At 44.3% G+C, this 72,089-nt stretch overlaps 1 protein-coding gene and 1 non-coding gene across 2 annotated transcripts; both read left to right on the top strand.

Annotated features, from left to right (window-relative positions):
• The first annotated feature begins 10,563 nt into the window (after positions 1-10,563).
• Positions 10,564-10,645, top strand: TRNAS-GCU (transfer RNA serine (anticodon GCU)). The gene has a single exon. It is a non-coding gene; the product is annotated as a tRNA-Ser (tRNA).
• Positions 10,646-11,584: 939 nt separating this feature from the next.
• On the top strand, positions 11,585-61,742 carry LOC135638345 (uncharacterized). The gene is made up of 8 exons (XM_065151447.1): positions 11,585-12,101; positions 12,660-13,001; positions 13,337-13,602; positions 56,226-56,367; positions 56,754-57,125; positions 57,263-57,394; positions 58,843-58,971; positions 59,127-61,742. The coding sequence occupies exons 1-8, from the start codon at positions 11,979-11,981 to the stop codon at positions 61,467-61,469; spliced, it is 3,849 nt and encodes a 1,282-aa protein (XP_065007519.1). The 5' UTR covers positions 11,585-11,978; the 3' UTR covers positions 61,470-61,742.
• The last annotated feature ends 10,347 nt before the right edge of the window (positions 61,743-72,089 follow it).

The following is a 72,089-nucleotide window of genomic DNA, read 5'->3' as shown; positions in this document are numbered from 1 at the left end:
GAGCAACCAAGGAGAAAGCTAACGTACCGTCATTTCGGGGCCCTCCTTCTAGCGCCATTATGTTAGTGTAAGTAACTTTTTTTAGCCGTGGCCTCGGGGCCGTCGCGGCTTGGTTCGGGTCCGGAAGGCGGTGATCTCCTTGGGGGCACTCCTCGAGGTCTCCCGGCGGCCGAGCTCGGTGGTTCGGGTCGGGAGGTCGGGTCATCCCGGTCGGGAAGAAGCTCCGCCACAGCGCCAGGAAGAGGCGACACCGTCTCGCACCTCCGTCGGTTGAGTGTGTCCTCCACAAGCTCGGCGGTTCGGGTCGGGAGGTCGGGTCATCCCGGTCGGGAAGAAGCTCCGCCACAGCGCCAAGAAGAGGCGACACCGTCTCGCACCTGCACACAGGTCGGGCCGGGGTGCTCGACCCGACCCCTCCGACGATCAAGTTAGAGAAAGATGCGGAGGGGGTTTAGGAGGAGGAGAAACCTCCGTCGGTTGAGTGTGTCCTCCCCCCTTTGCCAAGGGCTCGGGGGTATTTATAGAGGAGGTTTGATGTTACCGCTGGGGTTGTGTGGGAGGCCGAGCTGCTGCAGGGTACGGAGAGCCTCGGGCAGTGTGTTGCTCAGGGGGTTGCGTGGGAGATCGGGGGATCGCAGGGTATGGGCGAGCTTCAACCATTACCTGCCTCTGTCCCGTCCGGCTGTGCTGGGTCTGCCATTTTTTGCCATATCATCTGGAGTCCGCTAGAACATTGCCGAGAGATCGTCGGATGTTTGCCGGAAGATCGTTGGAAGCTCGTCGGAAGAAACTAGACTTATGGACTTGTTTAGCTTAGGAAATGTATTAGAATTTATAGTTAGCACATAATTGAGATTGGAATTGGGCCAATCTAATTAGGGGCCAGTTGGACCCATATAAGGACTGAGTTAGGCCCAATGAAAGGCCCAAATAGTGACCCAAGAAGTGGCATCATTATGGCACAGTCTTCGAGACTATGTCAAGCGGTGGTACCGCTAGTTTGGGCGGTGGTACCACCCAGTGGGCTAGTGCCAAGCGGTGGTACCTCTAGACTGGGCGGTGGTACCACCCAATGCAGTATCAATGTCAGACTGACATTGGCGGTGGTACCGCCTGAACCCAGGAAACCCAAGATGAGATGTTTTTAGGCTCCAAGTTTAAATCAACTTGAAGCTTATAAATACCCTCTCATCCCTGGTTAATAACACAAGTATTTGAGTAAAAAGGAAATGAACACTATTGTAATCTTGTGTGAAACTCCTCTCAAAGTTTTAAGTGTTAGAATAGTTTGAGAGAGGAGTGAGTGGGGGTGTAAGAGTTATCTCCTAAACATGGTAAAAGGAGAAAGAGCTGTAAGAAGGAGGCTGATCTTTTTTTTGGTAAGTAAAAGTAAAATTCATTATGTGTAAAGTTTCTACAAATAGCTTTATCTATACAAGTCATAGACAAAGCCAAGTAACTCATAGAGTGCTAATGCGATAGTTATGACTACACATGCTGTAGACTATAACTACCTGTGGATACATTATTTGGCATCATTCCCAAGATCCTTAGCTAATAGCAAAATTAAATTTGATAAAAATATCTTTTTCTTTTCGGGTGAAGTGCTCGGTTTTGAGTTCATGCTCCATACAGAATCTTGAGTCTCTAATAATCTCTTTCAAGAGCTGAGCATTGTTTGTGTGTTGACATTCAAAGATTCTATTACATCTCTCCTTCCACATCCACCAAATAGCACATCTGAAAATAACCTTTGCCAGTTGTGTAAGAGGCCCTTTTCTTGAGAAACATTGCATAAGGTCGCCTAGTTCTTGGTGCAAGTTTGGTTGCGGCAGTCTATTGAGTTCAAATCGCTGGAGAATCTCCTTCCATATCCATTTTGTATATTCACAAGCAAAATAGAGGTGGTCAACAGTTTCTTCTTGTTGCAAACAAAGGGAGCATCGGTTAACATGATAGATACCTCTTCTTTTCATATTGTCTATTGTAGGTAGTTTATTGAGAAGGGCCTGCCATGTACATAAGGAGTGTCTTTGTGATCCCGGTCGATCCCATGTCCAACTGCTTGGGACCCACTTGTTATTTCTTTGCCTAATTTGATTCCATGCGGATGTGGCACTAAATTTACCATTGTCATGAGGCCAAATAAGTATATCTGAAGAGTTGTTCCTGATTGGAATAGCTATGATAGTCGGCCAAAGTGATAACATTTCAGGAGAAATAGGATTAGGGAGACACCAAGTACCGTTAGTGATGAACTCGGAAACCTTCCAATCTTTGGGAGCCCCAAGGTCTTTTCTTATTCTGTCGCCATATAATTGAAATATACTCTTCCCATTCACCCAAGGATCGTACCACATATTAGTACTAGTTCCAGAAGAGATTGCATACGAAATGTGTTTGATTAGCCAATTCCTTGCCTTTAAAATTCCTTTCCAAGCTGCAGAGTGGTCTGTTCTTGTTGAAATTTCCCATATTGATTCCTTTGAGAGATACTTAGCAGAAACCCAATGTGACCATAAGGAACATTTGTTTTGCAAAAGATCCCACAATTGCTGTACCAAACATGCTTGATTCCAATCTCTAGTATTTCTCAAATTTAGCCCCCCTTCATCTTTCGGTTTGCAAATGCTATCCCAATTTACCATATGCATTGCCTTATCATTTGTGCCATTCCAGAAGAAGTTCATTAATAACCGTTCAATATCTTGGAGAAGTCCAGCAGGCAGAAGAAATGCATTACACCAATATATAGAGTAGGAGTGCAATACCGAACGGATGAGTTCGAGTCGTCCTGCTTTTGATAGAAACCTATTTTTCCAAGAAGAAATTCTATTCTTTATTTTTTGCAAGATAGGTTGACAGTGGGTTTTGTGAATGCCTGTGGATATGAGCGGGAGACCCAAATAAGGAACTGGCAAGCTTCCTTCACTAACCCCCAAAGTTTGTGAAATAAAGACCTTATCCTCAACGTAAGGGCTCATATATACTTTACTTTTCACATGATTTAACTGAAGTCCAGAAACCATACCAAAGTCATTAATAATGGTAGCCAGGTTCTTTACTGAAGTTGGTTCATTTTGGAGAAAGATAAGTAAGTCATCTGCAAATGTTATATGTGATATATGAACAGAACCAGCATTGGGTACCTTAATGCTGCCATTTAAGACTGCGTGTTCCAACATACAGCTAAGTCCTTCCATCGCAATAGTAAAGAGATACGGAGAGAGTGGATCACCTTGTCGGATGCCATTCGTGCTCCCAAAAAAACCAATAGGTGAGCCATTAAAGAGTATCGAAAACTTTGGAGTTTCTAGGCAAGATTGAATCCAATTAATCCATTGCTGTGGGAAGTTCATATCAAGGAGCATCTTATAGATAAATTTCCTATTAACTGAATCAAAGGCTTTCCTTAGATCAGCTTTAATGCAGATTTTTGTCCCTCTTGCTTTTGAATGCAAATCTTTGACCAAGTCATTAGCAAGTAAAATGTTATGATGTATACTTCTCCCTTTGATGAAAGCAGCTTGATTTGGGCTAATGATCTTGTGTAATACCTTTTGCATTCTATTTGCCAATACTTTGGAGATGATCTTATATATAAAGTTGCATAATGATATGGGTCGATAGTTCTCTAGTGAATCAGCCCCTGCATTCTTCGGAATTAAAGAAATAAAAGTGCAATTCATCTCTCTAAGAATATGACCTGAAGAGAAAAAATGTTGGCAAGCTTTGATCACATCATTTCCAATAATAGACCAAGCAGTTTGGTAAAATTCAGCTGGAAATCCATCTGGACCTGGGCTTTTGTGCTTTGGTGACTTAAAGACAACACATACAATTTCGTCATCTGTAATTGGGGCATTGAGGATTGAAATAGCTTCCGAATCAAGTTTTCTAGTCGGCTCCACATGAATGTTATTAGGTTTCCCAGCTTGATTGAGTAAGGAATAAAAAAATTGCTCTGTGTGTGCTTTAACCTCATCTAAATTCTCAATAAGATTATCATCTTTGTCTCTGCATTTGCTGATACGGTTAACAGCCCTTCGAGTAGCAATTGAAGCATAGAAAAATTTAGTATTGGAATCCCCTAGTGTAAGCCAATGCTGTCGAGACTTCTGCTTTGCAAAACTTTCCTCCTGTTTTAAGGCTTGCATGAAGTTATTTCTGGCTTCCGTCTCTTTGTAGATAATATTTTCATCATTTGGCTGAAGTTGCAGCTCATGTTGCAATGACATTAGTTCCTTTCTGCAAAATTGAACTCTGGTGGTAATATTGCCAAAGGTATTTGTATTCCACTCCTTTAGTGCTGCTTTACAGGCTTTGAGCTTTTGACATAAGATGTAAGGGGGAGATCCATGCACATTAACATTCCAAGCAGATCTGATAACATCAAGAAATTGAGGATGAGTACTCCACATGTTAAAGAATCTAAACGGTTTCTTGCCTCTTGGTGTCGCTTTTTCTGCGTGTATATACATTAAAGAATGGTCAGAAAACAAAGGAGCACCATACTCAAGAAGTGAATCTGGGTAAACTGTTAACCATTCATGGTTAATCAAACACCTATCAAGTCGAGCCATTATTTTTCTGTTAGCAGCACCTTGATTACTCCAGGAGAGCCAATTACCCACAGATTTCATATCAAACAATGCTGCAGTGTCAATGTAATCATTAAAACTTTGAAGCTGACTTTCTGAAAGTTATCTACCCCCCACTTTTTCATTTGTGTACCGAACAGTATTAAAGTCTCCAAGAACAATCCAAGGTACATTGAGACAGCCATTTACAATATTAGTCAGGTCAGACCAAAGAGTATTTCTTTCTTGCATACTGTTTGAAGCATATATACCAGTGAAATTGAATTGACAGCCATTCTTTTTATCCTCTACCTTAAGATGAATGAATTGATCAGTAGCAGAAATAAACCAAGCATTAATAGAGTTAGGATTCCATAAGACCCATATTCTACCAAAAGTTTCATTTGAGTCATTGGTAAACAGTTCTGCGTCCGACCATATTAAATTCTTTTGAGCTTGAACGCGCGATTGTTTAATTTTCGTTTCCACTAGAATAACAATATCACATGGGGCAGACTTGATTATTCTGTTGAGCTCCCGACATTTCTCCGACTTATTAAGTCCGCGAACATTCCAGCATGTTATCTTCATTAGTAATAAACAAATGAAAAAGTAGTAAGGTATTCATCCTACGACTTTGGATAGATTGTACCATCCTTTTTCTTATCCTTCGGTTTTGTATTTTCCTCCCGCACAATATCCTTACCTTTTATGGCTTTATTCCTATATTTATCCACTTCATCTACAGCTTGCAGATTTTTAAACTTTAAAGTACCTTGAATCATGTGGTCTTGATTGGTAGGGTTTGTTGAAGCTCGATAAGATTGTTGCAGCACAATATCCTGGATAGTACTTGTTGGAGCAGCGTGGCTAGAGAGGTTTGTTGGGGCATGAGTTTGTTGAGTCGGAATATCCTTGTTGGCGATGTTTGTTGTGGCCTGAGTTTGTTGAGGAAGAATATCGTTGCTGGCGAGATTTGCTTGGGCCTGAGTTCGTTGAGCTATTGTGGATGGATCCGATGATATTAGAAGAGATGAAGTTCCTGACTTATGTTTCTCCTGTCCACTAGTACCATGGGAAACCTCTGTTGTGGAAGTCTCTGACATTATAGGAAGAGATAAAGTTTTGGAATTGTCCTTCTGTCCGCGGTGATTTCCTTGCGAGTCGGAATGCTCAATAGTTTTCGCCACCATCGGTGCTACTGCCATTAGAGAAGAATCACTTTGTTGCTGAGGTGCTTGACGTGGTCGATAGACCTTTGTGGTTGGTTGTGGGGTTTGCTGACAAGCTCCATTTGCATGACCAAAAGATAAGCAACGCTGACATCGTTGTGGCTTCCAGGAATATGAGACATGTACCTTCCGAGTGTTCCCGTCAAGATCGCGATAGAAAACTTCATTAGGAAGATCTTCATCGGAAGAAACCAGCACACATGCTCGTGCAAATGCTAATCTCGTCTGAGCTGCTGTTGCTTTGTCGATGTAGAGTGGCTGTCCCAGAGTGCTGCATAACTTTGCAATAAAACGTCGACTCCAAAGATGTAGAGGCAGTCCTTGAAAGGATACCCATAATGGAATAGACTGTAGGCTATCTAACTCCAAACGGACATCAGGAGACCAACGTCGTAAAATCATTGGATGACCGCGGATAGTCCAGAATCCTTCGAGGATTCGTTGCAAATCTTCTTCAGAGTATAGCTTGCAAACAAAGAATCCGTTCTCCAGCATATGAAGATCAAATGACGATATTCCCCATCGAGTTTTGATAAATGAGGATAATGGGAAATAAGATGTTTTGAGACCTACCACATAGCCAACAATCGCCATTGACCATGTCTCAATAAGCTCTGCTGAATCAGCAGTCTCGTATACAGCAATCTTCTTATCAGCCTGAACTTCTGGCGTAATGAATTCCAAGCTTAGATCTGGACTTCCAACCGGAGCCTTGAATAGGCTAGTCCAAGGCCGAGGGTTATTGGAAATTAGAGCAGGCTGCCGCGATCTAGAGCGCGACCTGCTTCGATGCTGCTTCATCGAAGGAGTTTCTCTCTGGAGAGGATATGGTGGAGGAGCAACTTGAGGGATAACGGTAGGGAGTCTTGCCATCGTTTCAACCCTCCCGCCACCGTCGCAAGCCCTAGGGGCCGTCGATGCCATGTTTGATCCCTCTTCTGGTCACCGCTACAGAATCGTCACCATAGGGAAAAGTCACCGCTGCAGAATTTCAGATCGTCGCTACAGTACCGTCGCTCTGCAGTGTCGTCGCCGCTACAGTACCGTCGAACCAGATCTGGTCGCGCAGCAGTGTCGTCGGCGCTACAGTACGTCGACCTAGATCTGGATCTGGTCGCCGCTGCAGTGTCGCCACCGCTACAGTACGTCGCCCTAGATCTGGTCGTCGCTGCAGTGTCGTCGCCGCTACAGTAACGTCGACCCAGATCTGGTCGCCGCTGCAGTGTCGTCGGCGCTACAGTACGTCGACCTAGGTCTAGATCTGGTTGTGTCGCCCTAGATCTGGTCGCCGCTGCAGTGTCGCCGCCGCCGCTACAGTACCGCCGCCGCTACAGTGTCGTCGCCCCAGATCTGGTCGTGTCGCCCTAGATCTGGTCGCCGCTGCAGTGTCGTCGCCGCTAAGGAGGCTGATCTTCGCCTATAAAGAAAGATCGATAGTGGATGTCGGTGGCCTCGACGAAAGAGGAATCGGTGGACTGGATGTATTATACAGTTCCAATCTTGTTGGTGCCTAAGAAGGATGGTTCTTAGAAAATGTGTGGGGACAATCGCACCATCAACAAAATCACAATGTACTATTGTTTTTCTATTCCAAGGTTAGATGATTTACTTGATCAATTATGTGGTGCTTATATTTTCTCTAAAATTGATTTGAGGAATAGCTATCACCAAATAAGAATGAGGCCCGGAGATGAATGAAAAATAATATTTAAAACTAGAGAAGGCTTATATGAATGATTGGTTATGCCATTTGGGCTATCTAATGCTCCTAGCACTTTCATGAGATTTATGAATCACATACTTAAGCCATGCATTTAAATATTTATTGTAGTTTACTTTAACGATATATTGGTATACAACAAAAGCGAAGAGGAGCATATGAATCATCTGAAAGAGATCTTTCTTATTTTGAGGCAGCAAAATCTTTATGCTAATTAAAAAAAGTGTGATTTATTTACTTCTAGTGTTATATTTTTGGAGTATGTTGTTTCAAAAGATGAAATCATGATGGATCAAAGTAAGATAGAAGCTATTCTCAATTAGCCAACACTTGCTTCAGTACATGATGTGAGGAGTTTCCATGGCTTAACTTCCTTCTATAGAAGATTCATCAAGGGTTTCAGCTCTATTATCGCTCCAATCACCGAATGTCTGAAATGTAATAAATTTAAATGGACTAATGAGGCTAATGATGCTTTTGAGCTTTTAAAAAGAAAGGAGACCAAAGCTCCTATCTTAGTTCTACCAAATTTTGATAATGTGTTTGAGGTTGAATGTAATGCATCTAATGTGAGAATTGATGCTGTTTTGAGTCAAGACGGAAAGCCCATTACATTTTTTAGTGAAAAACTAAATGATACGAGAAAGAAATATTCTACCTATAACAAGGAGTTTTATGCCATTTATCAAGCTTTATCTCATTGGAGTTAATATCTTCTTGATAAGCCATTTGTCTTATATTCTGATCATGAGACATTAATTAATCACTAGCACAAGCTAAACAAGAGGCATGCACCTTAGGTGGAGTTTTTACAATCTTATAACTTTATAATCAAGTACAAATCAGGTGTTCAAAATATAGTTACTGACGCATTAAGCAGAAAATTTTCTTTATTATCAGCAATGAAAGTCAAAGTAGTTGGATTTGAAACATTCAAAGATCTCTATAAGTATGATGCGGATTTCGGCTCAATATGATAGAATTACAAATCAGGTTCCTTTCAATAATTTTTTTATCTTTAATGATTTTCTTTTTCGAGCTAATGCTTTATATGTTCCATCTTGTTCTTTGAGATAAGTAATTATAGTTAAAGCTTACGGTAATGTTTTGGGTGGACATTTTAGTAGAGACAAGACTTTAGCTCTTGTACAATCAAACTTCTATTGGCCTAAGATGTTTAGAGATGTAGAGAGATATGTAAAGAAATGCCGAGTGTGTCATTTGGCAAAACCACAAAGTTAAAATTTTGGATTGTACACTCTATTGCCTATGCCAAATGCTCCATGGGAGGATATGAGTCTTGATTTCGTTTTGGGACTATCAAGGACTTAAAGGAACAAGGATTCTATCATGGTTATTGTTGATAGATTTTTAAAAATATCTCACTTTGTTCCCTACAATAAATCTAATGGTACATCTCATATTGCTGATTTGTATATTAAGGAGATTGTTAAATTGTATGGTATCTAAGAACTATGGTATTTGATTGAGATTCAAAATTTCTTAGTTATTTTTGGAGAACTCTTTGGAGGAAGCTAGGTACTTCTTTGAATGTCAACAGCTCACATCATCCATAAACCGATGGGCAAACTAAGGTAACGAACAGAAGCTTAGGAAATTTGCTTAGAAGCTATGTTGGCAAGAATATTAAGTACTAGGGTCTCATTCTTCCATAAATTGAGTTTACATACAATCGTTCTATGCATCATAGCATTGGTAAGAGTACTTTAGAGGTTGTTTATGGTACTAATCCTATTGGTCCTTTAGATTTCGTCCCTCATTCGACAACTAAGTAATTTAGTGGAGATACTGATGAGAGAGTAAAGCAGATAAAGAAGCTACATAGGGTGTTAAAGCAAATATAGAAAAGCGAAATGAGAGGTATATGGAAGCTGCTAACAAACATAGAAAACATATGAAGTTTAATGTTAGTGATTTAGTCTGGATTCATCTAAGGAAGGAGAGGTTTCTACCAGGTAAATTTAGAAAACTGAAACCAAAGGCTAATAGTCCATTCAAAGTGCTTAAGAGAATCGGTAAAAACGCTTATAAGATCAAGCTACTTGAAGATTATGGAGTATCCCCAATGTTTAATGTTGTTGATTTAAGTCATTTTCATAATTATGTTGACGAAATAAATAAAGACTTGAGGACTAGTCTTTTTCAACCAGAGGAGATTGACACGAGAGTGCCTAATTTGCTACAATATACTCATATGGACCTTGTTGATGATATGATATTTTTTTCAGCCAATAATATTGCTTCATAATCTTTAACTCAGCCCACTAAAAAATGACAACTCATCAGCATATTCCCTATATAAAGTTAAAGTTGTTTCAAGTTACTTTTCTTCATGACTAAGGAATGCATTAAAAGAGTTGGTTAGCATTTGTAAAACACTTAATTTCGAAATTTCCTATGCATGAGGGGATGTTTCATGTACTAGTATTTATTTTAGTATTTAGGGCTTAAAAAAGATTTTAGAAACTGATGATATTTTGCAGAAGCTCTTTTGGAGTACTCTCTTAAACTCTATATCTCTTGGATGTATTTTTGAGTAGTGAGTCTTTTTGTTTTCAGTTAGTTCTGTATCATCGTTTATAATCCTTGGGGTGGTGAACTTTCTATATCCCTTTATGATTTTAACTTGGTGGTGAGCTATTTTTTGATCTTATGTAAGTCTTATCGTGAGTTCATGTCTTTTTCATTTCAAACACTCATTCCAGCAAATATAATTGTAACTTTTTTTCAAGAGTTTGTTTTTTATCTACTATGATTTTTCTATCCGAAATACTCATTCCAACAAACATAGTTCTTTTATGATTTTTCTATCCGAAATATGATTTTTCTATCTGTTATTTTTTTTTCTTTCAAAATTTATTTTATATTTTCAATCCAAAACTATATCATCAGTTTTCTTTTAAAATCCATTATACTTTACTCCTCCCATTCTACGTAACCCGGGTACTACTACGTATTTTTATTTTATTAGATGTTTATTACGACAAAATAACAAAACGAAATATCTTTCGTCGCTTTGGCCGAGTGGTTAAGGCGTGTGCCTGCTAAGTACATGGGGTTTCCCCGCGAGAGTTCGAATCTCTCAGGCGACGAATTTGTTTTTAATTATTTAACTAAACTTTAGTTAAAATCATTAATCTGCGCTTTGTCTATTTCAACTCGTGAGACATCACATGATCATGGGTGCTTTGATCGATGATATTCGTAGATTTTTGTTTTTTTGCAAATTTTAAAAAGAAAATAAATCTTGAAAATAACCCCTCCGATTATTTTCTCTATTTTGCTTTTGGGATCGGGTAGGATGACGAAATGATATCCTCAAATTAACGCGATTTCTCCTTTTTCCTTTAATTTTTCTTGTTTTAAATGGCCACACTTTTACGTATGATAGCGTCATCGCCCCTATTCGACTTGTAAGTGCAATTCTTCTCTCTGGGCCCATGTTAGTTTGTAGACCTTACGCTTACCCGTTCTCCGACTGGAGGACACGTTGGGCAAACGGACCATTATTCTTGAGCGGACGCCGGGTAGATTCGAGCGCTGTGGGTAAAGCTTATTAAAAATAGGTTGACATTCAATTATTTCTGCGTAACATTCCTGAAAGGCTACGTTAAAATGACCAAATCACTCTCGTCAAATGGAAAATATGGATGACAAAATAGTCATTTTAATATTGGCAAGCGGCTAGTGGGGATTGAATCTTGACGAGGGATCTGCAATAACCCATTCCTTAGGGATCTTAATCGCATCCTCCAGAGAATGGTGGCCCTGTTCTCAAAGATGATCGAAACCATCTATTCTCCGTTCTGTAAAACTCGATGGTCAGGATCATCCTGGGGCATCGCTCCAGCTCGAGCACCGGCTAACGGAGGCCGCTCAATCCCCGTTGATCCCGCACGTGGAAATCATGCCATCGCGCATCACAGGACCGCCACGTACGCATCAATGTTCGTGCATTCACGACCGTGGCAGAGTAGCGGCTAACGTACGGGTCCTCTTTTGCTGCAACGCCCCCGTGAATCGATGAAATCCGAGAGACTGAGTAGAATGATATAACATTGGTCGGTTACGAGGACTTGTAATTATCATTTTTCTCCCAGGGATTAATGAGACGAGATCAAGTCTCGCCAACAAACACCTCCCCCACACCGTCCATCTCGCCCTCGTAACCCCGCCTCTCCGATTCCGATCGCCTCCGCCGGCCACAAGGATTCAATCCGATCCCTTCGATTCCTATCTGAAGGCCCTCCGATCGCCGTCCGGATCCCTGCTCCCTCGCTGCCGCCTTCGCCACCGCCACCGCCATCGCCCACGGTCCCTTCGCCTCCTGTCCGCCTCGGATCCCTCGGCCGCCGTGGATGGAGAGATCGAGGAGAGTCGGATCCGCGAGGCTTTGCTGCTGAGGAGAGGGGTTGAGAGGAGAAGATGCCCGGCCTCTCGACGAGGAGTGCTCAATTCGGCAGTGCCCCGCCGCCCGTCCGATCCGCCTCCCCCGATGGCATCTGGTCCAAGCACCTTGATAGCATCACCTTCGATCAGCTGCACAAGGTAATCCGTCGGATCGACGGTTTTGGTGTTGCTTTGGGTTGTTGTCGGTTGTGCCTAGTCCTTGATCCGGTTTTGGTCTGGATCATTTTGTTGTTCTTTTTTTTCTGTGAGGTGTGCATTGATTGTTTGAGTTCTTCATGCAAATCGATCTAGTTTTGTTTCAAGCTTGTTTTGATTGGATTGGATTAGGAATTCAATTTTGCATCATATAATGCGCTTCCTTTATGAAAAAATGGCCCAAGACCTAGGGCCGAAGCAAGAAATTATTAGCATATCCGAATGTGTTCACTGTATGCTTAGTACAAATTCGGAACCAACAGTCTCTTTTGCTTGTGGTTGATAAATATTAATTGCTGAATAGACTGGCATGCATCTTTTAACATTCAGTGAACGATGAACAGAGAAAATAAAAGATGTCTAATTTGCAACTCCTATGTTATTGATAGAGAAATTCACCAACTGAGAAAATTTTGTTTTCTGTTTGTTCTTGGTTAATGAATTTATTATTTTATTCTTATATTCTAAGCATTAATATTTTCATCAATGCAATTGAATTAGTTTTGGAGTGAGCTACCACTTCGTGCACGAAAGGAGCTGCTGAGGCTAGATAAACAGACCCTATTTGAACAAGCTAGGAGGAACCTCTACTGTTCAAGGTGTAATGGGTTGCTTCTGGAAGGCTTCTCACAGATAATCACTTATGGGAAGTCATTGCAGCAGGAAGATCCCAGCTTTCAGCAATCTGATAGAGCTGGGACCCGCCAATCCCAGAACACCAATGATTTTGAGGTGCTGGATCCATCGTTGCATCCCTGGGGAGGCCTGACAACGACTAAGCATGGAATTCTGACAGTTCTCGACTGCTTTATGTGTGCAAGATCACTGAAGACACTCCAAAATGTATGCATGCCATGCTATTGTGATCCTTTCTGAAACATAATTTTATGTTTCAAACAATCAAATTGCTGATTATCTTTTTTCATATTTAATGTCTGTAAACTTTTCAGATCCTCTTTATCTGTGAAGTTTTCTCTTTCTTACTCCTGGTCTTCTATTGCATGCTTTTCTACATATATCTTTAATCTGGTTAGGCTTTTGTAGTTAATGCTGAATCCCACCAAGAATGTTATTAGTTTCAAAATGGTAGACTAAGATTCCATATGAGTTGCCGACTTTCTTTTCTTATTATTATATTCGGGAAATGCATGGCCTTTCATTTTTTGGTCGTTCTGTAGGTATTCGATAATGCTCGAGCTAGGGAACGTGAACGGGAATTGCTTTACCCTGATGCATGTGGTGTCGGAGGCAGGGGTTGGATAAGCCAAGGGATGGCTAATTATGGCAGGGGGCATGGACATGGAGCCCGCGAAACCTGTGCTTTGCATACTGCAAGGCTTTCATGCGATACACTTGTGGATTTCTGGTCTGCCCTAGGTGAGGAAACTAGATCATCCCTCTTGCGGATGAAGGAGGAGGATTTCATCGAGAGGCTTATGTACAGGTGGGATTTTTTTTTGTTTTCCTTTAAGTTTTGGCTTTCTTTTTGGGAACTTCTTTTTCATAGTGGATAAATGATTTGATAATTTAGTATCAAAATAGAAAAGAAAGGAGTTGGTTGGTCCTTAGTTGCTATAAACATAGTAGGACACAAATCCTTACATTTATGGTCTAAAAAGTATTTAGATAAAATAATGTTGCTATAGCTTATAGCTTTTAATATTGTTCCACCAAAGAATCTAAGTAATTTGATAGTTGGTTTTGGTACAGAAGATATTCTTTTGAATGAAAAAAGGAAAAAGGGAGGCCTTTGCTAGACTGAACCGCAGAACCTTTAAGATCAAGCTTATGCATATTGGATGTCGAAGTATAGGATCCTAAGTGTGTTTCCAATGGAAACAGAGCAGAAAATGAAGCTTTTATGTACAAGATTTTTGGCTCTTAGGTCGACAATGACATTAAATACAAATAGCTGAAACCAACTGTAGGTGTATTTGGTTGCAGAAAATTGAAAATGGAAAAGGATTTTAGGAGAAAAGTCAGGTCAGCAAAGGGAAATGAATGCAGTGTTTTGAAAAACACTAGGCGCTATGGTCCTAAAACACCCGAGGCGCTAAGCCCTCGCCCAGGAGAAGCGAAGTGCTCTCGAATATTAAAATATAAAAAATATATATTACAATTGATAAATATGATTTAAAATGAAATCTCATCAAATATTTCTTATGGAAGCCAATTTAAATTTTGTCATATATTAGAGGAACCTATTGGTGCAAGGTCAACTAATTTAAATTTTATCAAATTGGTATGTTGTTGATATTGTTTTAACTAGTGAAATTACAAAAAATCATAATATAAGATAAAATCAACTTTCCCATTAGGGGCAAGTTTGTAGCTTCTTGCTGATGATGGCGAAGGAATTTTTGAAAATGTCCCTCGTTGGCGGAGGGAGTTGCGCACGAAGGCAGCGGCGGTGGAAGAAGCTGTGGATGGCAACGTTGGCGGAGGGAGCTGCGCATGAGAAAAGCAGTGGCGGAGGAAGTATGATGAATGGGATTGGGAAGTCGATGGTAGAGGGAGTTGCGCACGAAGGCAGTAGCGACGTACCAGAGGTGGGTCAGGCGGCGACATAGGTCTAGGGTTTCACTGGGTCGGTGGTGTCGAGGGGCGGGGGTGGGGGGGGGTTTGGGGTTGGGGTTCAGTGATAGGTTTAGTTGGTTTGATTGAACCAAGCTATATGTTCAACTGGAACGACGCTCACATTCACTACAGAACTCGCCCGAGGCGCTCGGTGCCTAGGCTCAGGTGACCACCCAAACGATGCTTTATTGAAGCATGTCACCCAGATTATGTGGGGGGTTTGGGGTTGGGGTTCAGTGATAGGTTTAGTTGGTTTGATTGAACCAAGCTATATGTTCAACTGGAACGACGCTCACATTCACTACAGAACTCGCCCGAGGCGCTCGGTGCCTAGGCTCAGGTGACCACCCAAACGATGCTTTATTGAAGCATGTCACCCAGATTATGTGAGGCACTCGGGCCTTGCGTCACTTCAGTGCCCAGGCTGTCACGAACGGTCGTCGTGCACTCACAACAACTTCGTTCAACGAATCGTTTGTCGCTTTTGCATGCTTGTACAGAGACATAACAACTTGTTTTGCCTTAGTTTTGTATGTTTTTGCTTGTAAAACGCATGTTCGAACAGGTTGCAATGTTGTCGTGCGACCGCTCGCTGCGCCGGGTCGAAATGCCCCAAAATAGCTCTATTTTCGCGTGCCACGGCTTGTTTTCTGCAAGCCGCAGCAGCACACCAAAACATCAGCCATCTCAGCACCTTGGAACCCCCCGGGTGGCACAGGGCTGGATGAGGCTTCGGTATATTGTCGGGCGTTGGAAAAATCTTCAAAAGTTCACACATTAACTTGGCAGGAACTTGCCTTCGCACCTGGCACCCGGTGAGCAGTTGTTTGTGGACTTGCAACTGTTCGTTCTACCTTCTAAAGTCTTTGTTTTCTCCTTCCTCTCTTTTCTCTCTTGCACTCAAGGTGCTTGCTGAATTGCTTGTAAAGCTTCCCTCTTCGCGAGACATCGGGACTTGTCCGTTGTAAAGTAACGGTTTTCAATCTAATCAACTTTTTGTTTTACAGGTCCTTCGGGACCTGTACAAGGTTACAACTAGGCTGAACCTTTGCAGATGCATATGTTGTAAGGGCGCCTCATGACCTTAGGCGATCCCAGCTACGTCCGAGAAGTTGGCGTAAGGGTGTGTTACGACTTAGGCAACTCAAGCTAAGTTCGCGACTTAACCGCAAGGGTGCCTCACGACTTAGGCAATTCCAGCTAAGTCCGTGGCAATATGGTATCAGAGAAGGCAAGCGATTCAAGCAAGCAGCGAAGAAACTTCTCAATCTCACCATGGCCAAGCATCGTGGCGAATCGAGCAAGGCGGGACAAGTCGGACCATTGCCCCAAGCAATCGCAGGTGGGCTGCAAGTGCAAACTCGCTCTCATATTGGTGGAGCTACATTGGTGGATCGTGGTAGCGAATATGATGAGCGAGAAGTTGGCTACTCTTCGTGATCGGAGGAGGCGCAATCTGGAGCTCCAATCGGGAAGAAGAGCCATAAGGAGAGACTCACAATGGAGGAAACCTGCTTGGATGTTCTTGAAGCGAGCTTGAAGGAACTTTACCAAGGCCAATGAAAGCTTCTTGGGGTAGAGAGCTCGCAAGAAGAAGCTGAATCTCGAATCGACAAGGTTGAAGCCCTAGTCGATTGATTGACGGATGATACCAAAGACTTTGTGCAACATTTGCACGAAGTTGTGGCAGAACTCACTTCCAGAGTGGCAGCGCTCACAAGGGCACTAAATGCAGTAGGGAGCAACACCCGCATTGTGCCGCCACAAAACTTGAGGGCACCTGAGCCTCATCGCGATTGAGGTGTTAGGGACACAAAAGAACTCGAGAATTTCTTGTTCTAAAGCCATGAGCTAAAACCATGAGCTAAAATCAAAGTGAGCTAAAATCAGCTCAGCAAGTGATAAAATATATATAGAATGAAAAGAGATAGTTTCAAACAAATAAGGTATTACAATGCAAGGTAAAATACAAGAACTCTCAGGATACTATCTCATTAGATACATAATCACAAATGTCATGTCCGAGAAGGATAAGCTGTTCAGCTTTCTCGATGGCCTAAAACCATGAGCTCAACAGGAATTACATTGAAGGAATGTCACCAATATGATCGGGGCAATTGCGGCTGCAGAAAGGCTCACCGACTTTGTTTCCTCGGAGGACTCGGGGAAAAGGAAACAATCTTCAGGAAATTGCCTTCCAAAATATTCTTGAGGGAATGAGCTTGGGGGCGAACAAAGGAAGAAGAGTTCCCCACAAAGGGCCAAGCTCAAAAGGCAAGGCCCTAAAACCTGACGAATGCTTCTTGTGTGGAGGGCCGCACATGGTGAACAGGCACTCAATGCTTTAATAGTTTCCATCCATCCCCCCAAATCAGACAAGGGTAAAGTCGTCGTCCTCAGTTCAAGTAGTTCTGAATCCAGCATCGACGATAAGGAGTCACAAGGTCCCCGAACGGGAGCAATGCGTTTGTTGAATGCATTGTGGGGTTAAGTGGGGGAGAACATGAAGGCAAAGCCATTGAAAGCAGGGAGTAGTGAACTGATGTACGTGGATATTAAGCTCAACGGCTAAACAACCCGTGCAATGGTGGACATGGGTGTTAGGATCGGAGCGACACTAAGAGGGGGGGGGGGTGAATTAGTGCAGCGGATTAAAACGTTGGTTTCGACAAATCTTTCATACGATAAAAATCGAACTTGAAAAGCTTAACTTGAACGTAAGAAGGTAATATCCATGTAAGAAGGTAATGATGAAATAAAGCACGTAAGAAGGTTTGCAGTAATGTAAATAGCAATAAGAAAATGCAAACCAGAGATCATGTCGATTTTAAAGTGGTTCGGTCAAATGACCTACATCCACTTGCGAGGCCCTCTTCGATGTGGCTCCCACCTTCCACTAGCAAATCTCTTGAAAGGGAAGGGCAAATACCCCTCTGACAACCTTTTCCAAGCAGTTCACACTCTTACAAATTTTCAGCAAGAAAGAAGGAGGTGAACAATCTAGCAAATTGAAAACAAGACTTGCTAAGACTTTTCTAAGACCTTTTTCTCAATCTTTGCTACTCAAAAAGTTGTAATCTCAGCTGAGATTTGAGGAGTATTTATAGGCCTCAAGTGGATTCAAATTTGGGCTCCAAAATTTGAATTCTCTTTGGTTCCCGATGTTGGCGGTGCCACCGCCCGTCAGTGGCGGTGCCACCGCCTATCAGTGTCTGACACTTACAGTGGACTTGCCAACGCCCAGTCTGGGCAGTGCCACCGCCTAGTGCCACCGCCCAGTCTGGCGGTGCCACCGCCAGACCCTTCGATTCACTGGTTGGGCTTTAATTTCAGCCCAAACCAAGTCTAATTTTGGGCCCAATTGGCCCCTAACCAGGATATATGATTATCTTTTAATCCTAATCCTAATTACATGTGAACTACATAACTTAAAACATCCTAAGCAAGTTTTCAACGTCGAGTCTTGTTCCGGCGAGCTTTTCGACGAACTTCCGGCGGACTTCCGATATGCTCTCGGGTTTCTTCCGACGGACTCCTAGCAACCTCCCGATCTTGTGACGACTTCAACGAGTAGCCGAGCCTTCTCAGTGATCTCCGCAAACCTCCGACGATCTCTTCAGCGAACTTCCGAAAATTCCGACAAGTTCCTGATTTCTTCTCGGTTGGTTCCGACCATCTCCGACGATTCTTCGGACTCTTAAACGTCCATCGAACTTGACTCCGGTATTCTTGCTTTATGTTTTCTGGTTATCGTAGTTAATCCTGCACACTTAACTCAATAATATGGATTAGATCAATTAACCCATCAATTGATTTTATCATCAAAATATGAGATTCAACAATCTCCCTTTTTTTGATGATGACAATCAATTGATGACGGAGTTAAACATAACTCCCCTTATCTATATGCCATATTATGAGAAGATAAAAAACACTTGAATTCCATCCTATTGAATTCAAGCATAAATCGATAAGTTCTAACCGTAGAACTTATCATTATTCTCATTAAGCAATAGTAAATACGAAACTTCGATGAAAATCATTTTCAAGTCAAATGATAAGGGACGATTTTTACTACGACAGGAGATAAAGATTTTCAACATGAATTTCATGATATAGATATAAGGCATGCTTTCAATATGATCAATCAATCTTGCGATATTCTCAAAGATTTTGCAAGGCATATAAGACATTCATATCACATAAGCTTTTGTAATTCATATAAGTCATGTTATCGATGCGCATAAGACATTTTCATTAAGTCATGCTATCGAAGTGGTATAAGTCATCACTTAGTCATCACTTCTCCCCCTTTGTTATCAACAAAAAGGGAATGAGACTTGAAGCACATAATTTGTAATTATAATATCAGGAATTCAGCATTGATCATACAAAAATTTATCATTCAAAATTAAGTATGCTAAAATATTTACGTAGAGTTCATCTTAAAGGAAAATTCAGCATTCATCCATTTTATCAAATCTCTTCTTTCTATAAATAACAAAAATTGTAGGTGTACAAGGAAGAGATTGTGATAAAAAAAATTTCAAGTAGTAACTCCAATAAGTCAAGATCATAATTCGAATACAAACTCATTCAAATTCAAATCGTCAACTTGAAACTCATAATCAAGCCATCAAAATCAATTTCGAGATTCACAAAATATCATAAAATCATTAATCTTGATCAGATGGGAGCGGTGTTTGACTCAAGATAGGATAAGGTAATTTAACGTGTCATTTAGAATCGAAAGAGAAGGATCAAATTCACCGAGGAACGGAGAGAGGATGAAAAACTTTACGAAAAATCCATTCAAACAAGTTTATTCTTAGGGACAATTTAACATACCTAATTCCCTTCTAATGAATTCAAATTGGTCTTCATTTAAAGCTTTTGTAAATATATCTGCTAATTGATGCTTTGTGTCAATGAATTCTAGAACAACATTATTGTTAAGGACATAATCACGTATGAAATGATGCCTAACGTCGATGTGCTTAGTTCTAGAGTGCTGAATTGGATTTTTAGTAAGACATATGGCACTAGTATTATCACATTTTATGGGAACGTTTTTGAAGTGAATTCCATAGTCTTCTAATGTATTTTTCATCCAAACAACTTGTGCACAGCATGCACTTGCAGCAATGTATTCGGCTTTCGCCGTAGATAGTGCAACTGAATTTTGTTTCTTGGAAGTCCAAGAAACAAGTGCATGTCCTAAAAATTGGCATGTTCCGGATGTACTTTTTCTGTCTATCCTGCATCCGCCAAAATCGGCATCTACATAAGCTATTAAATCGAATTTTTCAGATTTTGGATACCACAATCCTAGATTTGGAGTTCCTTTAAGATACCTAAATATTCTTTTAACACTCTTAAGATGAGATAATTTAGGATTAGATTGAAACCTAACGCAAAGTCCTACACTAAACGTAATATCCGGTTTAGTCGCGGTGAGGTAGAGTAGACTATCTATCATTCCCCTATATGTTTTTTGATCGAAATTTTCACTATTTTCATCCAAATCTAACTTAGTCGAAGTACTCATCGGGGTGTTTGTTGCTTTTGAATTATCCATGTTAAATCGTTTTAATAATTTTAATGTATATTTAGATTGGTTAAGAAATATACCATCACTAAGTTTTTTGATTTGTAATCATAAAAAGAAAGTTAATTCACCCATTAAACTCATTTCAAATTCATGACTCAAACATTTGGCAAATGATTCACATAGTGATTCATCCGAAGAGCCAAAAATAATATCGTCAACATAAATTTTCACAATAAGAAAATTATCTTCAAAGTGTTTGATAAACAATGTAGTATCAACCTTGCCTTTGGTAAAATTATTTGAAATAAGAAAGGAACTAAGCCTTTCGAACCAAGCTCTAGGAGCTTGTTTTAAGTCATAGAGAGCCTTAGTCAATTTGAATACTTGATTAGGTAGAAGAGAATTTTCAAATCTGGGAGGTTGTTCAACATATACTTCTTCTGAAATAAAACCATTCAAGAAGGCACTTTTGACATCTATTTGAAACAATTTAAAATTATTACTATTAGCATAGGCAAGGAGCATCTAATGGCTTCTAATCTTGCCACAAGAGCGAAGGTTTTTTCGTAGTCGATACGTTCTTCTTGGTTGAAACCTTTGGCCACTAATCTAGCATTGTTTCTAACCACGATACCATTTTCGTCTTGCTTGTTTCTAAAGACCCATTTAGTACCAATGACTAAATGTTCACTGGGTCTAGGAACAAGCTTCCATACCTTATTCTTCTCAAATTGATTTAATTCCTCTTGCATTGCAATGACCCAAAAATCATCTTTTATGACCTCGTCAATACATTTAGGTTCGATTTGAGAAAGGAAGGCGGTGTTAGCACAAAAATTCTTGAAAGAGGAACGAGTTTGAACCCCTTTTGATGTATCTCCTATAATTAGCTCCTTTGGATGAGCATCTATATACTTTCATTCCTTGGGTAAGAAAATTTCGGAAAAAGATGCATCCAAGTTGCTATTTTGAGGAGGGGGTTCATTTAAATTCAAATTATCAAAACCAAGATAATCATCAAAATTATTTTTCTTTAAATTAGAAATTTAATTAAAAACTACATGAATATACTCTTCTATTACTAAGGTTCTTTTGTTAAAAACCCGAAAAGCCTTAGAAACGGAAGAGTAACCAAGAAAGATGCCTTCATCGGATTTAGCATCAAATTTTCCTAAGGCATCCCTTTCATTAAAAATAAAGCATTTACAAACGAAAATTTTAAAATAGGAAATATTTGGTTTTTTGTTATTCCATAATTCATAGGGAGTTTTTGATAGGGACAGTCTTATTAGAACCCTATTCATGATGTAGCAAGTTGTATTTACGGCTTCGGCCAAAAAATATTTGAGTAGATTATGTTCATTTAACATCGTTCTTGCCATTTCTTGTAGGTTTCTATTTTTTCTTTCAATTACTCCATTTTGTTGGGGATTCCTCGGAGTGGAGAAGTTGTGATTGTATCCATTAACTTCACAAAAATTTTGAAAGTCACGGTTTTAAAATTCGCCACCGTGATCACTCCGAATTAATGAAATCATGAAACCTTTTTCGTTTTGAGTGAGTTTACAAAATTTAGAGAAACACTTGAAACAATCATTTTTGTGAGCTAAGAAATAGGTCCAAGTGTATCTAGTATAGTCATCCACAATTATAAACGCATATTTACTTCCTCTTAGACTTGTCGTGTCAATTGGTCCAAATAAGTCCAAATGAATCAATTGTAATGGTCTAGTGGTGCTAATTTGAGTTTTTGGTTTGAAACTAGTTTTTATTTGTTTACCTAGTTGACATGCATCGCATACTTTGTCCTTAATAAACTTTATATTTGGAATTCCTCGCACTAATTCTCTAGATGAGATCTTAGATATTAGTTTCATGCTTGCATAGCCTAGTCTCCTATGCCAAAGCCAAGCATCATCATTTAAAGCGGAGAAGCACATTTCATTACTTAGTTCATCAAGGTTGATGGTGTAGACATTATTTTGTTTTAATGCAATCATAGTTATGTTATGGTTTGGTTTTTCAATAATACACACATTTGATTCAAATCTAACGATATAACCTTTATCGCATAATTGACTAACACTTAAGAGATTATGTTTCAATCCATCAACTAGTAAGACATCATCAATAGAAAAATTTAATTTGTTACCTATGGTTCCCTTGCCAATGATTTTGCCTTGGTTGTTGTCTCCGAAGGTGACGTACCCTTCTTCTTTGCTAGTGAGCATAGAGAAATGAGATGGATCTCCAGTCATATGTCTTGAGCATCCACTATCTAGATACCATCTCTTGCTCCTAGCTTGTGATGGTGTATGTTTCTACAAGAAGGGATTATATTTAGGTACCCATTTTCTTTTGGGTGCCTTAAAAATTGATTTGACTTGTTCATCATATTGCATAGAATTGATCATGGTTCCTTTAGGAACCCAAATTAGTTTATTCGGACTAATTTTCTTGAATGGACATTTATAAGTTTTATGTCCATATTTGCAACAAAAGTTGCAATTGCTTTGATGCCGAACATGTAAGACAGGGCATTTAATGAAGGTGGTTGGATTTTGGTGAGGACTTCTCACAAATTCGATTTCACTTCTTTTAGGAACATGACCCTTATTTGTAAGGATCATGTTCAAAGACTTGCTACCAACCTCGAATTTCTTCAAGTTGTCCTTAAGTAGCAAGTTCTCCTTTTGGAGAGTTTCTAGATCATGACATTTTATACATGGAGCTAAACTATCATGATATTCAGTCTTTAATTTATCGACATCACAAGTGAGACTATCATGCTCCTTTTTTAGCAATTTGTATTTTCTACTAATTGTCTTACATTCATCAAATAACTCATGGAAGACATTTAATAATTCATGATATGGTAAATCTGCATCAATTAAATCCATTACCTCTTCTCCGATGGCCATTAGGGCGTAATGAGCAACTTGCTCGGTGTTGGACTCCTCTTCTTCGGACGCGCTTGAATCATCCCACGTTGCCTTGAGCGCCTTCTTCTTTGATGTTCTCTTTTTGGCTTGAGGACAATCGTTCTTGTAGTGTCCCAGTTTTTTGCACTCATAGCAAATCACTTGGTCCTTCTTGTATTCGAATTTATTTTTTGTATTATTTTTAAATTTGTTTTTTCTTAAATATTTTTTAAATTTTTGAGTCAAAAGTGCAATGTCATTGTCACTGTCCTCATCACTTGATGTTCCTTTTAAGTGGTCTTCTTGTGATGTGAGTGCCATATCCTTCCTGTTCTTTGGAAGGGGGTTTTCGAGCTCGTCATGAGCTTGACATGTCATTTCGTAGGTCATTAGAGACCCAATAAGTTCTTCAAGAGGGAATGTTTTAAGGTCTTTGGCCTCTTGAATGGTCGTAACTTTTGGATCCCAACTTTTAGGGAGGGATCTTAAGATTTTAGTTACTAGTTCAAAGTTAGTAAAATCTTTACCAAGAGCTTTGAGTCCATTGATGACATCCGTGAACCGGGTGTACATGTCTCCGATGGACTCACTTGATTTCATTCGGAAGAGTTCGTAAGAGTGCACAAGAATGTTGATTTTGGACTCTTTCACTCGGCTAGTGCCTTCATGAGTGACCTCAAGAGTTCTCCAAATATCAAAAGCCGAATCACAAATTGAAGCACGATTAAATTCATTTTTGTCTAGTGCACAAAACAAGGCATTCATAGCCTTTGCGTTTAAAGCAGAAACCTTCTTCTCCGATTCATTCCATTCGCTCATCGGAGGAGAAGGTTTTTGAAATCCATTTTCAACAATAGTCCAAAACTCGAAATCCATGGAAATGAGGAAGATTCTCATACGAGTCTTCCAATAAGTATAATCCGACCCATTAAACATGGGTGGACGTGTGATAGAATGACCCTCATGTATGCTGGAGTAAGCCATCTCTCTTGGGTATCAAACCAAATATGAGAGTGAGCCTTGCTCTGATACCAATTGTTAGGATCGGAGCGGCACTAAGAGGGGGGGGGGTGAATTAGTGCAGCGGATTAAAACGTTGGTTTCGACAAATCTTTCGTACGATAAAAACCGAACTTGAAAAACTTAACTTGAACATGTGTTCGTAAAGGTGTGCAGCAAAGGTAATGATGAAATAAAGCACGTAAGAAGGTTTGCAGTAATGTAAATAGCAATAAGAAAATGCAAACTAAAGGTCACGCCGATTTTAAAGTGGTTCGGTCAAATGACCTACATCCACTTGCGAGGCCCTCTTCGATGAGGCTCCCACCTTCCACTAGCAAATCTCTTGAAAGGGAAGGGCAAATACCCCTCTGACAACCTTTTACAAGCAGTTCACACTCTTACAAATTTTCAGCAAGAAAGGAGGTGAACAATCTAGCAAATTGAAAACAAGACTTGCTACGACTTTTCTAAGACCTTTTTCTCAATCTTTGCGACTCAAAAAGTTGTAATCTCAGCTGAGATTTGAGGGGTATTTATAGGCCTAAAGAGGATTCAAATTTGGGCTCCAAAATTTGAATTCTCTTTGGTTCCCGATGTTGGCGGTGCCACCGCCTGTCAGTGTCTGACACTGACAGTGGACTGGCGGTGCCACCGCCTGGCTCTCGGGTGCTGGCCGGTGCCACCGCCAGACCCTTCAGTTCACTGGTTGGGCTTTAATTTCAACCTAATCCTAATCCTAATTTTGGGCCCAATTGGCCCCTAACTAGGATATAGGATTATCTTTTAATCCTAATCCTAAGTACATGTGAACTACATAACTAAAAACATCCTAAGCAAGTTTTCAACGTCGAGTCTTGTTCCGGCGAGCTTTCCGACGAACTTCCGGCGGACTTCCGATATGCTCTCGGGTTTCTTCCGACGGACTCCCAGCAGCCTCCCGATCTTGTGACGACTTCAACGAGTAGCCGAGCCTTCTCGGTGATCTCCGCAAACCTCCGACGATCTCTTCAGCGAACTTTCGAAAATTCCAACAAGTTCCTGATTTCTTCTCGGTTGGTTCCGGCAGCATCTTCGACGATTCTTCGGACTCTTAAACGTCCATCGAACTTGACTCCGGTATTCTTGCTTTATGTTTTCTGATTATCGTAGTTAATCCTGCACACTTAACTCAATAATATGGATTAGATCAATTAACCCATCAATTGATTTTATCATCAAAATTCGAGATTCAACAACGGGCGCTACCCACAACTTTATTGCCGATCGAGAAGCAAAGCGACTTGGGCTAATCTTGGAGAAGAACCTAAGTCGGATGAAGGCGGTGAACTCAGAGGCCAAGAGGATCTCTTGGCTGGCAAAGGTGCCCCCATCAAGATCGGAACATGGAGCGGGAGCACAAACATAATGGTGGTGCCATTGTACGACTTCTAAGTGATTCTTGGAATGAAGTTTATGCATGTGGCGAAGTTGTTGCCAATGTTGTTCCTAAACTCCCTATGTATGATGGGAGGTGACGACCCTTTTGTGATTCTCGTCTCTCGGAGAGGAACCAGGGACCCCCAACAGATATCGACATTACAACTTGAAGAAAGGGGTACGAAAAGGCGAATTGACATTCATGGCTGCTGTGAAGCTAGAGCCACTCGACGAGGAGGCCATTCATGAACTTGCCGTGGTGGCAAACGTTTTGAAAGAGTTTACAGACGTTATGCCACCCGAGTTGCTGAAGAGTTTGTCGCTACGCAAAGGCGTGGATCATCATATCGAGTTGGAGCCAGGAGTGAAGCCTCCAGCGAGACCACCCTACCGTATGTCCCCTCCAGCGAGACCACCCTACCGTAGAGCTCAGAAAGCAGTTAGATGAATTACTAAGTGGTGGTCTCATCCGTAGTTCCAAAGCACCATTCGGAGCTCCAGCTCTCTTCCAAAAGAAATAAGATGGGAGCCTCCGACTATGCGTTGATTATCGAGCCCTCATTAAAGTGACGGTGAAGAACAAGTATCCCATCCTGCTCATCACGGACTTGTTCGACCAATTGGGCAAAGCCAAGTATTTCTCCAAACTCGACCTCTGGTCGGGGTATTGGCAGGTGCGTATTGCTGAAGGCGATGAAGCGAGGACTACCTGCATGATCAGGTATGGAGCGTTTGAGTTCTTGGTGATGCCTTTCGGCTTAACCAACGCTCCGGCCACGATCTGCACTCTTATGAACCAACTATTCGAAGAGTATTTGGATAAGTTTGTGGTCGTCTACTTGGACGATATCATCGTCGATAGCTAAACGCTCGAGGAGCATGTTGAGCACCTTCGGACAAATTTCAAGGTTCTTAAGGAGAACACTTTGTTCATGAAAAGGGAGAAGTGCTACTTTGCTCAAACGAAGATCTTATTTTTGGGGTATTTAATCGGTGATGGCTCCATTCGGATGGACAAATCAAAGGTGCAAGCTGTTGCGAAATGACGAACTCCAAAGAAGGTGCTAGAGCTAAGATCCTTCCTTGGCTTCGTCAACTATTATCGGCGCTTCATAGCAAGGTATTCGAAGCGTGTAACTCCACTGACGGAGTTGCTGAAGGAGCAGCCTTGGAGATGGTCTGATAAATGTGAAGCTACAATCTAAGATTTGAAGGCTGTTGTGTTAGAAAAATCGGTGCTCAAATTGCTGGACTATGGGGAGCCCTTCAAAGTCCATACAGATGCTTCAGACTTTGCTATTGAGGGAGTACTCATGCAGGAGGGTCACCCGGTGGCCTACGAGAGTCGTAAGCTCAACGAGACCAAGCGATGGTATCCGGTGCATGAGGAGATGACAGCGGTGGTCCATTGTCTACGAGTTTGGCGACACTACCTTCTTGGATCACGTTTTGTATTGAGGACAAACAACATTGCGTTGAGCTATTTCCAAACTAAAAAGAAACTCTCCCCAAAGCAAGCACGATGACAGGACTTCCTGGCTGAGTTTGATATGACAATGGAGTACAAGCCCGGAAAAGCAAATGTCGTGGCCGATGCATTGAGCCGGAAAGTGAAGCGAGTGAATGCCATACAGTTGGAGGGCAGAGGCCAAGCAAGTTAGTTGTACTCCAACTTCCTTTTCAGGATTAGGGATGGACTATATAGTGATCCCCAAGCAGTAACTCTAATGTAGCTCATCAAAGAAGGCAAGACACGACGATTTTGGATCTTGGAGGGACTCGTTTACACAAAAGGGAATAGAGTTTATATTCCTCGGGTGGACAATTTGAGGCGTGAACTCTTAAGAGTGTCACGATTCCCTTTGGGTTGGACATCCAGGCATTCACAGAACCTTGGCTCTCGTGGATAGGGCTTTTTACTGGCCAAAGATGGGGACTGATATGGAGGAATATGTTCGAACGTGCTTCACTTGCCAACAAGACAAGGTGGAGCAGCGGAAGCCAATGGGACATTTGGAGCCGTTGCCCGTACTAAAAAGCCGTGGGAGAGCATTTCCTTGGACTTTATATCAAGTTTGCTGGTAGTAGGGGGACTCGGATTGATACTAGTGGTGGTCGATTGATTTTCAAAGTATGCAACTTTCATTGTTGCACCGCTACACTGTTCAGCAGAGGAGGTGGCCAAGTTGATGATGAAGAATGTGGTGAAGTATTGGGGAGTCCCGCACAATATTATCAGTGATCGAGACGCTCGGTTCCTGGGACAATTCTGGACCGAGCAATTTAAATTGTTGGGGTCTAATACTTCTCCACAAACCTCCACCCATAGATGGATGGCCAAACTGAAAGGATAAACTCGCTCCTTGAGAAATATCTTCGGCACTATGTAAGTGCCAACCAACGAGATTGAGTGAAGCTATTGGACATAGCCCAATTCTCCTACAACTTGCAGCGGAGCTCTGCGTCCAACAAGAGCTCCTTCGAGATCATTACAGGACAACAATCGTCAACTCCTCACACCTTAGCTATTGGTTCTATTGGGAGTAGTCCGTCAGCATATCACTTTGCAAAAGAAAGGCACCGAAATATAGATATTGTGTCGGCTTACTTGGAGAAGGCGGTCAAAAAGATGAAGAAGGCGACCACAGGAGTTCAAAGTCGGTGATTTGGTGTTGGTAAAGCTTCAGCCAACATCACTCCAATTCTTTAGGAACAAAGTACATAAAGGATTGGTGCACAAGTATGAAGGACCCTTCCCAATTATCAGTAAGGTGGACAACGTATCCTACAAGTTGCAGTTGTCGGAATGGCTCAAAATTCACAATGTTTTTCATGCCAGCAACTTGAAAGCCTACCACTCAGATCCGCAAGATGCTTCCCGAAGTGTTCCAACTCGACTATCCCCCACCAGAGCCTCAGATGAAAAGCGAGTTAAAATCATTTAGCGGATCGCAAGATAAAGCTACCCAATGGAGCTAAGTAGACCGAGTACTACTTGGTGAAGTGGTGAAAGCTTCCTCGAACCGAAGCTAGTTTGTCACGAACGATTGTCGCGCACCGCAACAACATCATTCAACGAACCGTTCGTTGCTCTTGTCTATATATACAACTGCTTGACAATATGTTTTGGCTTGGTTTTATGTTCTTTTGTTTGTAAAAATGTAAGTTTGAACAAGTTGCAGCGCTACAGTGCGATCGCTCACCGAACCGAGCAAAACAGCCCAAAATGGCTCCATTTTCGCGTGCCACGGGCTAGCCCACTACTGTAGCCAAAATGGGGGATGGGGCTTCGGTATAGTGTCGGGCGTTGAATAACCTTTCGCAAGTTTGCACGTTACCTTGACGAGAACTTGTTGTCGCGCTCGGCACCCGGTGAGCAGCTGTTTGTGGATTTGCAACTGTTCGTTAAACCTTCTAAAGTCCTTGTTTTCCTCCTCTCCCTCTTTTTTCTTGTGCCCGCAAGGTGCTCGCTAAATTACTTGTAAAGCTTCCCCTTTTCGCGAGGCATCGGGACTTGTCCGTCGCTCGTTCTTCGAACTAATCAACTTTCTCTTTTACAGGTCCTTTGGGACCTACGAGAGGTTGCAAGTAGGCTGATCTTTGCGGATGCATATCGCAAGGGCGAAGCGTGACTTAGGCAACGCAAGCTAAGTTCGCGTCTTTGCCACAAGGGTGCCTCACGACTTAGACAACACAAGCTAAGTTCGTGTCTTTGCCGCAAGGGTGCCTCACGACTTTGGCAATTCCAGCTAAGTTCGTGACATTGTGGTATCAGAGCGAGCAAGCAATTTGAGCAAGCAGCAAAGGAACTTAGCATTTTCGTTATGGCAAAGCATTGTGGCGAATCATGCAAGACGGGGCAAGTCGAACCCTTGCCCCAAGCAGCCGCAGGTGGGCTGCAAGTGCATACTCGCTCTCATGTCGTTGGAGCCACTCAGGTGTAGCACGACAGCGAACATGACGAGCGAGAAGTTGGCTACTCTCCGCGAGCGGAGGAGGCGCAATCGGGAGCGCCAACCGGGAAGAAGAGCCATAAGGAGAGACTCACAATGGCGGAAACCCGCTTGGATGTTCTTTAAGCGAGCTTGGAGGAACTCTACCATGGCCAACGAAGGCTTGTTGGGGTAGAGAGCTCACAAGAAGAAGCGGAGTCACGGATCGGCAGGGTTGAGGCCCTAGTCGACCGATTGTCAGATGACACCAAGACTCCGTACAACACCTGCAGGATGTCGTGGCGGAACTCACTTCCAGGGTGACCATGCTCACGAGGGTACTGAATGCGGCAGGAAGCAACACCCGCGTTGCACCGACACAAAACTTGAGAGCACCTGAGCCGCATTGTTATGGAGGTGCCCGAGATGCCAAAGAGCTCGAGAATTCCCTGTTCGACATGGAACAATACTTTCGAGCTACGAGGCTTGATTCTGAAGAAACCAAAGTTTCTATAGCGACCATGTATCTGAACGGAGATGCAAAGCTTTGGTGGCGAACCCGTTGGGAGGAGATCCAACAAGGTTGGTGTCGAGTTGACATATTGGAGGACTTGAAGCGGGAGTTGAGAACTCATTTCCTACCGGAGAACACAGAGTTCGTCGCAAGAAGGAAGTTGAAACAACTCTGCCAAAATACTTCCATTCGAGACTACGTGAAGCAATTTTCTGCGCTAATGCTAGACATACAGGACATGTCCGAGAAGGATAAGCTGTTCAGCTTCCTTGATGGTTTGAAGCCATGGGCTCAACAAGAACTACATCGAAGGAATGTCGCCGATGTGATCGGGGCAATTGCTGCTGCATAAAGGCTCATCGACTTTGTTTCCTCTAAAGAACTGGGAAAAAGAAAACAATCTTCAAGCAATCGCCCTACAAAATATTCTCGAGGGAAGGAGCTTGGGGGCGAACAAAGGAAGAAGAGTTCCCACAAAGGGCCAAGCCCGAAAGGCAAGGCCCCAAAACCTGGCAGATGCTTCTTGCGTGGAGGGCCGCACATAGTGAGAGAGTGCTCACAAAAACAGGCACTCAATGCTTTAACAGCTTCCATCCACCCCCCTCGATCAGACAAGGGCAAGGCTGTCGCTCTTATTTCAAGTAGTTCTGAATCCAACAGCGACGGTGAGGAGTCGCAAGGACCTCAGATGGGAGCAATGCGTTTGTTGAATGCCATGCGGGGTCAAGTGGGGGAGAACACGAAAACAAGGCTACAAAAAGCAGAAAGTGGCGAGCTGATGTACGTAGATATTAAGCTCAATGGCCAAACGACTCATACAATAGTAGACACGGGCGCTACCCTCAACTTTATTGCCGATCGAGAAGCAAAGTGACTTGGACTGATCTTAGAGAAGAGCCCAAGCCGAATGGAGGCGGTGAACTCGGAGGCCAGGCGAATCTCCGGGTTGGTAAAGGGAGTTCCCATCAAGATCAGAACATGGAGCGGGAGCACAAACATGATGGCGGTGCCACTGGATGACTTCAAAGTGATTCTTGGAATGTAATTTATGCACGCGACGAAGTTGTTGCCATTGTCGTTTCTTAGCTCCCTATGTGTGATGGGAGGTGACGACCCCTGTGTGGTTCTTGTCTCTCGGAGAGGAACCAGGGAACCCCAACATATATCGACATTACAACCGAAGAAAAGGGTACAAAAAGGCGAACTAACATTCGTGGCTGTTATGAAGCTAGAGCCACTCGACGAGAAGGCCACTCATGAACCTACTGTGATGGCGAACGTCCTAAAGGAGTTCACGGATGTTATGCCACTCGAGTTGCCGAAGACTCTGACGCCCCGCAGAGGCGTGGATCATCACATCGAGCTGGAGCTAGGAGTGAAGCCTCCAGTAAGACCACCCTACCGCATGCCCCCTCCTGAGTTGGCTGAGCTTAGAAAGCAGTTAGGCGAACTGCTAAGCGGTGGTCTCATCCGTAGCTCTAAAGCACCATTCGGAGCTCCCGTTCTCTTCCAGAAGAAACAAGATGGGAGCCTCCGACTATGCGTCGATTACCTAGCCCTCAATAAAGTGACGGTTAAGAACAAGTATCCCATCCCGCTCATCGCGGACTTGTTCGACCAGTTGGGCAATGCCAAGTATTTCTCAAAACTCGACCTTTGGTCGGGGTATTAGCAGGTATGCATTGCTGAAGGCAACGAAGCGAAGACTACCTGTGTGACCAGGTATGGAGCGTTTGAGTTCTTGGTGATGCCTTTCGGCTTAACCAATGCTCCGGCCACATTCTGCACCCTCATGAACCAACTATTCAAGGAGTATTTGGATAAGTTCGTGGTTGTCTACTTGGACGATATCGTCGTCTACAATCAAACGCGCGAGGAGCATGTCAAGCACCTTCAGACAATTTTCAAGGTTCTAAGGGATAACACTTTGTTCGTGAAAAGGGATAAATGCTACTTTGCCCAAACGAAGATCTTATTCTTGGGGCATCGAATCGGTGACGACTCCATTCGGATGGACAAATCGAAGGTGCAAGCGGTTGCGGAATGACGAACTCCAAAGAAGGTGCCAGAGTTGAGATCCTTGACTTCGTCAACTACTATCGACGCTTCATAGCGGGATATTCGAAGCGTGCAACTCCACTGACGGAGTTGCTGAAGAAGGAGCAGCCTTGGAGGTGGTCTGATAAATGTGAGATTGCATTCCAAGATCTGAAGGCTGCTGTATTGGAAGAACCGGTGCTTAAATTGTCGAACTATGGGGAGCCCTTCAAAGTTTATACAGATGCTTCTGACTTCGCTATTGGGGGAGTACTCATGCAGGAGGGTCATCTGGTGGCTTACGAGAGCCGCAAACTCAACGAGACCGAGCGACGGTATCCAGTGCACGAGAAAGAGATGACAATGGTGATCCACTGTCTACGAGTTTGGCGACACAACCTTCTTGGATCGCGATTTGTACTAAGGACAGACAACATCACTTTAAGCTATTTCCAAACATAGAAGAAACTCTCCCCAAAGCAAGCACGATGGTAGAACTTTCTGGATGAGTTTGATATGGCAATGGAGTACAAGTCCGGAAAGGCGAATGTCGTGGTTGATGCATTGAGTCGGAAAGTGGAGTGTGTGAATGTCGTACAATTGGAGAGAAGAGGCCAAGCAAGTCAGTTGCACTCCAACTTTCTTTCCAGGATCAGGGATGGACTGTACAATGATCCCTAGGCAGAAGCCCTGATACAACTCATTGAAGAAGGCAAGGCACGATGGTTTTGGGTCCAGAAGGGACTCATTTACACCAAAGGGAATAGGGTTTATGTTCCTCGAGTAGACAATTTGAGACATGAACTCTTAAGAGAGTGTTATGATTCCTTTTGGGCTGGACACCCAGGTATTCACAGAACCTTGGCTCTCGTGGAGAGGGCCTTCTATTGGCCGAAGATGAGGACTGATATGGAGGAATATGTTTGAATGTGCCTCACTTGCCAGTAAGACAAGGTGGAGCAACGGAAGCCGATGGGACTTTTGGAGCCGTTGCCTGTACTAGAAAGGTCATGAGAGAGCATTTCCTTGGACTTCATATCAAGCTTGCCCGTAGTAGGGAGACTCGGATCGATACTCATGGTGGTCGATTGATTTTCAAAGTATGCAACTTTCATTGCTGCTCTCCTACATTGTTCAGCAGAGGAGGCGGCCAAGTTGATGATGAAGGATGTGGTGAAGTATTGGGGAGTCCCGCACAATATCATTAGTGATCGAGACGCTCGGTTCCTAGGACGATTATTGGACCGAGCTGTTCAAATTGTTGGGGTCCAAATTATACTTCTCCACAAGCCTCCACCCCCAGACGGATGGCCAAACCGAAAGGATAAACTCGGTCCTAGAGCAATATCTTCGGCACTACGTGAGTGCCAACCAACGAGATTGGGTGAAGTTGTTGGACATTGCCTAATTCTCCTACAACTTGCAACGGAGCTCTACATCCAACAAGAGCCCCTTCGAGATCATTACAGGACAACAACCGTTAACTCCTCACACCATCGCAATCAAGTATACTGGGAGTAGTCCGTCAGCCTACCACTTCGCAAAGGAGTGGCACTGAAATGCAGATATTGCACGAGCTTACTTGAAGAAGGCAACAAAAAGGATGAAGAAGTGGGCAGACTTGGGAAGGTGACCGCAAGAGTTCAAGGTCGGCGATTTGGTGTTGGTAAAGCTCCAACCAATATCACTCTAATTCTTTAGGAACAAAGTACACAGGATTGGTGCGCAAGTATGAAGGGCCCTTCCCAATTATCAACAGGGTGGGCAACGTCTCCTACAAGTTGTAGCTGCCGGCGTGGTTCAAAATTCATAATGTTCTTCACTCCAGCAACCTAAAAGTCTACCACTCGGATCCGCAAGATGCTTCCCGAAGTGTTCCAACACGGCTACCACCCACCAGAGTCTCCTACGAGAAGCGAGTTGAAACCATTTTAGCGGATTGCAAGATAAAGCTACCCACTGGAGTTGAGCAGACCGAGTACTTGGTGAGGTGGCGAAAGCATCCTCGAACCGAAGCTAGTTGGAAGCCGACACCCTACGACATGAAAAACAATTATCAACAACTACCAACAAGCGTCGACGAGGGCGTCAGCAGTTTAAGTGGGGGAGAATGTCACGAACGGTCGTCGCGCACCTGCAACAACTCCGTTGAACGAACCGTTCGTCGCTCTCGTCTACATATACAGTTGCTTGACAGCATGTTTTGGCTTGGTTTTATGTTCGTTTTCTCGTAAAAATGTAAGTTCGAACAAGTTGCAGCGCTATAGTACGACCGCTCACCGAATCAAGCAAAACAGCCCAAAATGGCTCCGTTTTCGCGTGCCACGGGCTGTTTTCTGCAGCCCGCTGCTACAGCCAAAACGTCAGCCATCTCAGCCCCTTATAACCACCCGGGTGGCACCATGGTGTCACGACCTTAGCTGGAATTGCCTAAGGCGTGAGGCACCCTTGCGGCCAAAGACTCGAAGCTAGCGTGCGTTGCCAAAGTCGCGGGTCACCCGTGCGGCAAAGACGCGAACTTAGCTTGCGTTGCCTAAGTCGCGCTTCGCCCTTGCGATCTTGCTCCGCAAGGATCAGCCACTTTGTAACCTCTCGCAAGTCCCGAAGGACCTGTAAAAGAGAAAGAAAGTTAGATCGAAAGAACGAGCAACGGACAAGTCCCGAAGTCTCGCGAAAAGGGAAGCTTCACAAGCAAATCGTCGAACACCTTGTGTGCACAAGAGAAAAGAGGGAGAGGGAGGAAAACAAGGCTTTCAAGGATGAACGAACAGCTGCAAGCCCACAAACAGCCGCTCACCTAGTCCCAGGCGCAACACCAAGTTCCCGTAAAGGTCACGTGCGAACTTGCGAAAGAGTGTTCAACGCCCGGTATATAACCGAAGCCCCATCCAGCCATGTGCCACCCGGGGGGTTCCTGGGTGCTGAGATGGCTGACATTTTGGTGAGCGAAGGCAGCACTCCTCTCACCTCCCGCGGCACGCGAAAACGGAGTCGTTTTGGGCTGTTTTGGGGCTGTTTTGCTCGGTTCGGTGAGCGATCGCTTTTGCAACGCTGCAGCATGTTCGAACTTACATATTTACAGTAAAATGACCCAAAACCATGAGAAAACATGCTGTCAAGCAGCTGTACATGCGGGTGTGAGCGACGAACGGTTCGTTGAACGGAGTTGTTGCGGGTGCGCGACGACCGTTCGTGACATTCTCCCCCACTTAAACTGTCGACGCCCTCGTCGACGCTTGTTGGTAGTTGTTGATGACTTCTTCTTCATGTCGCAGGGCATCTTCAGGCTCCCAACTGGCATCAGTTCGGGGAAGCTTTCGCCACTTCACCAAGTACTCTGTCTGTTCCGCTCTGCTGGGTAGCTTTATCTTACGATCCGCCAGAATGGTTTCCACTCGCTTCTCGTAGGAGGCTGTGATGGGAGGAAGCCGAGTTGGAACACTTCGAGAAGCGTCTTGCGGATCCGAATAGTAGGCCTTCAGGTTGCTGGCGTGAAGAACGTTGTGAATTTTGAACCACGCCTGTTACGGTAAGTAACTTTTTTAGCCGTGGCATCGGGGGCCGTCGCGGCTTGGTTCGGGTCCGGATGACGGGGATCTTTCTGGGGGCGCTCCTCGGGGTCTCCCAGCAGCCGAGCTCGGTGGTTCGGGTCGGGAGGTCGGGTCGTCCCGGTCGGGAAGAAGCTCCGCCACAGCGCCAGGAAGAGGCGACACCGTCTCGCACCTGCACACAGGTCGGGCCGGGGTGCTCGACCCGACCCCTCCGACGATCAAGTTAGAGAAAGATGCGGAGGGGGTTTAGGAGGAGGAGAAACCTCCGTCTGTTGAGTGTGTGCTCCCCCCTTTGCCAAGGGCTCGGGGGTATTTATAGAGGAGGTTTGATGTTACCTGATGTAGCTGTCTACAGGGCAGGACTGTACCTTTGGTTGCGTGGGAGGCCGAGCTGCTGCAGGGTATGGCGAGCCTCGGGCAGTGCGTTGGTCAGGGGGATGACGTGTCACATTGCCATTTTTTGCCATATCATATGCCCCCCCGAAAGGAGCTATGCGTCGGTTTTTGCATGCAGGGAGTCCGATGCATGGCTTCTTCCTTTAGGTAGGCTGTTCATGCGGATCCGAGGGGCATGACGCAGAAGGGCCGGTCGCGCGAGCGCGTCTCGAGGAGCATGAGGCCGAGGTGCGTAATTCAGTCAAGAAGTCCAGCAGAGTTGTACTCGGGAGAAATGGAGCCGATGAGGGCCGAGGAGCACTGCGCAGGCGAGCTGGGTGGCGTAAAGCCGAAGAGCCGAGGAGCACGACGCAGGCGGGCAGGCCGCGCAGGCGTGGTCTCGGGTGGCGTAAAGCCGAAGAGCCGAGGAGCACGACGCAGGCGGGCAGGCCGCGCTGGCGTGGTCTCGGGTGGCGTAAAGCCGAAGAGCCAAGGAGCACGACGCAGGCGGGCAGGTCGCGCTGGCGTGGTCTCGGGTGGCGTAAAGCCGAAGAGCCGAGGAGCACGACGCAGGCGGGCAGGCCGCGCAGGCGTGGTCTCGGGTGGCGTAAAGTCGAAGAGCCGACGAGCACGACGCAGGCGGGCAGGCCGCGCAGGCGTGAAGCCGAAGAGCCGAGGAGCACGACGCAGGCGGGCAGGCCGCGCAGGCGTGGTCTCGGGTGGCGTAAAGCCGAAGAGCCGAGGAGCACGACGCAGGCGGGCAGGCCGCGCAGGCGTGGTCTCGGGTGGCGTAAAGCCTAAGAGCCGACGAGCATGACGCAGGCGGGCAGGCCGCGCAGGCGTGAAGCCGAAGAGCCGAGGAGCACGACGCAGGCGGGCAGGCCGCGCTGGCGTGGTCTCGGGTGGCGTAAAGCCGAAGAGCCGAGGAGCACGACGCAGGCGGGCAGGTCGCGCTGGCGTGGTCTCGGGTGGCGTAAAGCCGAAGAGCCGAGGAGCACGACACAGGCGGGCAGGCCGCGCAGGCGTGGTCTCGGGTGGCGTAAAGCCGAAGAGCCGACGAGCACGACGTAGGCGGGCAGGCCGCGCAGGCGTGAAGCCGAAGAGCCGAGGAGCACGACGCAGGCGGGCAGGCCGCGCTGGCGTGGTCTCGGGTGGCGTAAAGCCGAAGAGCCGAGGAGCACGACGCAGGCGGGCAGGCCGCGCAGGCGTGGTCTCGGGTGGCGTAAAGCCGAAGAGCCGAGGAGCACGACGCAGGCGGGCAGGCCGCGCAGGCGTGGTCTCGGGTGGCGTAAAGCCGAAGAGCCGACGAGCACGACGCAGGCGGGCAGGCCGCGCAGGCGTGAAGCCGAAGAGCCGAGGAGCACGACACAGGCGGGCAGGCCGCGCTGGCGTGGTCTCGGGTGGCGTAAAGCCGAAGAGCCGAGGAGCACGACGCAGGCGGGCAGGCCGCGCAGGCGTGGTCTCGGGTGGCATAAAGCCGAAGAGCCGAGGAGCACGACGCAGGCGGGCAGGCTGCGCAGGCGTGGTCTCGGGTGGCGTAAAGCCGAAGAGCCGAGGAGCACGACGCAGGCGGGCAGGCCGCGCAGGCGTGGTCTCGGGTGGCGTAAAGCCGAAGAGCCGACGAGCACGACGCAGGCGGGCAGGCCGCGCAGGCGTGACGCCGAAGAGCCGAGGAGCACGACACAGGCGGGCAGGCCGCGCTGGCGTGGTCTCGGGTGGCGTAAAGCCGAAGAGCCGAGGAGCACGACGCAGGCGGGCAGGCCGCGCAGGCGTGGTCTCGGGTGGCATAAAGCCGAAGAGCCGAGGAGCACGACGCAGGCGGGCAGGCTGCGCAGGCGTGGTCTCGGGTGGCGTAAAGCCGAAGAGCCGAGGAGCACGACGCAGGCGGGCAGGCCGCGCAGGCGTGAAGCCGAAGGGGGTGTCCTCGAGCATTAAGCGACCGAGGAGGCCTCGGGCATTATGCGACCGAGGTGGCCTCGGGCATTATGCGACCAAGGTGGTGGCCTCGGGCATTACGCGACCGAGGTGGTGGACTCGGCAAGCATGGAGCCGAGGCACTCGGCGCAGGCAGGCTGCGGCCGAGGGACGTAACCTAGGTGGGCAAGGCGATGGATATGGTCGAGGAGTTCGGCGCGGGCAGGCTGGCCGCACAGACGTATCTCGGGGTTTATGGAGCCGAGGGGCACGACGCACGCGTACTGGCGGCACTGGTCTGTCTCGGGAACATGGAGCCAAGGAGCACGACGCATGCGGTCTGGTCGCGCAGGTGTGTCTCGGGGATGATGGAGGCGAGGAGCACGACGCAGGCGGGCAGGCCGCGCAGGTGTGGTCTCGGTCATCATGCTGCCGAGGAGCACGACGCAGGCGAGCAGACCGCGCAGGCGTGGTCGTGAGGGCCATGCGGCCGAGTAGCACGATCAGGCGGGCAGGACGCGAGGACGTGGCCTCGGGCACCACGCGGCCGAGGAACACGACAGGCGGTCGGGCCGCGCCGAGGTGGGTCTCGGCAGAGATTGGCCAAGGTGCTCGGTGCAGGCAGGCTGCGACCGAGGGACACCGCTCAGGCGGGCAGGTTGCGCTGAGGTGGGATTTCGGCAGAGAGTTGCCGAGGTGCTCGGTGTTGGCAGGCTGCGACCAAGGGGCGTGAACCAGGTGGATAGGGCCATGGAGTTCGGCGCGGGCAGGCTGGCCGTGCAGACGTGTCTCGGGGTTTATGGAGCCGAGGGGCACGACGCGGGCGTACTGGCGGCACTGGTCTGTCTCGGGAACATGGGGCCAAGGAGCACGACGCAGGCGGGGTGACCGCGCAGGCGTGGTCGCGAGGGTCATGCGACCGAGTAGCACGATCTGGCGGGCAGGACGCGAGGACGTGGCCTCGGGCCCCACGCGGCCGAGGAACACGACAGGCGGTCGGGCCGCGCCGAGGTGGATCTCGGTAGTGATTGGCCTAGGTGCTCGGTATGGGCGGATAGACCGCGCATGGGGCCGAGGCAGCGTGCAGCACGTTGGCTGCGCATGTGGCCGAGTGGCCGAGGCAGCGAGGTTGCGTGCTGGCTACGCACGAGGCCGAGTGGACGAGGCCGTGAGGCAGCTGCGTATGTGGCCGAGTGGCCGAGGCAGCGATGCTGCTTGCCGGCTGCGCATGTGGCCGAGTGGCCGAGGCAGCGAGGCAGCGTGTTGGCTGCGCATGTGGCCGAGGCAGCGAGGCAGCAAGGCAGCGTGTTTGCATGAGGCCGCTTGCTGGCTGCGAACGAGGCCGAGGGGCCGAGGCAGCGTGCTGGCTGCGCATGAGGCCGAGGCAGCGAGGCTGCGTGCTAGCTGCGCACGAGGCCGAGTGGCCGAGGCAGCGTGCTGGCTGCGCATGAGGCCGAGGGGCCGAGGTAGCGAGGCAGCATGTTGGCTGCGCATGAGGCCGAGGGGCCGAGGTAGCGAGGCAGCATGTTGGCTGCGCATGAGGCCGAGTGGCCGAGGCGGCGATGCTGCTTGCTGGCTGCGCACGAGGCCGAGTGGCTGAGGCAGCGAGGCAGCAAGGCTGGCTGCGCATGAGGCCGAGGCAGCGAGGCTGCGTGCTGGCTGCGCACGAGGCCGAGTGGCCGAGGCAGCGTGCTGGCTGCGCATGAGGCCGAGGGGCCGAGGTAGCGAGGCAGCATGTTGGCTGCGCATGAGGCCGAGGGGCCGAGGTAGCGAGGCAGCATGTTGGCTGCGCATGAGGCCGAGTGGCCGAGGCGGCAATGCTGCTTGCTGGCTGTGCACGAGGCCGAGTGGCTGAGGCAGCGAGGCAGCAAGGCTACGTGCTGGCCGTGCATGAGCCAAGTCTCTCAAGCGACGCCATATCTCTCCTCATGCATGCCGCGGCCGAAGAGCTACTTGCGCGTGCATAGAGGAAGTCTCGGGCAAGCCGTGGCCGTGGAGCTCTCGGGCATACCATGGCCGAGGAGCTACTTAGGCCGCGTAGAGGAAGTCTCGGGTAAGCCGTGGCCGAGGAGGTCTCGGGTAGGCTGTGGCTGAGGTGTTCGGCGCGGTCGGGCTGGCCGCGCGCATGGGCCGCGAGCGGTTACGCCGCGCGCGCGGGACGCGGGCGGTTTGGCCGCACGTGAGGCGCGCGGGTGGTTTGGCCGCGCGTGAGGCGCGCGGGTGGTTTGGCCGCGCGTGAGGCGCTCGGGTTGGCCGCGCGCGTGGGACCGAGGGGCCAAGGCGCGCGGGCTGGTCGCGCGCGTGGGACCGAGGGGGGTTTGGCCGGTGCGTGAGGCGCGCGGGTTGGCCGCGCGCGTGGGACCGAGGGGTCGAGGCGCTTGTGGCCGAGCCACGCGCGTGGCCGAGGAGCCGAGACGCGCGGGCTGGTCGCACGCGAGGGACCGAGGGGCCGAGGCGCGCGTGGGGCCGAGTGGTCGAGGCGCTTGTGGCCGAGCCACGCGCGTGGCCGAGGAGCCGAGACGCGCGGGCTGGTTGCACGCGAGGGACCGAGGGGCCGAGGCGCGCGTGGGGCCGAGTGGCCGAGATGCTCGGCGCTGTCGGGCTAGCCGCGCGCATGGGAGGCGGTTTGGCCGCGCGCGTGGGACGCGGGCGGTTTGGCCTCGCGTGAGGCGCGCGGGTTAGCCGCGCGCGTGGGACCGAGGGGCCCAGGCGCGCGGGTTGGCCGCGCACGTGGGACCGAGGGGTCGAGGCGCTTGTGGCCGAGCCACACGCGTGGCCGAGGAGCCGAGACGCGCGGGCTGGTCGCGCGCGAGGGACCGAGGGGCCGAGGCGCGCGTGGGGCCGAGTGGCCGAGACGCTCGGCGCTGTCGGGCTGGCCGCGCGCATGGGAGGCGGTTTGGCCGCGCGCGTGGGACGCGGGCGGTTTGGCCGCGCGTGAGGCGCGCGGGTTAGCCGCGCGCGTGGGACCGAGGGGCCCAGGCGCGCGGGTTGTCCGCGCGCGTGGGACCGAGGGGCCCAGGCGCGCGGGTTGTCCGCGCACGTGGGACCGAGGGGCCCAGGCGCGCGGGTTGGCCGCGCACGTGGGGCCGAGACGCTCGGCGCGGTCGGGCTGGCCGCGCGCATGGGACGCGGGCGGTTTGGCCGCGCGTGAGGCGCGCGGGTTAGCCGCGCGCGTGGGACCGAGGGGCCCAGGCGCTCGGGTTGGCCGCGCACGTGGGACCGAGGGGGCGAGGCGCGCGGGCTGGCCGCGCGCGTGGGGCCGAGTGGCCGAGACGCGCGGGGCCGAGAAGCCGAGACCGACCCCGGAAGTCGCTGCTGCTGCTGGTGTAGGTCGGCTGCAGTGGAGCAACCAAGGAGAAAGCTAACGTACCGTCATTTCGGGCCCTCCTTCTAACGCCATTATGTTACGGTAAGTAACTTTTTTAGCCGTGGCATCGGGGGCCGTCGCGGCTTGGTTCGGGTCCGGATGACGGGGATCTTTCTGGGGGCGCTCCTCGGGGTCTCCCAGCAGCCGAGCTCGGTGGTTCGGGTCGGGAGGTCGGGTCGTCCCGGTCGGGAAGAAGCTCTGCCACAGCGCTAGGAAGAGGCGACACCGTCTCGCACCTGCACACAGGTCGGGCCGGGGTGCTCGACCCGACCCCTCCGACGATTAAGTTAGAGAAAGATGCGGAGGGGGTTTAGGAGGAGGAGAAACCTCCGTCTGTTGAGTGTGTGCTCCCCCCCTTTGCCAAGGGCTCGGGGGTATTTATAGAGGAGGTTTGATGTTACCTGATGTAGCTGTCTACAGGGCAGGACTGTACCTTTGGTTGCGTGGGAGGCCGAGCTGCTGCAGGGTATGGCGAGCCTCGGGCAGTGCGTTGGTCAGGGGGATGACGTGTCACATTGCCATTTTTTGCCATATCAACGCCGGCAGCTGCAACTTGTAAGAAACATTGCCTACTCTGCTGATAATTGGGAAGGGCCCTTCATACTTACGCACCAATCCTTTGTGAACTCTGTTCCTGAAGAATTGGAGTGATGCTGGTTGGAGCTTTACCAACACCAAATCGCCAACTTTGAACTCTTGTGGTCGCCTTCCCAAGTCTGCCCACTTCTTCATCCGTTTTGCCGCCTTCTCCAAGTAAGCTCTCGCAATATCGGCATTTCGATGCCACTCCTTTGCGAAATGATAGGCTGATGGACTACTCCCAGTATACCCAATTGCCATAGTGTGCGGGGTCGACGGTTGTTGTCCCGTGATAATTTCGAAGGGGCTCTTGTTGGATGCAGCGCTCCGCTACAAGTTGTAGGAGAATTGGGCGATGTCCAACAGCTTCACCCAATCTCGTTGATTGGCACTCACGTAGTGCCGGAGATACTGCTCCAAAAGCGAATTTATTCTTTCAGTCTGACCATCCGTCTGGGGGTGGAGGCTTGTAGAGAAGTATAACTTTGACCCCAACAATTTGAATAGCTCGGTCCAGAATCGTCCCAGGAACCGAGCATCCCGATCACTAATGATATTGTGTGGGACTCCCCAATACTTCACTACACCCTTCATCATCAGTCTAGCCGCCTCTTCAGCTGAACAATGTAGGGGGGCAGCAATGAAAGTTGCATACTTTGAAAACCGATCGACCACCACGAGTATCGATCCAAGTCCCCCTACAGGTGGCAAACTTGATATGAAGTCTAAGGAAATGCTCTCCCATGGCCTTTCTGGTACGGGCAACGACTCCAAAAGTCCCACCGGCTTCCGCTGCTCCGCCTTGTCTTGTTGGCAAGTAAGGCATGTTCGAACATACTCCTCCACATCAATCCCCATCTTTGGCCAGTAGAAGGCCCTCTCCACGAGAGCCAACGTTCTGTGAATGCCGGGGTGTCCAGCCCAAAGGGAATCGTGACACTCTTTTAAGAGTTCACGCCTCAAATTGTCCACTCGGGGAACATAAACCCTATTCCCTTTTGTGTAAACAAGTCCCTCCTGGACCCAAAATCGTCGTGCCTTGCCTTCTTTGATGAGCTGCATCAGGGTAACTGCCTGGGGATCACTATACAGTCCATCTCTGATTCGGGAAAGGAAGTTGGAGTGTAACTGACTTGCTTGGCCTCTGCCCTCCAGTTGTGCAGCATTCACGCATTCCACTTTCCGACTCAGCGCATCGGCCACGACATTCGCCTTCCCGGGCTTGTATTCCATTGCCATATCAAATTCAGCCAGGAAGTCCTGCCACCGTGCTTGCTTTGGGGAGAGCTTCTTCTGAGTTTGGAAATAACTCAGGGCGATGTTGTCTGTCCTCAGCACAAATCGCGACCCGAGAAGGTAGTGTCGCCAAACTCGTAGACAGTGAATCACTGCTGTCATCTCCTTCTCATGCACTGGATACCGCCTCTCGGTCTCGTTGAGTTTGCGGCTCTCGTAGGCCACCGGATGACCTTCCTGCATGAGTACTCCTCCAATAGCGAAGTCCGAAGCATCTGTGTGGACTTCAAAGGGCTCTCCATAGTTTGGCAATTTGAGCACTGGTTCTTCTAGGACAGCAGCTTTCAGGTCTTGGAATGCTATCTCACATTTGTCCGACCACTTCCAAGGCTGCTCCTTCTTCAGCAACTCCGTCAGTGGGGTTGCCCGCTTCGAATACCCGGCAATGAAGCGTCGATAGTAGTTGACGAAACCAAGGAAGGATCTCAACTCTGGCACCTTCTTTGGAGTTCGCCATTCCGCAACTGCTTGCACCTTCGACTTGTCCATCCGAATGGAGCCATCACCGATTCGATGTCCCAAGAATAGGATCTCAGTTTGAGCAAAGTAGCATTTCTCCCTTTTTACGAACAACGTGTTCTCCCTGAGAACCTTGAAAATCGTCCGAAGGTGCTTGACATGCTCCTCGAGCGTTTGGCTGTAGACGACGATATCGTCCAAGTAGACGACCACGAACTTATCCAAATACTCCTTGAATAGCTGGTTCATGAGAGTACAGAATGTGGCCGGAGCGTTGGTTAAGCCAAAAGGCATCACCAAGAACTCAAACGCTCCGTATCTGGTCACACAAGTAGTCTTTGCTTCGTCGCCTTCAGCAATGCGCACCTGCCAATATCCCGACCGAAGGTCGAGTTTTGAGAAATACTTCGCCTTGCCCAATTGATCGAACAAGTCCGCAATGAGCGGGATGGGATACTTGTTCTTCACTGTTACTTTGTTGAGGGCTCGGTAGTCGACGCATAATCGGAGGCTCCCATCTTGTTTCTTCTGGAAGAGAACTGGAGCTCCGAAAGGTGCTTTTGAGCTGCGGATGAGACCACCGCTTAGCAGTTCACCTAACTGCTTTCTGAGTTCTGCCAACTTTGGTGGGGGCATGCGGTAGGGTGGTCTCGCTGGAGGCTTCACTCCTGGCTCCAGCTCGATACTGTGATCCACGCCTCTGCGTGGTGGAAGAGTCTTCGGCAACTCGGGTGGCATAACGTCTTTGAACTCCTTCAGGACGTTCGCCACCACAGCAGGTTCTTGAATGGCCTCTTCGTTGAGTGGCTCTAGCTTCATAGCAGCCACGAATGTCAGTTCGCCCTTTCGCATCCCTTTCTTCAATTGTAACGCCGAAATATGTTGGGGCTCCTTGGTTCCTCTCCGAGAGACGGGAACCACGCAGGGGTCATCGCCTCCCATCATACATAGGGAGTTCAAGAACGGCATCGGCACCAACTTCGCCGCGTGCATAAATTCCATTCCAAGAATCACTTGGAAGTCGTCCAGTGGCACGGCCATCATGTTGGTGTTTCCGCTCCAAGTCCCGATTTTGATAGGAACACCCTTCGCCAACCCGGAGATTCGCCTGGCCTCCGAGTTCACCGCTTTCATTCGGCTTGGGCTCTTCTCCAAGATCAACCCAAGTCGTTGTGCTTCACGATCGGCTATGAAGTTGTGGGTAGCGCCCGTGTCCACCATTGCACGGGTCATTTGGCCATTCAGCTTGATGTCTACGTACATCAACTCACCACTTCCTGCTTTCTGTTGCTTTGTCTTGTTGTTCTCCCCCACTTGACCCCGCATAGCGTTCAACAAACGCATTGCTCCCATTCGGGGTCCTTGCGACTCTTCGTCATCGCTGCTGGATTCTGAACTGCTCGAGCTAAGAGCAACAGCTTTGCCCTTGTCCGATCGGGGAGGGTGGATGGAAGCCGTCAAAGCATTGAGTGCCTGTTTCTGTGGGCACTCCCTTACCATGTGCGGTCCTCCGCACAAGAAGCATCCTCCAGGTTTTGAGGCCTTGCCTTTTGGGTTCGGCCCTTTGTGGGAGCTCTTCTTCTTTTGTTCGCCCCCGAGCTCCTTCCCTCGAGAATGTTTTGGAGGGCGATTGCTTGAAGATTGTTTCCTTCTCGCCAGGTCTTCATAGGAAACAAAGTCGGTGAGCCTTTCTGCAGCTGCAATTGCCCCGACCACATCGGTAACATTCCTTCGATTCAGCTCTTGTTGGGCCCATGGTTTCAAACCATCAAGGAAGCTGAACAACTTGTCCTTCTCGGACATGTCCTGTATGTCCAGCATTAGTGCAGAAAATTGCTTCACGTAGTCTCGGATGGTGGTACTTTGGCGGAGTTGTCTCAACTTCCTTCTTGCGACGAACTCTGTGTTCTCCGGTAGGAACTGAGTTCTCAACTCCCGCTTCAAGTCTTCCCATGTGTCGACTCGACACCGACCTTGTTGGATCTCCTTCCAACGAGTTCGCCACCAAAGTTTTGCATCTCCGTTCAGATACATTGTTGCTATAGAAACTTTGGTATCTTCAGAATCGGGCCTCGTAGCTCGGAAGTATTGCTCCATGTCGAACAAAAAGTTCTCGAGCTCTTTGGCATCTCTAGCCCCTCCGTATCTATGGGGCTCAGGTGCCCTCAAGTTTTGTGGTGGTGCAACGCGGGTGTTGCCTCCTCCCGCATTTAGCGTTCTTGTGAGCATAGCCACCTTTGCCGTGAGTTCCGCCACAACATCCTGTAAGTGTAGCACGGAGTCCTTGGTGTCATCAGACAGTCGGTCGACTAGGGCCTCGACCTTGTCGATCCTGGACTCCGCTTCCTCTTGCGAGCTCTCTACCCCAACAAGCCTTTGTTGGCCATGGTAGAGTTCCTCCATGCTCGCTTCCAGAACATCCAGGCGGGTTTCCGCCGTCGTGAGTCTCTCTTTATGACTCTTTTTCCCCGTTAGCGCACCAGATTGCGCTTCCTCCGCTCGCGGAGAGTTGCCAACTTCTCGCTCATCCTGTTCGCTGTCGCGATCCTCGTGAGCGGCTCCAACAGCATGAGAGCGAGTGTGCACATGCAGCCCACCTGCGGCTGCTTGGGGCAAGGTTCCGGCTTGCCCCGTCTTGCTTGATTCGCCACGATGCTTTGCCATGGCGAAGTTGCGAAGTTCGTTCGCTGTTCGATCGAAGAGCTTGCCCGCTCTGATACCACAATGTCACGACCTTAGCTGGAATTGCCTAAGGCGTGAGGCACCCTTGCGGCCAAAGACTCGAAGCTAGCGTGCGTTGCCAAAGTCGCGGGTCACCCGTGCGGCAAAGACGCGAACTTAGCTTGCGTTGCCTAAGTCGCGCTTCGCCCTTGCGATCTTGCTCCGCAAGGATCAGCCACTTTGTAACCTCTCGCAGGTCCCGAAGGACCTGTAAAAGAGAAAGAAAGTTAGATCGAAAGAACGAGCAACGGACAAGTCCCGAAGTCTCGCGAAAAGGGAAGCTTTACAAGCAAATCGTCGAACACCTTGTGTGCACAAGAGAAAAGAGGGAGAGGGAGGAAAACAAGGCTTTCAAGGATGAACGAACAGCTGCAAGCCCACAAACAGCCGCTCACCTGGTCCCAGGCGCAACACCAAGTTCCCGTAAAGGTCACGTGCGAACTTGCGAAAGAGTGTTCAACGCCCGGTATATAACCGAAGCCCCATCCAGCCATGTGCCACCCGGGGGGTTCCTGGGTGCTGAGATGGCTGACATTTTGGTGAGCGGAGGCAGCACTCCGCTCACCTCCCGCGGCACGCGAAAACGGAGCCGTTTTGGGCTGTTTTGGGGCTGTTTTGCTCGGTTTGGTGAGCGATCGCTTTTGCAACGCTGCAGCATGTTTGAACTTACATATTTACAGCAAAATGACCCAAAACCATGAGAAAACATGCTGTCAAGCAGCTGTACATGCGGGTGTGAGCGACGAACGGTTCGTTGAACGGAGTTGTTGCGGGTGCGCGACGATCGTTCGTGACAATGGGGGATGGGGCTTTGGTATAGTGTCGGGCGTTGAACAACCTTTCGCAAGTTCGCACGTTACCTTGACGGGAACTTGTTGTCGCGCCCGGCACCCGGTGAGCAGTTGTTTGTGGACTTGTAGCTGTTTGTTTAACCTTCTAAATTCCTTGTTTTCCTCCTCTCCCTCTTTTCTCTTGTGCACGCAAGGTGCTCGCTGAATTGCTTCTAAAGGTTCCCCTTTTTGTGAGACGTCGGGACTTGTCCGTCGCTCGTTCTTCGAACAAATAAACTTTCTCTTTTATAGGTCCTTCGGGACCTGCGAGAGGTTGCAAGTGGGCTGATCTTTGCGGATGCATATCGTAAGGGCGAAGCGCGACTTAGGCAACGCAAGCTAAGTTCGCGTCTTTGCCGCAAGGGTGCCTTGTGACTTAGACAACACAAGCTAAGTTCGCGCCTTTGCCGCAAGGGTGCCTTGCGACTTAGACAACACAAGCTAAGTTCGCGCCTTTGCTGCAAGGGTGCCTTACGACTTAGGCAATTCCAGCTAAGTCTGTGACAAGTTGGGAGCCCGAAGACACCCTACGACATGAAGAAGCATTCATCAACAACTAACAACAAGCGTCGACGAGGGCGTCGACAGTTTAAGTGGGCAAGAATGTCACGAACGGTCATCGCGCACTTGCAACAACTTTGTTCAATGAATTGTTCATCGTTTTGCATGCTTGTACAAAGACATGGTAGCCTATTTTGCCTTGGTTTTGTGTGTTTTTGCTTGTAAAAATGCATGTTCGAACACGTTGCAATGTTGCAGTGCGATTGCTCGTCGTGTCGGGCCGAAATACCCCAAAATATTTCCGTTTTCGTGTGCCACGGCTTGTTTTCTGCAAGCCGCAGCAGCACCCCAAAACGTCAACCATCTCAGCACCCAAGAACACCCCGGGTGGCATAGGGTTGGATGGGGCTTCGATATATTGTTGTGCGTTGAAAAAACTTCATAAGTTTGCACGTTAACTTGACGGGAACTTGCCTTCACGCCTGGCACCTAGCACTCGGTGAGCAGTTGTTTATGGACTTGCAACTGTTCGTTCTACCTTCTAAAGTCTTTGTTTTCTCCTTCATATTTTTTCTCTTTTGCACTCAAGATGCTTGCTGAATTGCTTGTAAAGCTTCCCTCTTCGCGAGACGTTGGGACTTGTCCGTCGCTCGTTTTCAATCTAATCAACTTTATGTTTTATAGGTCCTTCGGGACCTGTACGAGGTTGCAACTAGGCTGAACCTTTGTGGACGCATATGTTGCAAGGGCTCCTCATGACTTAGGTGATCCCAGCTAAGTTCGAGAAGTTGGCGCAAGGGTACGTCGCGTCGCGACTTAGGCAACTCAAGCTAAGTTCGCGACTTGGCCACAAGGGTGCCTCACGGCTTAGGTAATTCCAGCTAAGTCCGTGACAAGGCACCTATTAGAAACACTGAGTGAATGTCTATAGCTGAATTACAGCAATGGAAAACAAGGAAATCTAATTGCTATCAATATAGTTGCTCAACTAGTTCCAAAGGTTTCATGTGATGGTAGTTTAGATCGAATTGGTAAACTTTATGTCAGAACTTATGTGGCAGTCTCATAATTGAAGTCATTCACCTTAACCTTTACTATAGAAAGGAAGAGGACTCATTGAAAATATTTAAGAATATGACAGAACAATGTACATTATTGGAACTTTCTAAAACCCTGTAACATTGTTGATTATGTACTCTAGAGATGCTATAACTTGGCACATATCACAGGCATGCCATCTTCCTTCATGGCTGTTGCCTTGTCTACTTTGTTTTTGGAAGTCTCATTGTTTATCGATCTTCTTTCCTCTAAACAGTATGTCAGTTTTATCTAATCACTCAAAGTTCACCAAGTATTCTGACTTGATTTAATTAAGAAATGATCGTGAAGCATTTTAGTCAACATAATAATCTGTCATATAACTCTTATTTACTATGCTTTAGAAAAATGACTTTACATTCTAGTTGTTTATGTCACAAATCATAAAACTTGCATTTTATTATTGAAGCTTCACTTGTACCTCAATAACTGCCTGTTACATTATGATTTTTGAAAGCAATACAGCTAAATTGGCTGGTTAGCCTCTCAAATCATATCCAATCTAATTGAGGAATATGTCATACAATTTTGGTGGAAACTGATCTGTTTTGGTCTAGATTGCATTGAATGTCAAATTAGGTTTCTTTTCCTGTCAGTTTCTGCCCAAACCCACTTAAGCTACTTTTGGAAGGTTCTCTTATTAGTTTTATTCATAATAGGCTACTTTTCACTCCTCAAAGCCTAGGAACTAAGGGTGGCTTGGTTTTGACTTGTTTTTGTGTACCTGAGAATTGACTTATTTAAGTTTACCATTTATTCAAATTATGTAGATCATATCAAATACTTACGGTCATTACACTAGAGATTGCTAACTATTTTCAGTCATCAAATTTGTCAGATGTTTAAAGAGAAATGTGATGTTCAAGATTGTAAAAGCTCCTTATGTAACTAGCTTAGTTGAAAAGAGTTTTTCATTTTTCAAATTGATAGTTGACAGTTCGAGATGATGCATGCTTGACTTTGTTTCGCATTATATGATTCTGAGCTAAATAAAGTGCCTTAAAGGGCATGAATTTCTATAAAAGCTTATCAGATATCAAGGATTGCTCATGCATGTGATGCTATGTTTGGTTGGTGTGCTACTGACACTAATTGTCTGACTAATGCTTGATTTACTTACATATAAATTGTGGCATTTCCATAGGTGCATGATTGGCACAAGCACAACATTGTGCATGTCTGTGCCTTATACCATATTGTCATAGACTTAGCTAGTTTTGCCTAAGTCGTGCGGCACCCTTGTGTGTCCGTCCGCAAAGGTTAGTCTCCCCGAAGCCTCCCATGTCCCTTAGGACCCACTAAAGAAAGAACGGGTTAGAGAAAACGCCTCATTCGGGATCCACAAGCAAACATTTATGAAAACACTTCATAGACAATGCAAATTACAAACAGACTTTACAAGCTCTGAACAGTTACACAACAAAGGGTAAAATGGTCCATTACAGACCGAACTAAAATGGGACTATTAAGCCTTCGGTTATCCCTCTACATGCTAGTCAAAGTATGAACATACCAAAAGACACGGACATACATAAGCATTACATCAAACATCTTGTTTAGAAGTTTGTCCGTCACATTCTCCCCCACTTATTCCTTCGACGTCCTCGTTGAAGCCTTTGTTGACACTGCAACTCCTCGTCTTTGCTGAGTCTTCAATCTTCTGCTCCAGCTACAATGCGCCTCTTGGCTCCCAACTGCTCTCCGCTGTTGTTTTTGAGTAGTCGAACCTTTGATCCGCCATGCTGCTTCAACTCACCAATGACTCTGACTCTGGTGTGGGGTTGGCTGAGTTGTGTTGATCCTTGTTGATTCCTACGGATCCTCCAAATGAATGAAAAGACCATCCTTACTGCGCCAGTCTCTCAAACGCCTCATGTTGCTTGAACTGGGTGGATGCTTGTTGGAGCTTTTAACGAGCATCGTCTCGCAAACTTCTGAAGTTTTGTGTCCTTCCTCTATAAAATTTACCCATTGACTCTTCTTTCACTTAGTTGTCACTTCCAAGTAGGTTCGCATCACTTTCGCTTTCGATTGACATTTCGTTGGGAAATAAAGCGGACAATCTACTCTCAGTAGCACTGATCATCGTTGGTGAGGATTTGACAACTATTGTCTTTCATTATCTTCGAAGAGTCTTTGAACTTGTGCAGAGCTCCTCTGCTGGATAGATAAGAGAATTGGGGTACTCGGTTTCGCCCATTCTCTTAAGGATTGAGAAGACAAAGGTTACTTGACTTCGCCCGCCTCCTCGAGGTTGTACTCCATGCATCGAGCTAGTTACTGGCCTTCGCCTGCTCTTTACTCACACTTCTGAAGCACTTGAAGTGTTTGCACTCCTTGCGTTGAGTTAGCTACTGTAATTCACCTTCTCAATGCCATCGGACTTCTGGAATGCAAGAAGTTTTCACCCCAACTTGGAGTAATTCTCTAATAGATTTGGTCGTCTCTGGGATTGTACCATCTTCTCCATCAACCTTGCCGCCTACTCCATTGAGTAGCAAAAGTACAGCATCGCGTACTGTTTGTTTCGTTCCTTGGTCATACACTCTTGCCTGACCCGAAGTCCTTCACTTTCGGCTATCTTGATGAGAAGCTCGTTGACACCGGTCTTACGAAGTTCCTTTGCCTCTGCCCTTCAGCCTAGTCTCGGTACTAGGAGTTTGCCTCTGCATGCTCCACCTCCTCGGCCCCTTTCACTACCAAGCGCTCTCCCTCCATGAGAGCAAGGGATCAATGACTTTCACGGAAGTCTCGCCTCTGCGTTACCATGACGCTGCCATGCCCATGGCACTACTATCCGTCGCCTCGCATCTGCATCCCTTTTCTTCACAATCAGTAGATATGCCTCTGTGGCACTCCTCCGAGTCCACCTCCATTTTAACTGATGCTTGATTTTGGGTAGCTAAGTCCCTCTGGACTCGTCGTCGCTTCCTCGCCCCTTTCGACCCCCTGCTTCAACACCTCTGTGTTCTCCAAGCAGCTCCTTTTGGTCGATGGAAAGACAGACTGCAACTCCCACATGCATGGCCTCTGCCATCGCATTATAGGGTTTGCACCGATTCTGTTCTCCTTAGCTTCCTTGGTAGCAACGTTCGCTTACTCGACCTTGTCCTCTGACATGCCGGGCTCCCTTAAGCGAATATGAGCTCTGGAGCAGTCCAACACTCCAGCTGCTTCGATCGTACCTCTGTATGATCAAGTCCCTCCCATGGGACTCACTGGTACTTGCATTTGAACTTTTCCCTTGGTGGAACCCAGCCCACATATGCTGATGACCAAGGTTTTCATTCGATGCAAAATTCAATGCACGTACGGAAGACTCGCCTCTGCGGTACCATGGGCTTCACTCCTTGAATCCATACCCCTTCTTGCTGTCGTGTTGTTCACCGAAGTGGAGCTTTCAGTAGCTCCCGATCATACCTCCATATGATCTAGTCCCTCACGGGAATAGATCGTGTGTATCGCATTTGCCACGAACTGTTCCACCACGATCTGCTGCACCATGTCGCCTCCTGGTGACATCTCTATTGCATTCTGATCCTTGTGGGATGAACTCGAATTGTGATCCCTCCATGTGTGGCCCATATGCTGATGACCAAGGTTTTCATTCGATGCAAAATTCAATGCACGTACGGAAGACTCGCCTCTGCGGTACCATGGGCTTCATTCCTTGAATCCATACCCCTTCTTGCCGTCGTGTTGTTCACCGAAGTGGAGCTTTCAGTAGCTCCCGATCATACCTCCATATGATCTAGTCCCTCACGGGAATAGATCGTGTGTATCGCATTTGCCACGAACTGTTCCACCACGATCTGCTGCACCATGTCGCCTCCTGGTGACATCTCTATTGCATTCTGATCCTTGTGGGATGAACTCGAATTGTGATCCCTCCATGTGTGGCCTCTGCCAATACATTGCAGGGTCTCTTCCACCTTCGATTTTTTTCGCTCCTTTGGCAATCGACCTTCATCCACCCACTCTTAGGTCACACCTAGATGAAGCCCCGCTCTAGGACAGTCCATCGCCTAGTAGCTCCCGAAGTTCACCGACTTCGCTGTAATTAGTGCACCATTGTCTGGATCCTGGGCCTCTGCCCCTACCAGCACAATCTCCGCTGCGCACCGCTTCCTTCATGGTAACTTGAATGGCAACACTGTGGCATATTCTTCAAGAGTACCCGCCTCTGAGTCCTCTTGCCCCGTGCTAAGGCCTTCTGAACCCAACTTCGCCTCCACAAATTGAGTCGCCTTAGTTCCTCCATCAAATGCTCCTCCGAGATAAGGTGCATGTGCCTAGAAGCTCCCTTTGTCTTTGGCACTATGTAAGATGAGTCCTCTCCATCAGAATGAATGACCCATGGAACAACATGATCCTGCTCTTGCCTCTGCAAGAGTTCATATCCTTGACCTCTGTTCAAGGAAAGCACTATGCCTCCGCTCCATGTTCCATCTTCTATGTTGGCTCCCTTCATGCGGCTTGGGTACATCGCCAAGTTACACCCAAGTTGCTCCGCTCCTCGTTTTTGCATAGAGTTAATGGTGGCCCTCGTGCCCACCATTCCACGGGTCAGCCCTCCCTTGAGTCTGATCTCCATATCGACTCCAAGTGTGCCTTTATTTGTGTTGCTTTGGGTCGCTCCCCCACTTGATCTCGCAATGCATCCACCAATACATTCTCTCGAATGAGATCATGCGACGACTCCTCGCCGCTTGCTCAGTCCATTGAGCTTCGTGGGGTTGTTGTTTGTTGAGGTACTCCTCAACATGTGAGGTCCGTCCCATATGATTCTCCCTCTGGAGAGCCGAGACTTATCCCCTCTTGGATAACTGTCTCATTGGAGCAACATCTTTCTTTGTTTCGGAGACCACCATCCCCTTGGACTACTCCGATCTGCTGAATAAACTGTGCATTGTTCTGCCTTCTGCAAACACCCTTGCTATATTGCGACTCCACGTCAATATAGCCCCCGCTGCACCACTCAAGGCCTAGCAACATGCTGAACTCGTTGCACACTTCAGCCTCCTACGGACGTATCCTTCACATGCTGAAGAGAAAGTTTCAATGCTCCATGGCGCCGAGTTTCGATCACCTTGGGATGGTCGCGAATATTCCATCGTCCACATACAAGCCCATGCATGAGTACCGAATTCATTGAGTTAGCAATTCCCCTCACCTCTGTGAGCTTTGCACAACTCTTTCGATCGCTGAGCAACTCATTCCACCTTGGATGGTCTCATCCTTTACCAAGCGCCTCGCTTGTCTTGAGCACCATCAGGTATAGTTGTCAACGATGAGCCGTAGCTCAAACTCAGCCATCCCAACCTTTGTGCGCTCCGTATTCTTCCAGCCTTACCTGTTCTCGTGGTGCCTCTTGCGCAAAGGGTTGGCCATTCCTTTGAATGTCAATCTCAGATGCCCGCTCCTCCGAGCGACTCCTTTTCCCTACATCTCCATGCCCGTTTTCCCCCGAATGGTCACGCGTGTGCTGACTGCCCTCAACGCAGCCCTGCTAGGTCCCCCACATTTGCATGCTAAGTGTTTCTATGAGTGCTTGTCCCGCTCTGATACCATCTGTCACGGACTTAGCTGGTTTTGCCTAAGTCGTGCGGTACCTTTGCGTGTCCGTCCGCAAAGGTTAGCCTCCCCGAAGCCTCCCATGTCCCTTAGGACCCACAAAAGAGAGAACGGGTTAGAGAAAACGCCTCATTCGGGATCCACAAGCAAACATTTCTGAAAACACTTCATAGACAATGCAAATTACAAATAGACTTTACAAGCTCTGAACAGTTGTACAATAAAGGGTAAAATGATCCATTACAGACCGAACTAAAATGGGACTATTAAGCCTTCGGCTATCCCTCTACATGCTAGGCAAAGTATGAACATACCAAAAGACACGGACATACATAAGCATTATATCAAACATCTTGTTTAGAAGTTTGTTCGTAATAATATGGACTTGAGACTAGAACATGTTCCTCATTCATCATGGCGATCCTAATTTTATATGTAGAATGGAAACTTTTGATAATGCATTTTCCATATGATTTTTGTCGATTTGATGCCTTGAAACTAACTTCATCCTATAAATAATTATACTTCAAAACTAGATCCTAGCAAACTCAACATGCTAAGAATGATCTCCAGTTATTTCTTTTTTTACCTTCATTTGCTTTTCTGGACTTTTGGCCTAAACTTCAAAACTTGGTCTCCATTGGTTAAAATAAAGACTCCTTAATGTTGAAATATATCTAAAATGAAAACTAACTTTTAAAACCATGCTTTGAGATATGAATTATGAAACAGGTACTCAAGCTTTTTTGATAAAAGAATCTTCTGGTTTGTTTTATTGAGAAAATTCCTAATTTATTTATATTTTTAGAGTTTACATTTGACTAACTCCTGCTCTGACTTTCATGTTCATATTAGAAGTCTTTTCAATATTTTCCTTTATCATATTAGCTTGATGTGCCAACAGAAATCTGTTTGCAATATCTGGATACATTTCAAAAGAAAGGAGTTTGAAAGAAGTGAAGAAGAGAGAAGAATTGGAGGGATATGAATAAGAATGTAAGAGGAGAGTCTTTGATGTTTGATGAAAATTCACGTCTTAATATGTTAACTGATCATGGGTCTTATAAGTGAAGTGGTCTATGCATAATTGATTCCTTCTACAAGCTCTGCAATCTATTCTTTAAATCAATACTGAAATCTTTGTAACTTTCCAAAATAACTCCTGCAATATATTGATTGAATGAGTTTGTGGATATGGAAGACTAATGTGTTAATATACAGTCTGTGGCTGCATGATTTCCTTTCATATGATGTATTCAGCATTGTTATTCTATCTGGTCTATAAACCATATATTACACCGTAAGTACCAGGCAGCATATATGTGATTTTAAATATGAATGCCTTACGGAACTGGTAGACCCAGCGGTACACTGACTTGTTTAGCCCGGTATCATCCAAAAAAAGAAAAGCTTGCCAACTTATATGATCAGATACTGGTCCTTAATCTTGACTGATAAGGATTGGTATGTACTGATCTGACCAATAAATGACAATTTTGATGTTGGTATACTGCATATTCTTGGTTGGATTGGTAAAGACTGGTACATATGGGTCTGAACAATATTTCAAACTGTAATTTTGAAATAGTGCATAGATCTAGTATGAATCTCTTAGATCGTTACTTATTATTTATCATTCAAGTTGATTAATTTTGCTTATTATTACTTTTATTTGAACTTTATTGTATTCTTTTATTTGGTACTAGATGTTGCTCTTTTAGTAACATTTACAATGTTTAAATGTGAATCACATTTGCACTATGCAGGGACTTGGCTCTCCTGCTTACAACAGTCACCTTTTTGAGTATTCTTTAACTTCCTAGTGTTGTAAAATTCAATCTCAATGATGCAGGTTTGACAACAAAAGGTTTTGCAGAGATTGTAGACGAAATGTCATCCGTGAATTCAAAGAGTTGAAGGAATTCAAGCGCATGCGGAAGGAACCTCGCTGCACTAGGTGGTTTTGTGTTGCGGATTTAGCATTCCAGTATGAGGTTTGTTTTGCCAGAATCATCAGTGATAATCTATGTTGTCTTTATCTTGCCTTTTCAAAGTGTCATGTTAGATACATGGTTGTTACATAGACCAATATAAAAACCATGGTTATATGTTTCATCCAGACCGGTACATGCTGGTTTGATGGCCTGTCAGGCCGGTGACACAGACCGCAGCATGCGTCTTCCGACACCATATATACTTGAATAAAGTTCCACGGTACATGTTGGCATGCCATATGTCGGTATCAGTGTGTACCGGACTACTGGTCCGGCCTGTTACCAGCATGGCTTTGGTACCTGAAATGTTAATCCATGATAAAAACTTTGGAGTATTCTTTGTTACTTAAGGCACCAAATGAATTTGACATTTTTTGCACGTTCAGGTGTCAGAGGATACTGTTCAAGCTGATTGGAACCAGTCTTTTACTGATATGGTTGGAACTTATCACCATTTTGAATGGGCAATTGGGACTGGAGAAGGACAAACTGACATTTTAGATTTCAAAGACGTCGGCATGAATGGAAAAGTTGAAGAAACTGGACTTAATCTGGGTGGTTTGGGTGCATGCTTTATTACATTGAGAGCTTGGAAGCTCGATGGGCGTTGCATTGAACTCTGTGTAAAGGCTCATGCACTCAAGGGACAACATTGTGTCCATCGTAGACTCATAGTAGGGGATGGTTTTGTGACAATTACTGAGGGGGAAAGTATTAGAAGGTTTTTTGAACATGCTGAGGAAGCTGAGGAAGAAGAGGTATTTGCCACTGGGAAATTAATGTTTATTATTTTTAGAAGAAAAATATTTGTTAGTGATACTATTAATATTTATGAAATTTATTTTTGTTCCTTATGTTCTATATTGCCTGGCTCTTTCGTTATGTGCAATAACAGGATGATGATGCAATGGACAAGGATGAAAATGAACTAGATGATGATAATTCCCGATCGCAGAAGCATGCTAAGAGTCCTGAACTTGCAAGAGAGTTTCTTTTAGATGCTGCAACCGTTATTTTGAAGGAACAGGTATGTCTCAGTTGTCATATCATACAATTCGGTTCTTCTGTTTAGGGGTTCATTTCTCCATTAGTCATATGCTTCTGAAACCTTAATTTTATTACCATCATAAAACTTCTTTGACATGCAGTAGCTTTAATAAGTTGTTTTTCTAGGATCCTGTTATACATTTGAGACTCTGATTGCTATCAAATTTTCTCAAGGTTTTAAATATTGATGACATGGGATTTCCATTGGCACAATACAACTTTGCATGATATGTCAACACAACCCCTGTTCTGGCCTGAATTGGCCAGAAGTGCCTAGCTATAGTAGAAAATAGTTGGTGCTGATGAAGTATGATGAAACACATCTCGGCATGAGATTCTCTTTGATGACAAAACTTGAATTCCTCATAACTTAAGAAAACATTCTTCTAGATATCATCTTTTTCAACCGAGACACATACACACCACTCATTATTCACTCTTCTGCATACATGGATGCAAAAACATGAAGCTCCAAGTAACAATGGTGTTGCAAACTAGGCAATTAACGTGTGATATAATAGAGAAAGTACCACTTCATGTAAACATGGCATGAGTTCCTTATTTGCTTTGCTTAAAATTTTACCAATGTTAGCAACATTTATAGGTGGAATTGGGGTAAGAAAAATAGTGAAGTCAAGGTTTTGAGATATTAGCATAGAACTGTAGTTTAGACTGTTGGTGGATGGCTTTGGTGGAGTTTGGATGGTTATAAGTTGCGAATATGGCAAACAGTTCTTTTGAAAGTTTTTAAACTGTAATTTTTGAGGATTATGGTTAATTGTGGCATTCTCTGCCTATCGACTCCACTGGCACTCGAAACAAAACAAACTTTTGTTTGTAGGAAATCCATGCTTATGGTAAAAGAGATTGTTCTTTGGGGGTCATGATAAAGTAGAATTCTGGGATAATGAGTCATTGAAGCAGGTATAGTTTATGCTTATATTTATTACTTCAATTTTGTGTGGTACATGTGCCTGTCATATTATTGATCTTTGTTTTTTAAAAGCCATCCAGTGGAATGAACATGTTATATAACTTTGTAGCATCACGAATCCTAGGCTGTATCACACTGAAGGCATTTTATCTCTATTTTTCCTTGTAGCTAGAACTTAAACCTTAGCAAATTATACATGCGTGTTCATGGAATCTATAAGAACAATATAAATCTGACCTGGAATTTTGGGTGTGGATCCTTATTTTAGATTATAGATTGTACTCATTTTGGATTGAATAGCTCATTGTGTCAGATTCTGATTTGGGATCCTAGGAGTCTTTGATCTGAGTCTGACCGGATAAACCCCTTTAAGTATATTCTTAGAAAAAATAAAGAAGGAAAAAAATATGAATATTACATTGTACCAAGTCCCCTAATTTACATGTAACGAAATCCAAGTGTCCCTACGAAACTAACATATTATGTTCTTCCAGGTGGAAAAAGCTTTTAGAGAAGGTACGGCACGGCAAAATGCACACTGTACATTTGTTTGTCTTGCCCTAGAATTGCTGGAAGAGCGTCTTCATGTTGCTTGCAAAGAAATTATTACATTAGAAAAGCAGGTAATCTAATGTTGCTGGGTTATACAGTTTGGATTAAGACCACATTTTTCCACAGTTTGGATTAAGACCACATTTTTCCAACGACAATGGCAGGAACGCCATGTGAAGTGGCAATGTTATCTTACATTTTAACTTTCATCTAGTAAATATTTCAGACTAAGCTTCTTGAGGAAGAGGAAAAAGAGAAACGCAAAGAAGAAGAACGCAAGGAGAGGAGGAGGACAAAAGAACGGGAAAAGAAGCTTAGAAGAAAGGAGAGGCTAAAAGAAAAAGGGAGGGAAAGGAAGCTTATTGAATCAAAGTCACTTCATGCTGCTTTGCCTGAATCTAAAAATAAATCATCCCCAAGTACTTATGAGGAGTCAATTATCATTCCTGATTCTGCAGATTTTGTTGGTGTAACAGGAGATATTTCTCTGCTCGAGTTTCCTGTTTTTCCTGATGTTACAGATGAACAGTCATCAGGTGGAAGTATCAATATGAAGACTGATGATAGTCTACAACAGCAATCTGATGTTGATGGAAAATTCTATACAAAGAGTGGATTGTCTTTTACCTCTGAATGTACAAAATCATTGAGGCGGAAATTGAGATCTAGGAAAGAGAACTTTTTAGAGCAGTCATCCAACTGTTATGATAGACATCGATTTTATATTAGCAATGAGAACAGAGATCAGCAAGATGAAACTGATATCAGTACGTCTTGTTCCAGGGGCATAAATGGCTTGCACTGGCCATCAAGAGAAAGGTTTGTAATGAACAATCATAGGAAATGTGCTCTGAAATTCAATGAGAAATCTCACTGTGCACATGCCAGAGTTCAAGGTAGATTCGACTTTCAGTGTTGTAGCTGTAGCTGTAATAAAAGGGATGATTACAATGAAAAGGATGGGTATCACATTTCTACGATTAGATCAGGTAGGGAGAGGAAGACTGCCAGTAGAATTGAACGCGAACTGGATATGCCAAGGTCTTCCAGTCGCAATGTTAGATACAATAATGGTTGTTACTTTTCAGATAATTTTGTCGTTCCAAAAGGAAAGCATGTTGGTGATACTCCAGGCAAAGAGATTCTCCATACAAAGCAGGTTTGGGAGCCACTGGATACACACAAAAAGATCTCTAAAAGCAACTCCGATTCTAAAATCACCTTCAGATGCATTAGTAAGGTTGAATCCTCCAAAGAGATTTGTTTTGACAAAGGTGAAAATGGGTGTCAGCAATCTAATCAATTTGAATCAGTTGGTAATATGTGCTCATCTGAGCACTCTGCCAGTTCAGGCAAAGTTGATACTTTAATTGGTTGTCAGGTTCTCAAGGATCATGATATTCCAGACGGATATTGTCTGGATACCAATATTGCTTGTCAGAATGAATTTGGCCTAGTAAAAAAGACAGAGTATTGTTCAAACAAGGGTATAGAAGAGAATCTCAGCCCCATTAAGATCAATTGTTCTCATACAGTTAGGAGCTCTTCTAGTTCAGATAACTGCTTTTCATGTATTAGTGAGGGGGATAGCAGCACCAGCTCTTCAAGTCTTCAAAATGCAGAATCATCATTATCTTCAGATTCAGAAGATGCTTGCCAACAATCTTGTGCAAGAGATGCATGTAATAATGATTCCTTCCATGAATATCTAGATCAATTTCCAGATAAAAAGATTATGACTAATAGAGGTGGATCTTTTGCAAACAGTACTTCTGAATTTCTAGCTGAGAACTTTGTAGAATGTGATTTGTCAGGAGGGAGATCAAAGAATGTTCAGGATTCTAATAATGGACAATTTGGATTTGTTGTGTCGCCTCCACCAAATTGCATGCTACCAATGCGAAATAATAGCATACATGTGCCAGTTATTTCCTCACCAATGGTGGGCTACCATACTCAACATATAAGTTCTTGGGCAGCTTCTCCTTGCAATGGGTTCATTCCATTTCCCCAGGCCAACCATTATCTGCTCCCAACTCTTGGCTGTGGTCTGCCGGCAAACAGATTATCAGATCTCAGCATGCATTACAACATTGTACAACCTTTAAACGTTCCTGTTTTTGATGCAAGGAAAGAATTCATGTATCAGACAGGTAACAGAATGAATGTTCGAAACTCAGAAGATCAGAACAAGCATCCCAGTTTTTGTGGTTTTCAGCAATTAAACACTTCTGTTCAACCAATAGGAAGTCAGCGATTTCTTGAAAGGTCATTTTCAGATAGACAGCTACCATCGAAACAATCTGCAGAGCAAAATGGCAGTGCTGAATGTTGTGCTAAATCACACAATGGAAGTTCATCCTTCTCTTTGTTTCACTTCGGTGGTCCCATGGCTGGAACTAATGATGAATTCATTGGGAAACTTCCATCTTTGGAAGATGAAACTACTGGAGGTTTCGTTTCCAACTTGACTACAACTCATGCTCAGCCTTGCTCAAAAGAGGAAATAAAAGTTGAAGAATATTGCTTATTTTCTTCTAGAAATAGTACAAGATTTTCATTCTTTTAGTGCAGGTCATCAGGCAGGTATGCCTTCAGACTTTTCCTGCTCCAGTTGTGAAAGTGTGAGCAATTGGAATCATTATAATAATCTTTGCGAAAAATTTTAGCATATCTTCATTTGTTGGTGTTTACAATTTGTGCTTGATTCAGATTGTAAAAATGAGAACCGTGAGTGATATAGTGGGGTATTTCCTTTTCCCTCCAAACCTCTACTGAATGAGATAAATTTTCCATCATGGATGAATATTTGATTACTAGTATTACATTCTTAGCACCGAGAGCTTGTTCCTTTCACAAGACTTGTTCTTGGTGAGCCAACATTGTTTTGTAGGAGCTCATGGTCATCTTAGCACTGTCATCACTGAGTGGTTCTACCTAAAGATGCATTTGTATTAGCTATCAACAAGCTATGAAGATCTTTTCTAAATCTGGAAGATGCAAAATAAATAGTTAGCTTGTCCTTGATTGTTTATTTGACTTGTCTTCTTTTGGCTTAGATATGCGCCTTAGTTGATTTCCAGTATTGATTTAGATATCCATACAAGCATTTCAAAGGAAAATATTCTGTTCACACAGAGTCATGCTTTATGCAGATAAAATTTTCACTACTCAGTTTGCCCGACCACTAGTTCCAGATCACTCAAGTGGATCTTTTCCTGTTTGTCAGTTGACTTGTATCAGCTACCACTTGAGTTTTATCTTCTACTTGGATGTATGATACTGTCTTTCGAGATTTTTCCCAGATCACAGATGCATTTGCTTAAAATAATCTTCCATTTGATCCACTTCAGGTTGTTCATTTAAGATGATATATGTGAACATCCAAAACCGTACTTCTGATGCCTTTTTGCTTTATTGTGGATCTCTCAACCATGTTTGTCTGGAACTAAATTTTCCATTAGCCTTTTCCTGGCATGTTTCTATTTGAGTATCTTCACAGGTTGGTAAAGTGTAGGTGTCTTGCTGTGATGTTGATCATGAACTGAATCAGTCGGGTCTAGCTTCTCACCTGATTGTAGATCGTTTCTTGACTGATCATTGCATGATATTGTCATTTTGTACCCTGTTGAAGTTTAGACTTTGTGATTAAGTGTATATATATATATATATATATATATATACACTTATCCTGGCCGTATCTACAAATTCCACCGGGTAACTTTCAATTATCTGTTCTTGGCAGTGACCTGTTTGTTTGGGACTTCAGATTGTAGGATTCAAAAGTGTTGAACGCTTGTTGTCGAGCTTGATCTGTTTGGCTTGTTTCGTGAGCACAACTTGGTATTTGACAAAGTGAACTAGACCTGTTATTTATTTATTTTTTTGTAAATCTATAACATGGAAACAATTTACCCATCAACTATCCCATGCTATTGATAAAAAAAGAAGAGCAGCATAAGATTAGTGGCACATGAAAGTGGGACTGCTACAGATAGTATTTCTTGCAGAGTTCTTGCGCAATATGTGATTTAATTACAGCCTGTTCACATTTGAACTTTTTATCAATTTTTTTGAACTCGACTACATTTTATTGTCTTTTCAAAGTAAACATAGCTCGTGCAGCGAAATTTGACTTACTGATCTGACCCGATGTGTTGGTCAGTTGATGTCACGATACATGTTGCCCGGTATCAATGTGCCAAATGTTGGCACAATGATGCATGTTGATGACATTGAAAAATTCTCAAAAAACCCTTTGAAATTATTTGAAAAAAAAAAAAAATAGATTACATATTTTAAGTTGGACCTAATTGTAAATTTAGTATCATATAAAATATTCTAAATTAGGGAGGATGGCACATTTTTTTTAGCTTTAAAAAGCAACCTTGTGACCAGTTTGGGATTGTTTTTTTGGTTGATATTGAATTATCTTAAAAAAATAAATAGTTAGATTTTGAGTTAAAATTTAAGATTCAAATGGAGAGTTATAATAAATGAATTAATCGATGGATATTCTTAATTCTATAATAAAAAAGGACTCCATGGGCAATGGATCAATCATCATTCATATGTATCTGTATATTAATATGATATGTTTGTTAAACATAATCCCAAGATTGATCCTATGATATAGTATACTGATATTTCGATGTTATTGGTACATCCATGTGGTTATGGTCATTGTGAATTGTACGTGTCCAAGGTGGCTCTCGAAGCAAGTACAACTATGACATGTATTAGTGCGGAGGTTGGAGAATATCAGAACTTTTAGTTTCGCCACTGGCCTATTACTTTATATCATAAGATTGATTTTTATATTATTGCTCGAAGAAAAATGACCAACTATCACCGTACTATTATTGGTTGTAGTAAAATCATTTATAATATGTTGATTGAGAATACGATGAGTTTTGCTCTATGTCTATATTGTATAGGCTCTATTACATCTGCTCAAAATCATCGATTGTATTTCCCTTCCCATTTCGTGTTTGAACCTGATTAATATCTTATCGAGCTCCATGATATGAATCGTAGGTGGCATGTATAAAATATTGCTTCTCAATCCATGCACCACCTTTAAATTGAGTAGATAGGGCCATCTAACTTGCTAAGTGTCGTAATTGTTAGTCGAGACACTATTGTCCACATCACTATCATGTTTATGGACCAAGTGAATTATTGAATGCAATTGAGAAGGTATCGTCACTCGACTCGATTCTTTTTAATGGTGCGATTGATACTACTTTCTTCCCCTTTGCCTGTTGGGTGAATGACTATAACGATTGAGTGTCTCTAATTCCTCAAGTAGTTTAACTTGATATTGTTTGGCTCCTTCCACCACGTTCTAATCAAAGGAGATCTTCCTTTTGTTAGGACCTTTTCGACACTAAGAGGGGGGGAAGTGAATTAGTACTTTCGGAAACTTTCAAAAGTTTAAAAATTTTTTGTTTGATGAAAAATTGTATCGGAAATGTGCTTGACTTAAAATAAATGAACTAAGCAACTAATTCAGAAAGTAATAGCAGAAAATAATAAATAGAAATGCAAACCTAATTTATAGTGGTTCGGTCGTTGCGACCTACGTCCACTCTCAATTCCTTTTTCGTTGAGGCCACCAGCGTACACTAATAGTTTTCTTTTAATGGGCAGAGACCAACTACTTTCTTATAACTCTTTCTTCTTTTCACAGGTTTAAGAGATAACCTTTATAATTCTCACACATCTCTTAGAATGATCACAAAACTTTAAGGAGGAGAACACACATAGCACTTTTTCAAGACTTTTACAACTCAGAATCTCAAGACATTTTGTTCTCTTTTCGTGCTCTTTCAAGCAGGAAAGAGTGGAGTATTTATAAGCCTCAAATGGTTTTAAAATGGGAGCAAAAAATATTCTCATCATGGGTTTTCGAGATACTAGCGGTACCATCAGGGTGGTACTACCGCTACCAAACTGACAACTAGCAGTACTATTGCCCAGTTTGGGTAGTACCACCACTTGACACAATCTGGGAGACTATATCTAGGTGGTACTACCACTTAGACCAGCTATGGGTAACTGAATAGGCCTTTCACTTAGCCCAGAACAATCTCAACTCAGGTCCAATGAGCCCCTAATTAAGTTAGCTTGGTTACACCCAAAACTAACTCAATTTATGACCTAACTTCGACAATTAAGATTTAAATAATTTTGAGATATAAAATCTAAGTTGTCTAGCATATCATTAGTTCATTCGAACTCCCAGCAAATTTTCAGCGAAGTTCCAGCATGTTGTCCAAACCTTCGGCGTATCACCCAATCTATCGACATGTTGACTCCCATAACGTCCGATCTTGGCGCAACGTTCGATTCTTTCGACCCGTTGCCTGATTTCTAACTTTGACCTAACATCTGATTCATCTTGCTTTAATTATTTTACCTTTTCTGATCGAAGTTAGTCCTACATCACTTTTCTCAAAAATACAGATTAGATCGTAAACTCATCATTTGATTTCATCATCAAAATCTGGGGTTCAACAATCTCCCCCTTTTTGAATATGACAACCAATTGATGATGGAGTTTAAATTAAACTACCCCTATCTATATGCCATATAATTTAAAATTTAAATAAATGATAGCCTTCTAATCCAAGTTGAAATGATTTTAATCATGATCATATGCAACACATTATATCTCATAAACATTACTTACATCATCATCATATGTTGAATTATTATTACATGCATAATTGATCATATGCATCATAGTGATTTTATGCAACATGTCATTGCTTATTTTATATACATATCATTATGCATCAAGGTATATCATAATATCATCAAGAAGTGCATCATCATAATTTCAAATCATCAAGGTATAACGTGCATAATTACAAATTATCATCACTTTAGGCATAACATGCATGATACCAAAATATTTACATTTTCAAACCATCATCATGCATAATATAAAATCATCAAGTATGATACCAAACTTTTAATCATGATCATCATTATATCATTACTTCTCCCCTTTTGTCATTAACAAAAAGGAGAAAAGTGTAACTAACAAGTTTTTTAAAAATATGCAAGCTAGTAATTTTAACAAGTTTTACGTAACTTTAAAACATGAAAACTAACAAGTTTTAGAGATGTGAAAGTTAGCAATATTTACTTCTAGTTGAAATGTGTAAGCTAGTAATTCTTGCTTCTCTTTTGATATGTGTAAGTTTGCAAGTTTTGCTTCTTGACATGGGCAAGCTAGTACTTTTGCTTCTCTTGAGATGTGTATGATAATGCATCTCTTTCTCTTTTGAGATTGCAAGCTAGCACTTTTGCTTCTCTCTTGAGATGCTAGTAAGTTAGTACTCTTGCTTCTCTTTTGAGATGGACAAGATAACAATATTGCTTCTCTTGAGATGTACAAGATAGCACTTCTCTTTCTCCTCTTTGTAAAAAAAAATGAAGAAGAGAGGAAGGATTCAATAGTGCAAAAATTTCAATCATTATATGAACGAATGAAAGATCAAGTCATAAATCTGAAATATCATGAATCATTTTGACATGTCTTCTTTTGTAAATAGTGAAACGAGAGAATCATAGGAAATAATCTTGATTAAAAAAGAAGACTTAAGTCAAGAAAACCGAAAGATCATGAGTCATTTCTTGATTCAAAAAGAAAACTTAAGTCAAGAAAACCAAGAAATCAAGATAATAATTCAAAAAATATATAAGAACAATTCTTGCATTTGGAAGATTTAACATATGCCTAATTCTCTTCTAATAAAATTAAATTGTTTCTCATTTAATGGTTTTATAAAAATATCTACTAATTGATGTTTTGTATCAATAAAATATAAAGATATATCATGATTATTAATATGATTTCTAATGAAATGATGTCTAATATCAATATGTTTAGTTCTAGAATGTTGAATGAGATTTTTTGTTAAACATATTGTACTAGTATTATCGCATTTTATAGGGATATTTTTTAAGTAAAGTCCATAATCTTCTAAAGTGTTTTTCATCCAAATAACTTATGCACAATATGCATCTACTACTACATATTCAGCTTCGGTTGTAGATAATGTAACAAAATTTTGTTTCTTGGAAAACCAAGAAACAAGTAAATGACCTAAGAGTTTATATGTTCTAGATGTGCTTTTTCTATCTATTCTACATTCAGCAAAATCAGCATTAACATAAGCAATCAATTCAAAGTTTTTAGTTTTTGGATACCATAATCCCAAATTAGGAGTTCCTTTTAGGTATTTAAAAATCTTTTTAATAGCTTTTAAGTGAGATTAATTTGGATTAAATTAAAATCTAGCACATAGTTTAATACTAAACATAATATCATATCTAGTTATTGTGAGGTATAGTAAACTACCTATCATACCCCTATAAGTCTTTTGATCAAAATATTCTCCATCAATATCTATATCTAATTTTATAGAAGTGCTCATTGGTATATTAATATCCTTAGCACTATCCATATTAAATTATTTTAATAGATCTAAAGCATACTTAGTTTGACTAACAAAGGTTTCATCACTAAGTTGCTTAATTTATAATTCTAAGAAAAAAATTAATTCACTTATTAAACTCATTTTGAATTCTTGGCCCATACTATTGGTAAAAGATTCACACAAAAACTCATTTGAAGAACCAAAAATGATATCATCGTACCAAGCTAGGACTTATTTTAATCCATAAAGAGCCTTATATAACTTAAACACATGATTTAGAAAAGTAGCATTCTCAAATCCGAGTGGTTATTCAACATAAACTTCTTCCGAAATAAACCCATTAAGAAAAGCTTAACATTCATTTGAAAGAACATAAATTTATTACAACTAGCATAGGCAAGGAGTATCCTTATAGTTTCTAATCTTATCATAGAAGTAAAGGTTTCTTCATAATCAATACCTTCTTCTTAGTTGAAACCTTTGACCACTAATCTAACCTTGTTTTGAACCACGATACTAAGTCCATTTATTGACAATTACAATATGGTCACTAGGTCTATGAACAAGCTTCCACACATTCTCTTAAATTAATTTAATTCCTCATGCATTGCAAAAACCTATGAATCATCTTTTAGAGCATCATCAATATATTTGGGTTCAATTTGAGATAAAAATGCTACATTATCACAAAATTTTTTAAAAGAAGAACGAGTTTGAATACTTTTTGATGTATTTTCAATGATTAGCTCCTTAGGATGAGCATCTATATACTTCCTCTATAATCAAAGTTCTTTTATTAAAGATACAAAAATCTTTAGAAATAGAGGAATATCCAAGAAAAATACCTTTATCGGATTTTGTATCAAATTTTCCTAAGACATCCTTTTCATTTAAAATAAAGAATTTACAACTAGAAACTTTAAAATATAAAATATTAGGTTTTTTTGTTGTTTCATAATTCATAAGTAATGGTCTTGCGAGAACCCTATTCATGACATAGCATGCCATGTTAACGGCTTCAGCCTAAAAATATTTGGATAAACTATATTCATTAAGCATGGTTCTTGTCATTTCTTATAAACTCCTATTTTTTTCTCTTAATAACTCCATTTTGTTGTGGGTTTCTTGGAGTAGAGAAGTTGTGGTTATATCCATTTAAATCATAAAAATTTTAAAAATCATGGTTTTGAAATTTACCACCATGATCACCTCAAATAGAGGAAATCATAAAACCATTTTGCGATAGTCTATTGAGTTCAAATCGCTGGAGAATCTCCTTCCATATCCATTTTGTATAATCACAAGCAAAATAGAGGTGGTCAACAGTTTCTTCTTGTTGCAAACAAAGGGAGCATCGGTTAACATGATAGATACCTCTTCTTTTCATATTGTCTATTGTAGGTAGTTTATTGAGAAGGGCCTGCCATGTACATAAGGAGTGTCTTTGTGATCCCGATCGATCCCATGTCCAACTGCTTGGGACCCACTTGTTATTTCTTTGCCTAATTTGATTCCATGCGGATGTGGCACTAAATTTACCATTGTCATGAGGCCAAATAAGTATATCTGAAGAGTTGTTCCTGATTCGAATAGCTATGATAGTCGGCCAAAGTGATAACATTTCAGGAGAAATAGGATTAGGGAGACACCAAGTACCGTTAGCGATGAACTCGGAAACCTTCCAGTCTTTGGGAGCCCCAAGATCTTTTCGTATTCTGTCGCCATATAATTGAAATATACTCTTCCCATTCACCCAAGGATCGTACCACATATTAGTACTAGTTCCAGAAGAGATTGCATACGAAATGTGTTTGATTAGCCAATTCCTTGCCTTTAAAATTCCTTTCCAAGCTGCAGAGTGGTATGTTCTTGTTGAAATTTCCCATATTGATTCCTTTGAGAGATACTTAGCAAAAACCCAATGTGACCATAAGGAACATTTGTTTTGCAAAAGATCCCACAATTGCTGTACCAAATATGCTTGATTCCAATCTCTAGTATTTCTCAAATTTAGCCCCCCTTCATCTTTCGGTTTGCAAATGCTATCCCAATTTACCATATGCATTGCCTTATCATTTGTGCCATTCCAGAAGAAGTTCATTAATAACCGTTCAATATCTTGGAGAAGTCCAGCAGGTAGAAGAAATGCATTACACCAATATATAGAGTAGGAGTGCAATACCGAACGGATGAGTTCGAGTCGTCCTGCTTTTGATAGAAACCTATTTTTCCAAGAAGAAATTCTATTCTTTATTTTTTGCAAGATAGGTTGACAGTGGGTTTTGTGAATGCCTGTGGATATGAGCGGGAGACCCAAATAAGGAACTGGCAAGCTTCCTTCACTAACCTCCAAAGTTTGTGAAATAAAGACCTTATCCTCAACGTAAGGGCTCATATATACTTTACTTTTCGCATGATTTAACTGAAGTCCAGAAACCATACCAAAGTCATTCATAATAGTAGCCAGGTTCTTTACTGAAGTTGGTTCATTTTGGAGAAAGATAAGTAAGTCATCTGCAAATGTTATATGTGATATATGAACAGAACCAGCACTGGGTACCTTAATGCTGCCATTTAAGACTGCGTGTTCCAACATACAGCTAAGTCCTTCCATCGCAATAGTAAAGAGATACGGAGAGAGTGGATCACCTTGTCGGATGCCATTCGTGCTCCCAAAAAAACCAATAGGTGAGCCATTAAAGAGTATCGAAAACTTTGGAGTTTCTAGGCAAGATTGAATCCAATTAATCCATTGCTGTGGGAAGTTCATATCAAGGAGCATCTTATAGATAAATTTCCTATTAACTGAATCAAAGGCTTTCCTTAGATCAGCTTTAATGCAGATTTTTGTCCCTCTTGCTTTTGAATGCAAATCTTTGACCAAGTCATTAGCAAGCAAAATGTTATGATGTATACTTCTCCCTTTGATGAAAGCAGCTTGATTTGGGCTAATGATCTTGTGTAATACCTTTTGCATTCTATTTGCCAATACTTTGGAGATGATCTTGTATATAAAGTTGCATAATGATATGGGTCGATAGTTCTCTAGTGAATCAGCCCCTGCATTCTTCGGAATTAAAGAAATAAAAGTGCAATTCATCTCTCTAAGAATATGACCTGAAGAGAAAAAATGTTGGCAAGCTTTGATCACATCATTTCCAATAATAGACCAAGTAGTTTGGTAAAATTCAGCTGGAAATCCATCTGGACCTGGGCTTTTGTGCTTTGGTGACTTAAAGACAACACATACAATTTCGTCATCTGTAATTGGGGCATTGAGGATTGAAATAGCTTCCGAATCAAGTTTTCTAGTCGGCTCCACATGAATGTTATTAGGTTTCCCAGCTTGATTGAGTAAGGAATAAAAAAATTGCTCTATGTGTGCTTTAACCTCATCTAAATTCTCAATAAGATTATCATCTTTGTCTCTGCATTTGCTGATACGGTTAACAGCCCTTCGAGTAGCAATTGAAGCATAGAAAAATTTAGTATTGGAATCCCCTAGTGTAAGCCAATGCTGTCGAGACTTCTGCTTTGCAAAACTTTCCTCCTGTTTTAAGGCTTGCATAAAGTTATTTCTGGCTTCCGTCTCTTTGTAGATAATATTTTCATCATGTGGCTGAAGTTGCAGCTCATGTTGCAATGACATTAGTTCCTTTCTGCAAAATTGAACTCTGGTGGTAATATTGCCAAAGGTATTTGTATTCCACTCCTTTAGTGCTGCTTTACAGGCTTTGAGCTTTTGACATAAGATGTAAGGGGGAGATCCATGCACATTAACATTCCAAGCAGATCTGATAACATCAAGAAATTGAGGATGAGTACTCCACATGTTAAAGAATCTAAACGGTACCTTGCCTCTTGGTGTCACTTTTTCTGCGTGTATATGCATTAAAGAATGGTCAGAAAACAAAGGAGCACCATACTCAAGAAGTGAATCTAGGTAAACTGTTAACCATTTATGGTTAATCAAACACCTATCAAGTCGAGCCATTATTTTTCTGTTAGCAGCACCTTGATTACTCCAGGAGAGCCAATTACCCACAGATTTCATATCAAACAATGCTACAGTGTCAATGTAATCATTAAAACTTTGAAGCTGACTTTCTGAAAGTTGTCTACCCCCCACTTTTTCATTTGTGTACCGAACAGTATTAAAGTCTCCAAGAACAATCCAAGGTACATTGAGACAGCCATTTACAATATTAGTCAGGTCAGACCAAAGAGTATTTCTTTCTTGCATACTGTTTGAAGCATATATACCAGTGAAATTGAATTGACAGCCATTCTTTTTATCCTCTACCTTAAGATGAAGGAATTGATCAGTAGCAGAAATATACCAAGCATTAATAGAGTTAGGATTCCATAAGACCCATATTCTACCAAAAGTTTCATTTGAGTCATTGGTAAACAGTTCTGCGTCCGGCCATATTAAATTCTTTTGAGCTTGAACGCGCGATTGTTTAATTTTCGTTTCCACTAGAATAACAATATCACATACGGCAGACTTGATTATTCTGTTGAGCTCCCGACATTTCTCCGACTTATTAAGTCCGCGAACATTCCAGCATGTTATCTTCATTAGTAATAAACAAATGAAAAGGTAGTAAGGTATTCATCCTACGACTTTGGATGGATTGTACCATCCTTTTTCTTATCCTTCGGTTTTGTATTTTCCTCCCGCACAATATCCTTACCTTTTATGGCTTTATTCCTATATTTATCCACTTCATCTA

The sequence above is a fragment of the Musa acuminata genome, chromosome BXJ3-5 (assembly GCF_036884655.1).
Source record: "Musa acuminata AAA Group cultivar baxijiao chromosome BXJ3-5, Cavendish_Baxijiao_AAA, whole genome shotgun sequence".
Classification (NCBI taxonomy): Eukaryota; Viridiplantae; Streptophyta; class Magnoliopsida; order Zingiberales; family Musaceae; genus Musa; species Musa acuminata.
The sequence above is the reverse complement of the archived record's forward strand: the minus strand, read 5'-3'. Positions and strand labels throughout refer to the sequence as shown.

What these genes read in the sequence shown, in the direction of transcription:
- LOC135638345 (XM_065151447.1), top strand. Translation starts at nt 11,979, where the DNA reads ATGCCCGGCCTCTCGACGAGGAGTGCTCAATTCGGCAGTGCCCCGCCG. An exon ending in CCTTCGATCAGCTGCACAAG is followed by an intron (nt 12,102 to 12,659) that starts GTAATCCGTCGG and finishes CAATTGAATTAG; the next exon opens with TTTTGGAGTGAGCTACCACT. An exon ending in CACTGAAGACACTCCAAAAT is followed by an intron (nt 13,002 to 13,336) that starts GTATGCATGCCA and finishes GTCGTTCTGTAG; the next exon opens with GTATTCGATAATGCTCGAGC.